Source organism: Sciurus carolinensis, chromosome 2 (genome assembly GCF_902686445.1).
Source record: "Sciurus carolinensis chromosome 2, mSciCar1.2, whole genome shotgun sequence".
Classification (NCBI taxonomy): Eukaryota; Metazoa; Chordata; class Mammalia; order Rodentia; family Sciuridae; genus Sciurus; species Sciurus carolinensis.
In genome coordinates this window covers 86,429,477-86,494,981 of record NC_062214.1, presented here as the reverse complement: position 1 = coordinate 86,494,981, position 65,505 = coordinate 86,429,477, and the positions used below count along the sequence as shown (strand labels likewise).

General features: G+C 45.3%; 1 protein-coding gene and 1 pseudogene across 1 annotated transcript; both read left to right on the top strand.

Moving 5' to 3' along the window:
• The first annotated feature begins 11,946 nt into the window (after window positions 1–11,946).
• Nox5 (NADPH oxidase 5) lies at window positions 11,947–61,880 on the top strand. The gene is given in 21 exon segments (XM_047539278.1): window positions 11,947–11,959; window positions 14,818–14,961; window positions 15,479–15,653; window positions 17,820–17,943; window positions 19,261–19,345; window positions 19,348–19,410; window positions 23,838–23,948; window positions 23,951–24,047; window positions 24,955–25,189; window positions 26,414–26,567; window positions 26,806–26,984; window positions 28,032–28,214; window positions 29,802–29,897; window positions 29,899–29,929; window positions 31,175–31,317; window positions 35,325–35,369; window positions 35,924–36,048; window positions 36,340–36,424; window positions 37,510–37,609; window positions 60,544–60,710; window positions 61,749–61,880. Coding segments are annotated over 21 exon segments (2,487 nt in total).
• Window positions 57,007–57,602, top strand: LOC124973213 (histone H1.0-like; annotated as a pseudogene).
• Window positions 61,881–65,505: the final 3,625 nt, after the last annotated feature.

Sequence of the window (65,505 nt, the reverse complement as noted above, 5' to 3'; positions counted from 1 at the left end):
TGACATGGAAGCAGAGTCTCAGTGGCCTGCCAGGGTGGAGTGCAGACTGGTTCAAGGCCAGCTCTTCTCACTCACTCACGGGTCTCCAGCCCATCGTGGGTCCACTAGAAACACTTGTTAAACAGTTCATTGTCCCACAGAGGTCCCACAGAATGCAGGACCCCTTGCTAGTCACCATCTGTCCTGGTCCTGGGTGCAGAGCAGATGCTTACAGGCAAAGCACAAGTGTTTTCCACCCACTGCAAAACAGGTGAAATCACTTTTGAAAATTCTTCTTTTCCACCTCTCTCTTACATTCTGCAACTGTATGTCCCTACGTGCCAGAAATGCCCAACAGCAGGACAACTCTTCTCCTTTAGTAGGAAATCATGCTTTAGTGAGGTACTGGGGAAAGAGCACTGTGCTGGGAGTCCAGTTCCAGACCAACCACAAACCCTCTGTGTGCCTCAGTCCCCACCTGTGCTACAAACACTCCCTTGGTGAGCATTAAGGCCACTTGAGGACCTAAGGACTTGTGACCCTTTTATGTGTGGGGCTCCCAATGTATCCCAGTGGGATTCCTTTCTGGGCTTGCCATTCAGAATCCACCTCACACAGAAGTCTCTGTGGTCTTTCTTGCTTTTCTATATACAAATTGTCCCTACTGGATTTTGACCAGATCAAAGAGACAGGCTAGAATTTGCTGGCCAGAGACTGTCACTATTAGCTCTTTGTCCACTTGTTGCAGGTAGGTTATACCTGCTGCTGTGGGGATGTAAAGAATAAGCAAGGATTATAAGCTCTGTGAGGGCAGGAAGCTCATTCCTCTTGGTCATTGACAACTGTGGGATGCATAAGTGAGATAGTGATGAAGTAGAGGTGGATCCTTCTTCCCTGGAGCCGACAGGCTAGTTGAGAAGACAAGAGATACACATAAAGTTAAATGATAGCCCATGGCCCATTACCTTAAAAAGTAACAGTCTGAGATATTGCAAGGTAGCACATCAGGCCAAATCTGTGAACCCATTAGTAAAGGCTGCAGAAACACAGGTAACTTTGGGATGGAGGCAATGGGAAAGACCTCCAGGAGGTGGGCTTTGGGACGAAAGTCCCAGAAGCATCCCAGTAGAAGAGTAGCCCTGCGAGGGTTCTGTGCGGGAAGTGAGTGAGGCACCTTATACGGAGGAGGTGTCTCTGCAGTAGAGAGAAGGTCGGGGCCGGGGTGCTGAGCATTCTGGCCAGGCTCTGTGGACTCACTCCCAGACAGCCTCTCTGCCCCGCAGTTCGTCTATTTGAAAACCTTGTCTGACCTTCAGAAGTCCATCCCCTGGAGGTCTCATTGGGATTTCATGAGATGGGATTTGCACAGGTATTTTGCAACTGAGAGATGTCCCGCACGTGCCCACGCTCACTGTGACCCCAAGGCTGCCTGTGGAACAGGTCTCTCAAGTTTGCCTCAATTGAAGGACAGCATGGGGACCCAGGAAACCAACAAGCACCAAAGTGGCAGCTCCCCAGACCATGCCCTCGCAGGATGCGGAGGAGGAGGATGTGTCCTCGCCTTCCAGGGCTCAAGTAGGGGATAAGAAAAAAAATGGGTGGAAATGTACTATTCTCTGAAATATTATGTATCAGGTCAACGTAATAATAGAACGTGCCTAGAATGATGTTAGAGGAGCTTTCCTGCCCAGTTTTCCATAACAAGTTCATTTCAATGCAGGCAGGGTGGGGCTAGGGAGGGGATAGGCCACGTTTTATTATTAGAATAAACCTTAGTTATATCTACAGGAAACAGAACCTCTGCATTTCTCCCAGGAGGGTTGAATTGGTCGTCAGAATTCCATGGGATGGGGGGGGGGGTGTCTTCAGAGAAATCACAAGTATATAGCACCTACTGAACTCTCCCAAACACGAGTTGTATAATGTACATGAAGACAACTCTTTTGGCTTTACACACACACACACACACACACACACACACACACACACACTCATACTGGGTCCTGAGGCAGACAGCGCAGGAAACCAGTCTCCATGGAGCAAATGAAGGACTGTGTTGCGCCCGCAGCAACAAACCCACAGGAAGGAATCGGAGGCAGACTGGGAATGAACTACTTCATTATCTTTCTTTAGTGGGCTCCTTTCTTGCTTGCTTGCTTGTTCGCTAGTTTATAGAGGAAGAGAGGCTTACTTGATTTTAGAGGAAGTTTTAGAGGAAGAGAGGCTTGCTACACTTTCAGAGAGGCTACGCTTTCAGAGGAGCTATTCCTTAGTGGTGCGTCCCGCATACTGCGTCCTTCATTCTGCGATCTAGAGGTGTGTTCTTAGTTTGAGGTGAAGAGAATGTCTTATATACACTAAAGCAGTCAATCAGCTTAGGATTAAGTAGCACGATTGGAGCACGCACCACGGTACCAATCAAGAAAGAATGAGGAACATGTGTCGACCACAAGCGCTGAAGAGACATCAACCAATCAGGCAAAAGGTCATGAGCGATCACGCCGTGTTAACACTAATTATGTGCCACCTCTTGGCCCAATGCCAGCCGCCATCTTAGAGCTGCTTAAACATGTCTCTACAGACTGAGCCCTGCAGAGGAGAGGAGGTGACTGGCCTTTCGCCCAGCAAGTGTGCAGGCCGGGAGCAGAACCCATCTCTGCTGATTTGAGTCTGTCCTTCAGGAAACTGTCCTGGGGCCTGGGGCCGTTGACAGGAGTGGGGAGATGCCCCACAGGATCTGTTCCAAGCAAAGGAATAGTCAGTGCAAAGGTCCTGGGGTGGAAATGTGACTGACGTGTTTGAAAATTATGAAGAGCAATGTGGCTGGGGCCATGCGACCAGGGAACAAGCAAGAGATGAGAGCAGACAGGCCATGAAGCCATGTCATGGAGGGGCTTTGGGCGTTCTGGGGATTGTTCTAAGCAAGAAACCACCTGAAGGTTTAAAGCAGGGAAGTGACCTCATCTGACTAAACATTTGAACAGGGTCTCCACAGCAGCTGAGTAGAAAAGAGATTTTCAGAGGTGAGGTTGGAAGAGGGAGGCAAGTTAGAAGGCTGTGGAGTAGTCTGGGTGTGGATGGTGGTAGCTTTGTCAGAAATGGTGAGAAGTGGTGGAATGCTGGATCCATTTCTAATGTAGAAGCAACAGGATTTGCCTGTGACCTGGATGTCAGGTATACAAGAGAGGAATGGAAGTGTGCCGGGCAAGTTAGGAGGGGTGTCACTGGCTGAGACAAGAACCCTGGGATGACTCAGAGTTAGGGACACCACAGTTCCAGTTTGGGATGTGCTAAGATGCATACTGATGTCCAAATGGGGAGGTTGGGCGAGCAGTTGGACCATTAGCCAAGGCTGGGGCTGGAGCTAGGACGTGGAGACAAGCCCCTGTGGACCACGGTGGAAACCAGGAGGTCAGATGAGCTCTCCGGGGAAGCTAGGTCACGTAGAAAAGAGGTGGGAAGGCGGGCCTGGTTTTGAAAGGTCAGGTGAATTCACAGCTGTCAGTAATGAGGACCCTGAGAAGGAGCCAGGGAGCCAGGAGGAAACCGGCAGAGACGGATCCCAGGAGTCCAGTGAAGAAGGTGGTTCGAGAAGGAAAGAACACGCATCTCCGTGCAAGGCTGTGAGGGCTGAGAACCACCTCCGACTGGGTTTGGCCGGGGAGAGCTTACTGGTGATCTTATTAAGAAAGGTTTCTTTGGGGGACAGAAGTCTTCATTGGAGTGGGTCCAAAACAACAAGAAAGAAAGAAGGAAAGGAGGAAAGAAATAAATGAGACATGGAGACCGATATAGGCAAGTTTTTCAAGAAGTTTTTCTTTTCTTTTTTTCCTTTTTTTTTTCTAGTACTAGAGCTGAACCCAGGGTCTTATGCTTACTGAGCAAACACTCTGAGCTGTTCTGAGCTACGTCTCCAGCCCAGAAGTTTTGCTATTAAGAAGAGCAGAGGCTCAAGAGGCTGAGGCAGGAAGATCACGAGTTCAAAGCCAGTCTCAGCAAAAGTGAGGTGCTAAGCAACTCAGTGAGACCCTGTCTCTAAATAAAATACAAAATAGGGCTAGGGGTGTGGCTCAGTGGCTGAGTGGCCCTGAGTTCAACTCCCGGTACCCCTGCTCCCCACAAAAAAAGAAGAGCAGAAAAATTTGGCAATATCTGGAGAAAGAATGACCCAGCAGAGAAAGGAAAAGTGAGATGGAGGGTCAGGAAGAGAACTGTAAATTTCTGGAGTGGTGAGGAGATGCAGGCTCTAGGACACAGAGGGGAGCAGTTTAGGAGGAGCAGGACAGGTGACCCATGGACTTACCTACTTGTTCACATCCATTTCATTGGCCGTTTGCCTTTCCTGCTGCATCCTGGCAGGAAAGTGGCTGTAGCCGTATCCCCACCCCAGACCAAGGAAGGAAACCCCTCAGGCTCGGGCCTAAGCATGGTTGATGCACTGCAGGGTGAAAACATGTCATAATTTGGGGGGAAAATAGATGGGAAAACAAGTACCTTATAACAAAAAGCAAAACAACAGACCACAACAAATTGTGAGCTTGGCTGGATTTTTAAGAAAACAATTTTTCTCCCTTACAGTGGAAGATGACTCACTTCACCTAAGAAATAGGGAAAAGAGGATTTCCTCTTTATTTTTCCTTCTACAACAATGTTTTGCTTCTTTAAAAATCAGACTAAAAGCAGCAAAATAGGGGTTTTTTTGTTTACTTTTCACCTAATGGGGCAAATATTTTAAAAAGTCAGCCCTAATAAAACAGACAAGGGTGGGAATGAAAATTGGTTCAAGGTTTTTGGAAAGCTATCTGGCTATATGGAAAGACTTTGGCCAGTTCAGCAACTCCCCTTTGGGAAAACATTCTGGAGAAACCACTGGGAACTCAGACAAAAAATTCATCACAAGATTTCTCACGAACTTGTTCATGGTTGTAGCACAGCATAAGAAAATTAATGTCCCAACCTAAAATACTAGTTCACCACCTTTTGACACATTCATATTTTATAGGATGGACAAATGTTTAACATATGTGTTGGTAAGTGGAAAAAGGTTACACAATTATTCCTGGTGAATTCCTCAGTGCTGTTTCAGGAGTCCTACTTCCTCTCTTCCACTGTATCTCACCTAAAAATAGACTACTTATTGAATTCCTCTATAAATATTGAAATATGCCATGCCTGGTGGCACAGGCCTGTAATCCCAGTGCCTCGGGAGGCTGAGGCAGGAGGATCGCTAGTTCAAAGCCAGCCTCAGCAAAAGTGAGGTGCTAAGCAACTCAGTGAGACCCTGTCTCTAAATAAAATACAAAATAGGGTTGGGGATGTGGCTCAGTGCCCCTGAGTTCATTTCCAGGTACAAACCCCCCAATAAATAAATAAATATTGAATTATTATACTTATCAAAGTCTGTTAAAAATCTTTTGCATATTTTTAGTTCTAAGTGGACCTAATAGCTTTATTTAATTAATTAATTTATTTATTTTTGGTACTGGGAATTGAACCCAGGGGCACTCAACCACTGAGCCACATTCTCAGTCTTTTTTAGATTTTATATTCAGACAGAGTCTCGCTGAGTTGCTTAGGGCCTCGCTTAGTTGCTGAGGTTGGCTTTGAACTTGGGATCCTCTTGCCTCAGCCTCCTGAGCGGCTGGGATTACAGGCGGTTGCCACCACATCTGGCTTTATTTATTTATTTTTACATGGTTCTGAGGATTGAACCCAGGCCTCATACATTCTAGGCAAGCTGAGCTACAACCCCAGCCTTTAAAATTTTATTAACCATATTTTCTCCATGATTTCTAATTGGGGTTTCCTCACACCAGTTGGGGCTGGTTCCATTTCTGTCCAATTTTTTCCAAAGTTGTGTGTGTGTGTGTGTGTGTGTGTGTGTGTGTGTGTGTGTGTTTGAATACAGATAACATAAAAATACAGTCTGGGCCATTTTAAAGCGCAGGTTCTGTGGTATTGACTACATTCCTAGTGTTGTGCAGCCGTCACTGCTCATCATCTCCAGAACTCTTTTCATCTTGCAAAACTGAAAAACTCTCTACCCATTAAGCAGTAACTTCCATCCCCCTCCTTTCTCCCTGGCCACCAACATACAACATACCAACATTCTACATTCTGCCTATATTCTATTTTTTTTTTTTAAACAATTTGGACTACTTTAACTCACATAATTGAAATCACACAATATTTGTCTTTTTGGGGCAACTGTATTATTTCACTTTGTTTCCATGCATTTTTTATTTTTCAGGTTTATAAAAATTCATATTTTACTTTCTTTGAGGATTCTAAACATACTTAAACTTTTTTTTTTTTTTTTTTTTTTTTGGTATCAGGGATCGAACTCAGGGGCACTTAACCACTGAGCCACATCCCCAGCTCTTTGTATTTTTTTTAATCTTAAAAAGGGTCTCTCTGAGTTGCTTAGGGCCTCGATTAATTGCTGAGGCTGGCTTTGAACTTGTGGTCCTCCTGTCTCAGCCTCCCAAGCCTCTGGGATTACAGGCGTGCACCACTGTGTCTAGCACAAAACTCTACTATTTTCACTTCTTAAAATATGGATTCTTCTCCCTCTGGTTGGTTCCACTGGCTGTCTTTCTTAGCATTCTCCCCACCCCCACCCAACCAACTGTGATCTTTCTGGAATCTCAGTTTGCTGGCTGGTCTGGAATGGTAATGGGGAGTGTGCGTGGGTGCACACGGGTGCTCATGTCCAGTCTTCATTTAGAGGTCTTCTGGTGGCTTCCACCCTGCTTCCTGAGCCCACAGTTATGTTGGCCTTACCTTGGTGGCTTGAGGCTCCTGTCTAGGGAGATCCTGAGGACATTGTGGGTCTAGTCATCAGGCAGCAACTGGCCTGGTCCTGCACCTGGCTAGGTAGGGCAACTTCTCCTTTCTTCCAGAGTACAAAATGTAAACCATTGTCACAGGCAACATCAGTCCCAGATTTTTTAAGCTCTCTGCCCTGAGCAGAGAGCCCCGCTCAGCAGGGTCTCACACCCCTTTCCAGCTGCAACTTCCAGCAGCCTCTACAAGCTTCTGCTCTCCTAGTCATTGCCTCTTTCCTCTTATCTCTGGACAACAGAGATGTTTATCTTGTTTTCAAGAGCAGCTGGTCTTTTAAATTTTTGAGAACAATTTATCTGCTGTTGCATTGTGCAAAGCACAGCTGAGGAGACCTCTGTGTTGATGCGTCTAGAAGTCCCCAGTCACTGCTCCTTACTTTTCTGACTCTGGCGCTTGTGGGTGTGAAGGAAGTGACGTCAGCATTTATGCCCACTTCTGACTGACTGCAGGATCTCGGCCTCCCTCAGTTCACTCCCAATTTCCCCCAGTTGTTTCTTGGGGTGGCCAACTAGGCGCCTCACGTGTGTGTGCTCATAAGCCAGGCTACTCACATCCTGCCAATTGCGCTCCTGGAGCTCGCTACTTCCTGGCAGCTGTTTGAGGACATCTCTTCCTCTCTTGCCCCATAGCTGGACTCCTTCTGGAAAGCACCTGCCAGTGCAGGGGTGACCTGGTGGGCCTTCAAAGGTCAGCGCCCTTGAGAATTCAAACAGTACCAGTAGCCACCCTGAGTTCCCCGAGTTTTAGGGAGAGCATCCCCTTCTTTCTTCAGAGAGCTCAAACTGGAGGTCAAGGCAGAGCTGGGGAACAGACCCATGCTCTCCTCCCCTCTCCTAGGTGTACCCCAGGCCCTCCATGCCAACTCTCCCCCAGTGGCCCCTTTCCCTCGGGACAGTCCAGCTCACGTGAATGAGCTCATCAGCCACAACCCCACCCTGAGCCCCATGCTGGGCTGTCTTCTGCGTGTGCCTGTGAAGGAACAATTTCAGGAGTGGATTACAGCACTTTTCAACTCTTTTTCTGTACTTCTAGGTCTTTTTCTAATTTTCTGTAATTAGTGTTTTTAACTTTTGTTATTCAAAAAAAGGTTATGGGAAGGGTGTCTGCCCTTCCAATGGGATTGTTAGAAGGAAGATGTTTGACCGCTCAGCTATCGCACTCGTTGGCATATACCCAAAGGATTTAAAAATCAGCAAACTACAGTGATGCAGCCACATCAATGTTCATAGCAGCTCAACTCACAGTAGCTAAGCTATGGAAACAAACTAGGTGTCCTTTAACAGATGAATGGATAAAGAAAATATGGTATACACACACAATGGAATATTACTCAGCCATAAGGAAGAAATTATAGCATTTGCTGGTAAATGGATGGAACTGGAGACTATCATGCTGAGTGAAATAAGCCAATCCCAAAAAACCAAAGGCCCAATGTTCTCTCTGACAGGTGGATACTAACCCACAACAAGGGAGAGTTGGGAGGGGAAGAATAGAGGTTCAATGGATTCAACAAAAGGAAATGGAGGGAAGAGAGGGAAGAGGGAAAGAGGAAGGACAGTAGAATGAAATGGACATAACTTTCCTAGCCTTGTATTTGAATACATGACCAGGGTAACTCCACATCATGTACGACCAAAGAACAGGATCCTAATTAGAATAAGTTATACTCCATGTCTAAATAATATGCCATAATATACTCTACTGTCACATATAACTAAAAAGAACAAATAAAAAGGGAAGATATGAAAAATACATTTTCCCAATGTTTATCATTTTCCTTTTAAAAGCATTTTATCCCGATATGTAGGATATGAGCTAGACTTCCGTCGGAGCCTTGGCGAGCCTCTGCTTGACATGCTTTCCTGGCTTCCTGGTTCTCAGGACAGTCTTGACTTTTAGCTTTCCTCATGGCAGAGCCTATCTGCCTTGATCCCTGTCCCTGCTCCAGCTCTGCTTCCAAACTTGCCCCTCCCCTGGCCATTGAGTAGTTGCACCCGAGCTGCGACTGGCTCTCCAAACTCACCTTCCCTCCTTTGCTTATGATCTTCCCGCTGTCGGGACGATTTCCTTTTCTACCTGGCAAACTGATTCATGCTCCTCAGCCCACCTCAAATCAAGTCCTCCTGATGTTCCCTTCTTGGTGCTCTCTGGCGACACATTTCGATACCTGCAAGCATCGTGCTGGATTATTCTACTCACCCCCGTAGACCTAGATAGTGCCTGGCGCATGGTGAGTATTTTGTCAATATTTGTTGAATGACGTCAAATGTCTTCATTCCACAAATGTACACAGGAGTGCCTGTGATGTGCAAGGTGTCAGGCTGGGTACGTGTGACTCTCCTGGGATTCAAAGCCGGTGAGGCACAGACCTTGCATGTCAGAGTTCACAGTCCAGTGGGACACAAGGTTCATACAGGTAAGGACAATGACAGTTGGACCTAGGCAGCTGTTTCTCACCATTTCTCATTCTTGCTTCCCCCCTTAACTGGTCATAGTTTGAAAATATAATTCTATTTACTGCTTGGCTTACTTCCTCAAAAGAATCTTTCATTTCCGGCATATTGTTTCTGAAATAACTTAATGGAATGATTTTCTACTTCTCTCTCCATTCTAGTATGAAAAGGACGATTTGAATAGTACAAGTAGTTCTCCCAAACTGCTGTTGCCCAAGAAAGTGTGCACCCCATGACTGGAAGTGTTCAAGTCCCACCTGGGGACCATCTGGTGCTCTGGGGAAGGCGGAGAAGGAACTGGAGTTGGAAAAGACGGGCTGAACTGGATGACCTTGAAGGTCCTTCCACCTCTGACTCTAAGGAAAACAAGTCAAGCCTCTAGATCACAAAACTGGGACTTCTGAGATGCTGTCATCACAGCCCTAAGCCTGGAACAGTGCCCTCTTGAAGGAAGAATTTTCTGTAACCCCTGCTATATTCTGTCTTAAATTATCTGGGCCCAGTGGATTTGCTTCCTGGCCAAGTCAGAACCAGGAGCATTTCCATAAGCTTGTCCCTGTCTTGCAGACCTTATCTTGCACTGGTACTGGCCCCAAATGAGAACCTGCTGAGCCTGTGGGCAGAGAAATATGAGAGGCACAGAAGGGGCTTCCAGTGAGCCCTGCTGGCTCAGAAGTCCTGAGGCGGTGACTACCCTGGAAGCTCTTTAAGATGGAGGAATTTGCTTCTACCACTCTTCAAAATGAAACAAAGCAGCTGCATACACCTGTAATCCCAGTGACTCAGGAGGCTGAGGCAGGAGGATCTCAGGTTCAAAGCCAGCCTCAGCAATGGCGAGGCACTAAGCAACTCAGTGAGACCCTGTCTCTAAATAGAACAGGGCTGGGGATGTGGCTCAGTGGTGGAGTGTCCTTGAGTTCAATCCCTGGTACCACCCCCTCCACCCACAAAAAATGAAACAAAGCAAAGCAGTAATTATTCTTAAGATTTCCCTGATTTTAGAAGTAAACCATTTAATAGAAAAAATAAACTTAAACTCAGTTTCTCCTACTCTATGCTCACAATGCAGATCCCTTCTGTGATCCCAAAATGTGTGGGGACTTCTCCCCAGCAGCAAGCAAACAAGAAATTCTGCAGTGTCTTCTGATTCAATTCTGTTCTGACACTATCTACCTGGACACAAGATCAGATCCCACAATCTAGGGCCCAGTCCCTAAGAATGCCCTCCAACTTCTGATGCCAATCTCAACCTCCAGGGTGTTTTGCCTGTGCTTCTGACAGGCTGGCTATAAACCAGGGTTCCCACAACCCCCTCCTTGGGTCCAATTAATTTTCTAAAGTTGCTCACAAAACTCAGGGAAACACATTGTTATGGTTTGAATATGAGATGTCCCCTAAAAGCTCCTGTGTTAATACAGGAGGTGAAATGATTAGAATATGGGAGCTATAAACTAATCCGTGGATTAATCAATTTGATGGATCAATAATTTGAAAAGACTTTTGTACTGGAAGATAACTGTAGCAGGTGGGCCACAGCTGGAGGGGGTGGGTCACTGGGATGTGACTTTGGGGTTTATATTCACCTGGCACCTTGCTTGCCCTCTCTCTGATTCCTGGCTGCCATGACATGAGCGCACTCTTCCACCGTGCCCTTCTGCCATGATGCTCTGCCTCACTCAGGCAGAGAGCAGTGGAGCCGGCCACCACGGACTGAGCCTCTGAAGCCATGAGCCCAGAATAAACTTTTCCTTCTCTAAGTCGTTCTTGTTAGGTTACTTTGGTCACAGAGATGAAAAGGTGACTAACACACATAAATACTGATTGAGTATAAAGGATATTACAAAAGTACAGGTGAAAAGATGCATGGGGCTGGGATTACAGGTGTGCACCATTGTGACTGCTTTTCTGAACTTCTTTAAGTAGATAATTTGCAAGTTGATTTGCAACCTTAGTTTATGATATTCTCTCAGAGCATAAAATTGACACCTGGTAGTGCCAAATGTCAGTACAGGGTGCTGAACCTGCATTAAAAGAAAGGGATTAGGGGTTGGGATTGTGATTCAGTGGTAGAATGCTTGCCTAGCATGTGTGAGGCACTGGGTTCAATCCTCAGCACCACATAAAAATAAATAAAACAAAGGTATTTTTTTTTAAAAAGGGAAGTGATTAGGGGCTGGGTAGCATGTGTGAGGCACTAGGTTTGATTCTCAGCACCAGATGTAAATAAGTAAAGGTCCATCAACAACTGAAAAAATATTTTTTAAAAAAGAGAAGGGATTATAGATGTGCTTTCTAAATGTTCTTTTGGCCCTGTATTTTTTTCCTCTGGATGTATAAAAAAGTAGGACTCATGAATGTGAGGCCAAGAGCCTGGGGTTTAAAAAGCAGCTCTTCAAATGAATGTATAACAGGATCGCTGGGGAGTGTTTCTTAACTTTCTTTGTACTAATGCATGTTTTGTCAGTTTGACGTATAACTCTCAAAGCAGCAAAAACATCCAGAAGACTCCTTACTTTTTAGGGTGGTTTTCAAGACTGAGATGGGCCCTTTTTTACTATAGACCCTTTTGCATACCATCACCTGATGGGGCTTAATTGAGACAATGATCAATGAAATATGAAGGCAATGAAAACCAAATGTGGAGAAAGAAAAACTCAGAAGTGGGACTATGGTAAAACCTGGTGAGGTATAGGCTTGCCTAGGGAAAAAAAATGAGTTAGCCATCTCTCTCACCAAAGCTAAGTAATAGAATTCATGAAAAACAAGTCAGACTGGGTGCAGCCTATAATCCCAGTGGCTCAGGCGGGTGAGGCAGAAGGATCACAAGTTCAAAGTCAGCCTCAACAACTTAGTGAGGCCCTAAGAAACTCAGTGAGACCCTGTCTCTAAATCAAATACAGGGACTGTGGTTGTGGCTCAGTGGTAGAGTACTTTCCTGGCATGCACGATGCCCTGGGACCGATCCTCAGTACCTCCTATAAGTAAATAAAATAAAGATTCATCAACAACAACAAAAATTTAAATAAATAAAATACAAAAAGGGCTGGGACGTGGCTCAGTGGTTGAGCACCCTTGGGTTCAATCCCTGGGCCTTCCCCTGCCAAAAAAAAAAAAAACAGGTAAGGCCTGAGGCAGTGGCATGTGCCTATAATCCTAGCTGCTTGGGAGTCTGAGGCAGGAGGATCACGAGTTCAAAGTTAGCAAGGCCCTGTCTCAAAATATATAAGACAGGCTAGGGATGTGGCTCAGTGGTTAAGTGCCCCTGGGTTCAATTTCCCTGTATGGTGGGGGGAAAGGTAGGCATAGTGGCACATGTCTATAATCCCAGCTATTTGGGAAGGTGAGGCAAGAGGATAGCAAGTTCAAGGCCACTCTGGGCAACTTAGACCCTGTCTAAAAGATAAAAAATAACTCAGTTGGAAGAACCAGTTCGGCATGTGTGAAGCCCAGTAAAAATCAAAATGAAACACAGGAAATACTGTGTCTTTATCAAGAAAAAGCATTTGGGGAGATACATTTTTCTATTTAGTATCTAGAGCAAACTGTCTTTTTTCCCCTTCTTTTTTTTTGTGGGGGTGGGTAGGACAGTTTCCTTTCTAATGTCCTGTCCCATCCCCGCCACAGTTCCTTCAGGCATTCTGAAGTAAGTAGGTGGGCTTTAAACAGCATTCAGAAGTATATTTTTTGTAATGACAATTTGCATGACAAAAGATAGTTGCCTCTAGTTCCTATAACATGGGTGTTGTAGCTCCAGTGGACTCACCTGTCCATAAGATTGTATGATCTCTTTTTCTTTTGAGATAGCATTATTCTTTCTTGACTTTTTTCTTTTTTCCTTTTATGCTGGGATGGAACTCAGGGCCTTAGACATGTCTGGCAAATGCTGCACTACTGAGGAACACCCGAGCTCTTTTTTTCTTTTTCTTTCTTTTTTTTTTTTTTTTTTTTTGTATTCTTGAGAATTGAACACAGGGTCTCAGGCTATACCAAATTCTTTCCCACTAAGCTACACCTCTCAGCCCCCAGTTTTTTTTAATCTTTCATGTGTCTTTTTGTATCAGGGTGCAGCTGTTACCTCAATGGAAATCAACATTTCTGTTATGAATTTAGAGTGGATTGTCTTTGAAAGTCTCAATAAACTTTCTCCTTTTTGAAAAAAAAAAAAAAAAGATGCATGGGGCAAGGTATAAACAAAGAGGCATGATGGCCTCAAGGAACTGTTGTGAGTCCAGACAGCTGGAAGCTCTCTGAACACTGGCCTTTGGGGCTTCTCCAGAGACTTTGTTGTGTAGGCATGATTGAAGTGCGTACAATCATGTAAAAATGCAATGGGACATGATCTGGGTATGATCTGGGCTAGGGATATAGCTTAGTGGTAGAGCATGTGCTCAGAATGTGTGAGGCTCTCGGTTCAACCCCCAGCACAGAAAAGAGAGCAAGAGAGAGAAAAAAGGAAAGAAGTTATGATTTACATGTAATGGACTGAGTGGGAAACCCAGTGAGGCCCGTCTGTGCAGGTCCTCCTCAGCCTCTCTCTGCAGCACACCTTCTTCCGGGGTATGGAGCAGGACTCCTGAGATATGGGGGTCTGATCATCTATGAGACAAGGTAGGTCAGAGGATTTCTTTATGGCCCACTCCAGGACAGGAAGTTGAGGGAAGATAGAGTTTTCATAGCCTCCCTTGGGGAAGAGAAATTTTAGTTTCTAAGGCCCACCCTCGAAAAAGAGTTATAAGCCAGGAATTATGGATGAAAATATGTTTCATCATCATATCACAATCAGACACATCTAAAATCACCACTAGGTGGTCCTAATCTGCACCAGATGGCCAGAGTTATCATTTGGAGCTGATCTCTTGCCAGGCAGGAGGAAAAGTAAAAACCACTTTGAATTTGAGTGGTGTGGTGACCTTATCTGGGGAAGTATACAATTTCCCTGAAGCTTTTTAAAAAAGAGCTTGCAGACCCTCTTCTTTACCCCAGGCCCTTTGAGCTGGGAATCTCTGCATAGGACTATTCCAGTATATCTTTACACATTACGTTGGGGAGGAATTTAGCTCCATGCGTAGTTAAAGGCACAGTAGTCACCAGAATTAGCCGGGGTAGAATTCGTGCTAAGCCACCTGCACATGCTGCTTCGCCTCTCCAAGCTTCCCTTTAGAATGATGCTGGTGGTGCCACCAAGCCAGGCTGTGTGATGTATTCAAGTGACCATACATGGAAAGTTCTTAGCACAGTGCACAGCTCAGACAAGTGCTCAAACATTTTTGTTGAGAATCGATACTATTGAGACCGACAAAGTGGCACCAAGCAGGGCCTGACATAGACTGTTGGTGATTCTTCCATGACCCCCTCACGGCACAGGAGTCTCTAGAGGAAGGGAAAGTGAAAGACTCTGGATTGGATGGAAGATAGCCAACATCCTTCCCTACAAAACCCTGGCTCCGCCCCTGCTCCAGGCCTCCCAGTTAAAATTTCTCTGGACCAAGTGAGGCGCCAACCTGCATGAGGCTTGCTGAGGGGCTGTGGCTGTGAGCAGGTCTTCAGGGAAGTCAGGGAGGAGAATCTGGGTGTGTGGCTGCAGCACACACAGCAGCCTTTCTGGGATCTGTGGTCTGGAAGACAGAGAAAGGGCAAGCATGCCTGGAGAAGCAGCGGGACCAGACCCTGAAGGCTGCAGGGGGTGAGTGGCTCATTTGGCCAGCTTTCCATGAGAGGGACAAGGAAAAGTGGGGTTCTGTGCCTGTGGGAGATCTAGAAAGGTGGCTGGTCTGCCTTGGGCAGAAGTCAGGAGATCTGAGTTCTGCTCTTATCTTGTCACTAACTGTCCCAGTCTCCTCTCGCCACTTCCAGAGTAATCTGTTCACTCCCATTCTGCAGGCTGGCCACACCGATCTCATCTCTGAGAAGTGGGAGGTGCATACCAGATATTCTGTCCCTGCCTGCCCGGGCTAGCATTTACAGTCTGTGTTCCAGAGTTCTCGCTGCCCTGTGGAGGGACTTACTGAGGAGGGGTCCTGAGAGGCGAAGCAAGCAAGTCTGCTCATCCTGATTCGGGGCAGTATTTCTTCGATTGTGGGCCTCGACTAGCTTGCATGGGTCGCAAGCATCCCGGGTGCAGGTTAAATGTGCAGGTGCCCGGTTCACACTGGAGTCGGTGTGTCAGACTGCATTTTCACAAACTCTCCTGCTTCAGACAGGCAGGTTTAGCAGTGGGGGAAGCCTGCTCCTCAGGAGGACGGTGCTGGGGCTGTGGAGGACTGCCTTGAAACTGCTGAGCGAGACGCGATGGTCCTGGGGCACCGTGGTGGGAAGTCAACCACTGCTAAAGCTCCAGGACTCAAGGGCACCTGCGCCGACTTGGTGGCTCCAGAGGTAGGGAGCGCCTATCAGTGAGGTTAAGCTGAGTTTTTGCTTGGGAGGGGAAGTGGGTGGAGCTGGGGCTGGTGAGGAACCACCTAGAAAGCTCAGAGAAGCAGAATCTTAAGGAGGCTGATGTTGAGGCCCTGGGGGATGAAAAGGTCTGATTGGAAGTTCCCTTCCTCTTTTATTGTGGCCTTTTTCTGTGATGGCCCAACAGGAATGATAATAACAATACCTACCACATTTGACTACCCTAAAGGTCAAAGGGACAATGGACTAGGGACCCATATACTGAGGAATGAAGTGCCTGGCACACTGAAGGCCTGAGGCCTGCCTTGCCCAGGATGCAGAAGCTGGCCTGTGTTCTCGGGAGGCTGGGCATGGGCCTTGACACAGCCCAAGCCACCTAGGGCTGCAGGCTTTCCCAACTCTCTGCCTCTCTTCCTGCTCCAGAGTGAGGTGGGCCCTGGGGGCTTTGATCTGGCCCCTGGAAGAGGCTGCCTGGAGAACCCTCTGCTTGGTCCACAGGTCTAGTGGCTCACTAGAGCCATGGGTTCACAGATGAGGAGGGAACAAGCACCTGGTTAGGGGGTCTGTACGGAGAAGAGACCTAGTCCCAGTTCTGCCCAGAGTCACTTCGGGGTCCCTGGGAGGAATCTCTGTGTTCACCTAGGAAATACCAGACTTGCTTACTTGGAAGGTGGAGTTAGGCAAACATTATTTACATACACACACATACATGCAAACTTACCTTATATATACATTTGTATAACACACACATATAAACAAACATATACACACATATACATACATAATACGCTAAAGTGTATGTATGTGTGGGTTTCAATATGTATGTATACACATACACACACATATGTACCTATCACACATATATAACACAAAACGCAAGTTTATAAAGAGGTCAAACATAGAGAAACAGAAAAGTCATATAATTTGCACAGTCCCGAGCAAGCAAGGTTCCTTAGCAAGCCCTCCCTGAGGGTTTGGAAGTTCTGGCTGAGGGTTAAACCAGCAGCTCTGGTGCTTCTTTGGAATGCACCGTCCACGGCCCCAGGGCTGAGCGCCTCTGGCTCTCAAGGTCTGCTGCTCAGGGGCTGGCCCTTCAGCTCCTGGGTGAGGGTCCTGACCTGGGCGCCTGCTCTTGCAGGTGCCTGAGTGCTCAGGAGTGGGAGTGTCAGGAAAGAGTGATGAATAGAAGATGGGGGCAGAGGAGGCTGAGAAGGAGTGAAGCCCCAGGATGCCGAGGGTCACACAGAATGGGTAGGCAGCGGGGCTGGAAGGCAGGCCAGAGACCCCGGCATGACCTGGCAGGTGCAGAGAGGCAGCTGGCAAGGGTGGAGTGAGCTGGAGAGTGGCCCTCCATCGGGGAATTACAGTTATGCTGGGACGCACGCTAGGCAGAGGCTACCTCTCCCCTCCTTCTCCAAGCAATCCCGCACCAGCACCCATAGGCCCTCTCTACTGCCAGAGCCCTGTGACTGTTCCACAGAGAGGGGGGTTCTAATTTCCTCACTAAACTCTGCTCAGAGGGTCTGGGGGGAGAGATGGCTGATGCTGTGTGACAGCGTAGACTACACCCTGGGCCTGGAGTCCTGCCTGGGCCAGGATCATCCTAGACGTGTTGGAGCAGGGCCAGAGGCCCTGGGGCATACTAGCATGAAAGAGCTGACATGAACTTGAGCTCTGTCTCTGTGTCTAAAGTACTTTAACTGCTCTGAGCCCATTTCCTCTCTGCAAAGTGACATGGCCCACCAGAGACCCAATGAAGCAGGGGTGGTGGGAAGTACGGGGAACCAGGGAAGAGCTGCGGAATGTGAGGTGGAAAAGCCATCGTCACCATGGTGCGACGGCACTCCTGGAGCACGCCGCTCTCTGGCCTGATCCCTACCTTGGGGTCCACCTCACTGGAGATTTCTGTAGGCTCACTTTTCAAAGCCTACAGAAATGCAAGTCTCGGCCAGTCCCCATAGCAGGGAGGCAGGGCTGAGGCTGGGAGAGGAAGAGGCCTGACTGTGGAGGCTCCGACCTGCAGCCAAAGCTGAATGTATTGCGGACCCAGAGCCTGAGTTAGAGCGTGGCAGAGGTCCTGGCACCACTGGGAAGCCTCTGCAACCCTCGGTCACCCCAAACCCAGAAATTTGTCTCCTTTTCTCCCAGCACCACAAGTGCAGAGGAGGACGCCAAGTGGCTTCAGTGGGTGACACAGCAGTTTGAGAACATTGCCGGAAAAGACCGGGAGATCAACCTACAAGAATTCAAAAGAGCACTGAATGTGAAAGAGGCAAGTGACAACCCGAAGCAGGGGCCCTGCCTTTATATTTTATAGAGGAAGAACAAGCTGGTTCTGAGAGAGGTCTTGCAAGGAGTGCCGGGGAGTCCCCTGGGGTTCTCAGGGCTTGCAGCCCACAGCTAAGCAGCGCTGGCAACATGTTGCTGGGGCCCTCCCGGAGTTCTGAGTAGCCATGGCCCATCTGGGGTTTTCAAAAACACATGAGCTAGGTGTGGCGACACATGCCAAACATCTCAGTGATTCAGGAGGCTGAGGCAGGAGGATCACAAGTTCATAGCCAGACTCGGCAATTTATGAGACCCTGTCTTAAAATAAAAAAGAACTGGGGATGTAGCTCCGTGTGCCCCAGGGTTCAATCCCCAGTACAAAAGAGAAACAGAGAAAAAAAAAATAGGAAGAAGAAAAGAAACCCTACAAATTAGGAAGTCAGTAGAAGTCTCGAGAAACAGTGTTGACATCTCAGTTTCCACTAGCCTCGTGGGCAGAGCGGATGCTCTGACTTAAGCCTCTTTCCAGAAAAACATTTTTGAATAGTTGGTGTTGTGAAGCTGCCCCACCCACTCCAGCACACCCCCACACCTGACAAACAGTGCACACATCAGCAGAGACGAGAGGAGCTGTCCTCTGAGCTGACCTGGAATGGTGGCCGGGGTTGGCCAGTGAGCATTTGAGTATCCCTGTGGATCAGAAGCACGCTCAGAACTCTAAAGCCACGAGTCCTTCCACAGCAAACCCGAGGAAGGAACAAATGGCCCCCTCAGTGTAATGATCCAGTCCCATCAAAACAGGAGGCTGTGACCATGTCAAGATAAAGGTCACTTGCGGTGATAGACTGATAAAGGCATTACCCAAGGAACCCAGGGGAAGAGGAAGGAAGCCAAGGCATGGCTGTCTGTCCGCACCTCACACTAAGGAGCCCCTCCCTATCCCCAGGGAGGCACCCAGGCCTCTAAGCCCTGCCGGCCTTCATTCCTGTGTGTGTCAGGCCTGGAAAGCAGGCGTTGCACAGTACGTGACCGTTGAGTGACTGAGTCAGCGCTTAAGAACAAGCCATAAGTGTAGGCTGCAGAGAGCCTTCAGAACAAGACAAGAAAAGCACAGCGTCAATTCGATCTATTATAAGTCCCTGTCAAATTCACTTCTCCCTCACGGTTACCCAAGGGTGGGATGAGGCAAAGCCTAGGAGGACCTGCAGGGGGACCCTCGGCCCTTTTCCCACATCGGCCCCCCAGAGACCCGGACTGCGAGGCTGACGAGGCTGACCGGGTCTAGCCTGCAGCCACACCCCTCCCGCCCTCCCCTCCTCAGTCCTTCTTTGCAGAGCGTTTCTTTACCCTGTTCGACGGGGACGGAAGTGGCACCATCACCCTGGAGGAGCTGCAGGAGGCGCTCGCCCTCTCGCCCGCAGCAACCCCATGGACAAACTCAAATTCCTCTTCCAGGAGTACAATGTGGATGGTGAGGGCTCTTCCAGGGCTGGGGCTGGAGCGGGGAGAGTGCAGGGGTCCCCGAAAGAAGCCAGCCATCTCAGCGAAGTGCAAGGAGGCCCTACAGACCCGGCCTGGGCCCGGCTCCTCAGGAGAGGCTGCCCTTGGCTCCTAGACCTCCTGCAGTCCCCCTTCTCTGTGTCTGATCCCCGCCTCCCTCTGGGGCAGGAGACTCATGCCAGAAGTTTTCTTCTGTTCTTTTCTGTGGATGAAAAAAGAAATGACTTTGTTGCTTTTTCCTCACCATCACAATGATAGAAGCTCACCGTGAACATGTCAGACATTTCAGAAGGGTGTAAAGCAGGAAGCCAACATCACCCAGGACATCTTACCAAACTTCTTTCTACTGTCACACACACTCCACACACCTTTATAAAAGATGGGACTCTATATACATACTGCCTTTTTTTTTTTTTTTCTTTAAACAATATCAATATTTTTCATGTAAGAATACATTGCTTTACAGCATCATTTTTTCTTTTTTCTTTTTCTTGGTGGTGCTGGGGATTGAATCCAGGGCCTTGTGCTTGAGAGGCAAGCACTCTACCAACTGATCCCCAACCCATACAGCATCCTTTTTATCATAGTATATATATATATATATATACAATATCATCATATATATATATATATATATATATATATATACACAACGTCTGCCATTTTTAAGGGTGCAGTTCAGTTGCATTAACTGCATTCAGGGTGGTGCCACCATTGCTACCATCCACCTCCAGAACTTTCCATCTTCCCAAATTGAAACTCTGTACCTATTAAACACTAATTCCCCCTTCCCCTTCCCCCAGTCCCTGGCAACTGTCCTTCCACTTTCTATCTCTGAGAAGTTGAACACTCTAGATATCTCGTGTAAGTGGGATCATACAATTTTTACCCTTTCATGTCTTGTTTATTTCATTTAATATAATGTCCTCAAGTTTCACCAATGTTGTAGCATGTGACAGGATTCTATCCCTTTTTAAGTTTGAATAAAACTCCATATACCACACACACACACACACACACACTACATTTTGTGTATTCATTCATCTGTTAATAGACACTTGTTATGTTTCTAGCATTTGGTGATTGTGAATAATGCTGCTATAGACATTTGTATACAAATACCTTTGTGACGCTGTTTTCAATTCTTTTGGATATATACCCAGAAGTAGAATTGCTAGATCACATCATAATTCTGTGTTTAATCTTTCAAGGAATTGCCTTGCTTTCTACAAAGGCTGCAGAGTTTTATGTTCCTTCAGCAATGAACAATTGTTCCAAGTTCTCCACATCCTTTCTAATACTTGCTACTTTTCATTTTTTAATAGTAACTATCCTAATGGGGAGGAGTGGGAACTCACAGAGGTCATTGCGCTGTCTTTTAGTGCAGCTTCATGGTGCCCACGTATGCCATGCAGCATAGCTTAGCGGTTAAGGGCTCAGACTCTGAGGCTGGGCTACGTAGGTTCAAATCTGTTTCATCTCTTAACGTTTTAGCAAGTTACTTATTGAGGTATTTTGTTTATCTCAATTTCTTCAGTAATTAAATGAGGATAGAGATAATAACAATAGTATATACTCAGGATGAAAGGAGGATTAAATTAGTTAATTTATGTAAACCCAGAACAGTGCTTAAGCACAGGATACATTGAAGGGATCAGCTATTAAACTATTATTATCAGTGTAAGTACTGTTTACTTAAACTCCTTTACCTAAATGGACAATTACATTATACTTCCCCTCCTCTTGGCATTATAAACAGCATTTCCATGAACATCCTGATTTGTACATCTTTGAAGACTTATTTGATTATTTCCTAAGTATAAATTCCTGGAAAGACTTATGCTACATATTCAGGCAGAAGATTTCAAAAATGATATTTGAAGAGCAACGAAAGATAAATAAACACAGTGAGTTAGGACGCCCAGCCCAGCAGCTTCCTATTGCGGGCGTGGCCTCAGCTCTGCTGGCTCTGGCTTGACTGCAGGGAGGGAGGCCAATCTCCACAGCACTGGGGACCCGCCACAGCCCCTTCCTCAGTCTCTGGCATTCCTCTAAAAAATTCCCTGCTCTGCAACACGAACCTTTCTCAGCTCACACATCTAGACTTTCTGGGGCCAGAGCCAGTCACTTAGGGTGCTGGCTTTTTCTTCAGAGGAGTGTGAATGCTGATTTATTCTGCTTTGGTTTCTATTAAAAAAAAAAAAAAAAAAAAGGCAGTACCATCATTTGCCAATGTGAAGACCGAAAGGAAGAGCTGGAAGAGAGGAGGGGCTCTGGAAGAGACTGAGAGGAAGGGTCATTTGCCTTTTAAGTGCCTTCTTCCCATTTGTGCCTTTAATAAGTGCAAAGGCCATGGTTTGGAGTCTCAATTCAATGAGCAATGGGGAGCCATCAAAAAGTGTTACGCAGGGGAGTCACATGACTGGATCTGCATTCCAAAAATCTAAATCTCGATGCTCAGGAAGCAGGCATGGTCAACAGCCCACACAATCGGGGTGCAGTTTCCAGGAATGAGGTCTAGATAGATTGGGTGAGGTGGAAATGGGAGTTAGAGAACCCCCCCAAACAGAGTTGTTGACCATGCCTGTTGGGACTAATGACATGTTAACTAACTCAGGCTGACTCCTTACTTCCTGGTGGGTGAGCAGGATCAGGGCCTCAAAGGCCGTTTCAAGGGTTGGTGACGAATCAGACCACGGTCAGGGATTGGTTAACAACAGTTCCGCGAACGTGATCAGCTCGTGCTTACCATATAGTCCTATGGGACTCTCGCCTGCGTGAACCTCCCATGCCTTACTGACCTTTAAGCTGATTGGTTCCCGCCTAGCCTCCACCCTACATAAAAGCTGTGTGATTTCCTCAATAAACAAGTTCCTGCAGTGACTGGTCTCCCTGACGTGTCTGGTTGTCCTCCGCCCAGAGGGCTGGGAGCGGTCAGTCAGTCGACCCTACCTATCCCGGTCTGACCTTGTTGGGGAGTGTCCCCTTCCCTTGCCACTGGTCGAGAAGGGCAGGGGGGCTTAAGACCCCGACACATGCCTACTTCATGAGCATCTTCCACAGCCCCCTCTCCAGTCTCCGAGGGCCCCTCATCACTGACTGCTTCCTGAATGCCAAACTTTGCTCACACCTGGGGTCATCAATGATCTGTTAAGTAGAGGTTGGTCTGTAACAGGTGGAAGAAGAAATGTGCACAAAGGTGGGAGAAAGACAGAGGTGGAAGAAAGAAAGCTTGTGGTTTTGTGGTTTTGTGGTCAGAGAGCAGTCTGTTAGACTCTACACTAATGTGATTGTGGACTTTGACTTGGGCCCAAATAGTGATCATTACACTGATAAGAATTCCCACGTATATGCAATTTCTTCCAGACACTGAGTTAGATGCTTCACAATTGTCCATTATCCTTGAACCAAATCTGGAAGGGAGGAATTATTATCCCTGTTCGATACATGGGCAAAGAGAGGGTCTGTACTCTAAGGACTTACAGCCACCATCACATTTCAAGGGGCAGAAGCAGGATGCTACTTGGCATTGTCTGCACCCAAAGCAGTCCAAGCACCCATTCATCCCAGTCCCACCCTGATGCTTAGGAAGAACAAACAAAATCACAGAACAAAATATTCCAAATCTTATCCTAGTTGTTTTGACTTCTCTTACCCATCACTCTTTTTTTTTACCTTTTCCTTTTTTTAATTAATTAATTTATTTATTTATTGAGATACAGCCCTTTTACTTTTTATTTGGAGACAGGGTCTCACTAAATTGATCAGGCTGACCTTGAACTTGCGATCTTCCTGCATCAGTTTCTGAAAGTAACTGGGACTACAGGTGTGTGCCAGTGTGCTGGGCTGTCCATCACACTTTTAATCACTCATGTTCACATAAAGCTGGGCTGGAGTGCTCAGCTGAGGCCTCTCTAGGACAACATAATAAACATTGTGCTGTAAGTTGGAGAGCAACAGGGCCCTCTCCCTCAACACCACCCCATATACAGTCTGCCTCATGGATAACGAAGGCTGGGTGGACAGTTCCTTATAGATTAAGCAAGTATTTTTTTTCTAGGCAGATGGTCTTGGAAGTTGAGTGGTACTTAGCATATCGCAGATTCTGGAGAAAGGCATCCACGGAGGTCAAAGAGTCTCCAGACTTGAGGAGGCCCTCATTTCTGTTGAGCTAGGCAGTAGGGAGCCATGGAAGGTTTCTGGGCTGCACGAAGGTGACATTTGGTCTTTTGATTGTCTTGTCTTTGTGCCTAAGGGGAACTGGTTGGTTGAAGGCTGAAGGTGGGTGAAGAGAAAACACCCACTACCCGATACAATGTGCGTGCAGGGCAGGGGGCGTCCGCGGGGCTCCCGCGGGGCTGCCGCAGACCCTCCACTCCCTCCGTCCTCACCCGACAGGCAGCGGCTCGGGGGACGTGGACGAGCTGCGCCTGGTGCTGCAGTCGTGCCTGCGCGAGAGCGCCATCTCGCTGCCCGAGGAGAAGCTGGACCAGCTGACGCTGGCGCTCTTCAGGCGGCCGACAAGGACTGCAGCGGGGCCATCACCTTCGACGAACTCCGTGAGGAGCTGCCGCAGTTCCCCGGAGTCGTGGAGAACCTGACCATCAGGTACAGCTGGGCTGCTCAGGCGCTGGCACTGCCCGCCTCCGGCTAAACCCAGGTCGGGAGCCGGGCGGGCGCCCTCCCAACCCAGCCCCGCATGCCCTTCCTCCAGGGAGTACGGTCGGTCCTGCAGGCAGCTACTCCTTTACTTCCATTTTTTCTGCACTGTCTCTTCAGAATCAATTCACAGTTTTAAGCACCTACTACGTGCAGGAGGCGCTTTCACAGTGCATTTTATAACCTGTACCCCTTTTTTTTCAAAAGGAAATTAAAAATACTTGTGAATAACTTGCCTAGGATCACACAAATAATTAGCACAGACATTTATTCAATAAATATTGACCAAATAGCTCCTACCTGTCAAGCACCGTTCTAAAAAAATAGCAATACCATGGCAGGGACTGCTGGGAGACAATCCAGAGACATGTAATTCATACTAGTAAACAAATAAACTAGAAAAGTACACGATTAGTAAATCCTGTGGAGAAAATCAGTGGAGTGTGACCACAGACCTGTCTGTCTGAACAGTGCCGACTTTGAGATCCATTCTTTTTGTGTTTTAACTTTCTTGTGGGTTACTTGCCAAAGCAGATTCTTCTCTCCTTTTTGATTGCCATTTTTTTTTTAAATGGGGGATGTAAACAGAGGTAATAAAAAGTAGCTGTGGTTGTGGCATCCAACAAACCAAAGTTTTATCCCACTTCCACCTGTGTGACAGTGATCAAGTCACTTGACTTTCTGTTTCTTAGTGGGAAAAAAAACTGGCTTACTTGCCACAAGGCTAGAAGGAGTTGGTGGACCACAGCAGAGAGAGGTCTCTAGGTTCAGACTCCCAGGACCCTTCTCCCTGCACAGATTCTTCCCCTCCCCTGCCCCCACTGCATCTGTCTGAGCAAAGTCCCCTCTCCTGCAGTGCTGCCTGCTGGCTGACACCACCTGCCAACTGCCCTGGTTCGCACAGGCCACACCCACTGATATCTGCCTACTGGCACAACCACTGCAACCAGCTGCTCTGCCTGGCCACCTACACTGGCCTCCAAGTGCTGCTCTTTGCACTGGCAGCAAGTGCACACCAGGCCCTTGGTACAGGCATCATGGTGGCCAAAGGCTGTGGCCAATGCCTCAAGTTTACCTGCAGCTTCATTGCGGTAGGGCTCCACGGGCACGTGGCAGGGAAGCAGGCGGGGAGAATGTGGGTTCCTTATGGGCACAGCACAACATACTGACACCTAGAAATAGCAGGGCAGGCTGGCATCTTAGAAATCAGCTGGCCCAGACCTAGAGGTGGAGGCTGAGGCCCAGAGAGGGACAGTGACTTGTCTAGTCACACAGTCACTTAGGAATAACATAACTGGCATTTTGGTGCACTTCCTACGTATCAGGATTGGTGATGAGTAAGTTTCATCTGATCCTCACAACAACCCTATGGCAAAGCCTCTGCAGGGCTCCATTTAGAGAGAAAAAACTTCAGGACGCCTCTAATTTAAGTCCCACTGTGATCCTCTGCACCATGGAGTAGGTCTTCAAGCATTTTGGACCTCCATGCCTGCAGTTAAAACAAAACAAAAACTCCTCATGTGCACCTTTCCTTACATGCGTGAGCTCTTCTCATTAGCTAACAGAGCTATGGCACAACATCTCCGTAAGGCCAGACTTCCCCTCAACAGTCAGGGATGCACATCTCTATTTTAAACAGGCTTCCTGGTAATATCGGCTCCTTGTCAGAGTGGGCTTTATTTCAACCCTATAACCAACTGACAGACTTCATACTAGGAATGCAGGGCACGTGACTCAATCTCTTGATCTGTCACTCTTGAGTTATTAACACTACTTCCAAGCTGCAGCTTCCCTGCAGGGAATCCTTTTAAGCTGTTTGCCCTTCCCGTGAAGGTAGTTAGCGTAATTTAGTTAAAGCAGACACTGTCGTCTGTGGGGTCACCTATCTGAGCACACACAGATCCACCAACGGCCAATGATAAAGTGAGAAGCCTCCGCCAATTGCTGTGCATTTTGGAAAGTGGGGTCTTCCTTCTCCCAGGACACCTTGAGAATGGCACATGCCAAGTGCCCATCTGACATCTGCGCTAAAGAGGTACCATGTCCATGCAGACGTTCACGTTAGCAAAAGTTTCTGTGTTTCTCATCATTTAGATAGAAAACAACACAAGCAGGCACTCTAGCATTTTCTTCCCACACTGATTCTGGAGACCCTCCTTTAGAGACCCCAACTGTGGACCTCAGGGAGCAGCAAAGGCTGGGGGGCAACGTGGGCCATTCAGGGAGCCCAGGAAGCTCAGGAGATGCAGGCACACCCAGCTGGGGGAAGGACAGGTGGGAGCTGCAGGGCGGGGCTCTTGCCACTGTACCCGCAGGTGCTGATGCTCAGGCGCTGCCTCACGTGGCTACGGGCCACATGGCTGGCTCAGGTCCTGCCACTGGATTACGCTGTCCAGTTCCACCAGCTCATGGGCTACACGGTGGTGGGGCTCTCCCTCCTGCACACTGTGGCCCACGTTGTGAACTTTGGTGAGTGGTCTAGGGAAGGGCTGGGGGTACCAGGGCCTCTCACAACCCCTGAATTACAGAGCCCCCTGCTCCAAACATGGGTGCAGCCCCTGTGTGTCCTGCCTGCCTGAGGAGGGGGAGCAGAGGGGCCCATCGTAGACTCTGAACCAAAGTCCCCATCTGGGCCTATCTGATGGGAAGGCGCAAGGGCCCCAGCAGCAAGGTGGAGTGGGAAGAGTGGTCTTGTGCTTGTCTGCAGCACTCCTGGCTCAGTCAGGGGCCAGCCCCTTCCGGTTCTGGGAGCTGCTGCTCACGACCAGGCCTGGCATCGGCTGGGTATACGGCTTGGCCTCCTTGACGGGTGTTGCGCTGCTGCTGCTGTTGCTGCTCATGGTCGTCTGCTCCAGCCCCTGTGTCCACAGGAGTGGTCACTTCCAGGTGCCCCAGCTCCTTTGCCTCCCTCCAGGCGGGGCTCCCACTTTCCTTATTTGCTGTGTCTCCATCTAATGACTTGCACCAGAACCCTGGAAGGCCCCAGACTGGTCTGCATGCTATTTGTGTGTGATCTGGGCTCTGCCATTGGGCCAAGTTCACATCTGCCACCTGAAGATGGCAGATTCTGCCTTTTTGCCATCTTACCCACTTCCCCCAATTGGTATAATAAGTTGGGCTCAAAATGGCGCAGGGGAAAAGAAACATAGGCTTGCCAGGGTTCAAATCCCCACCCCATTATCACTACCCACTCAACCTCTCTGAGCCTGTTTCCTCATCAGTAAAATGAGGTTTGATTCTTTACCTTTGACATTATTTTAGGAATTACATGACATAGTATATGTGACACTTCTGTCCTCTTGCTTGGCACACAGTGCTCTGAAAATGTCAGGTCCCTCTTCACTTCCTGCCTCCAGCCTGCTCAGGATGCAGGAGGTCATGGCCAACCTGGTTTGGAGACTGTAACTGTGTCCTGGACTGAACTGGTCACAACAGAAATAGATGCCACAGAACCCCACCGTGGCAGCAGCAGGTTTTGAAACAGGAACCCACATCCTTCTTGACTGATGAGGACACTGAGGCTCAGAAATGTCCTGAACTTTCCCAGGGTCCCCAGACTAGCAGCAGAGCAGGTAGTAAGCTGTCTTCATTCTTCTCCTCACCCAGAAACCATTCCTGTTTTTCCCCCTCTCCCTCAGAGTATGGGACAGTGAACAGGGACATTGGTGCTCATGATCCCCTTGTGGTCACTCTGCTCTGCCCAGATCTTTGCCAGGCGGATTTCAGATGTTTGCCTCTGAATCAGAATCTTCCCCTGCAGACTCCCTGGTCGAGCCCAGAACAAAGAAGCAATGAACCTGTTACCTCAGCCTCTTACCTATCCCTGTCCCCAGGAGAGGGTCAAGGCTCTGGGCTTTGAGGATGACCCTGAGTCCTGGCTCTGTGCCACCTCCAGGCCTCAAGCTTGGCATTGACCACCCTATACCCCCACAGGTCTTCTACTGGACCCACCTGTCCTACCTGCCCCTATGGCTCCTGCTCATCATGCACGGGCCCAACTTCTGGAAGAGGCTTCTGGTCCCAGGCATCTTGTTCTTCCTAGAGAAGGCCGGGGGGCTGGCCCAGACCCGCATGGCACCCCTACACATTGTGGAAGTCAATCTCCTCCCCTCCAAGGTGCAAGGGGGGCCCTTTTCCTCTAACCCTGAGTGGCAGGTGGTAGGGTGGAGCACTGGGAAATTTGTTAGACCCCAAGGAAATATGTGGTGGTATGACTGCAGCCCAGTTGCTGGAGGAGACACATAAGATGTAAGACCTGGTCCAACCTTTCAGGAATGGTGGGGTAGACAGGGAAAGGCCAGGTTCAGGGAGAACATTCCCAATTCAGCTCAGTAAGCATATGTTAAGTGCCTGCAAGGTTCCAGGCCCTGCGATAAGTCACACAGACAGAGGACAGCTCAAGTACTTCCCTGCCCTCTAGGGAGCTAACCCTTTCACTGTGGAGAGAGGAGGAGGGAAGTGTCAGGGAGTATTAAACCCCCATCTTTGGGAGGTAAGAGAAGCCTTCAGAAAAAAATAAAATAAAGAGGTGATGCCACCTCAGGGTTTTGAGGGATGCATAGGAATTTGCTAGATACGCAAGATAGGAAAGGGTATTGGTAGGAGAAAGAATAGCACAGAAAATACACAGGTGAGTGGGCACGCTGTGCCTGAGGGACCTCTAGCAATTTAACCTAGCTCAAGTTGAAGGAGAAGCTGGAGAGGTGGGCAGGGCATGGCCATGAAAGACTTCCTTGGCTTGGAGCGCCCCCTGCAGGCCATGGGAAACCCCTGCACCTGTTAGGAGGAGATGTGTGTCTGCTGGGGCAAATTCAGACAATTCCTGTTCTAGCTAAATTTCTTCAGTTTCTCTGTGGAAAGTCTTGGAGAAGATCCTTTGGGAAGCACTAGCAAATATGAAGCCTGTAGCTTGTGAGGCCTTGACCCTGAGGCAGTGGCCATGGGATGGCAGGGCACCTACCACAGAAAACTCACGAGGTAGCACTGCATTTTGGGGTGAGTGAGGAAGGAGCCTAGGCCATCTCCCAGGTGTCTGAGTGGCGCCCTTGACAGAGGCAGTGCTGCGTGGGTCATCTCTGGACAGCTTGAGTTTGAGAATACAGGAAGCTAAATGATGAGGCTGCCGTTGGTGAGCAGGCTCTGGAGTCAGACAACCTCTGGTTATATCTCACAGTCCCCTGCCTGGTGGCCCTGGGCAAGTTATTTAACCTCTCTGAGCCTCAGCTTCTTGTCCCTAAAGTGGGGGAAACCAGGATTTGTATGATCAGGTCGCTGTGAGGACTCAAGTTCATGCTCACCGTGCTCCTCAAGCTCTGGTACATAGCAAGTGCCCAGTAAACTAGAGCTAGTGTCCAGGACTATGCTCTTGCTCAAGGACAGAGGCCCACTGCAGCTGGGATGCCAGCCAAATGCTGACAGGAAGTGCTATGGAAGTCCCAAGAGAGGGGCGGAGCAGCCCAGGAGGTTTCACGAGGGAGGAGGAAGTGGGGTAAAACTGCGAGCAGCCCTTCAGCACAGCCCCACTGTCCCCTGACTGACCGTCACCCACTTCCAGGCTGGCAGGCTGACTGCAGGGTGAGCCCCACTCAAAAGCAGAGACCTTGTCACCACTGGAGGAGGGGGCGGCCCAGGCTCTGCCATCTGTTCCAATGCCCCTGGCAGCTCTGGGGCCGAGGATGACCTGGCCTCCTCCTTCTCTCTCAGGTCACTCAGCTCCTCATCAAGAGGCCCCCTCTCTTCCACTATAAGCCTGGGGACTACTTGTACTTGAACATCCCCTCCACGGCTCGCTCTGAGTGGCCACCCCTTCACCATCAGCAGTGCGCAGAAAGGCACAGCAGCAGCCCCCACTCATCACGCACTCGCCCAGGGCCTGCCGCCGACCTAGTGCAGGCTGGGGGCTTGGAACATGGTGCCGAACAGGACCAGAGAGAGAGTTGTCTTCAAACGGCTCCCTCGGAAATGGGGCAGTCGTGCAAACTCTGTCCGAATGGGGTGGCAAGGGCTGTCACAGCTGCCCTGGAAGGTTGTGGGGAGGTGGTGGGGAGGCTTCTCAGACTCAGTGGCATTTCTGCTGGATCTGAAAAGGTTAGTAGGAGTTTACTAGACAGGAGAGGAGGTGTGGGAGGAGCGGAGGGACCAGCGTGAGCAAAAGGAACGGTAGCATTTTCTGCAGTTACACCAGCAGGCATAGTCACACGAGCAATACTCGTAACTTTTTCAAAATAAAAGCCAGATTTTCTCTATCAGATACAGTTGCTGCTCCTCATCACTTCAGTGGTCAGTAGTTCCTGGTAGATGCCCCGTCATGTTTTAGTTAAGAGCACATCCATTCTTAAATCACAATTGTTTTTGATAACTGTCTTATTATAATTGTTTTCATCTATAATTTCTATGCATGTTATCTTATGTATTTAAAAATCTTGTTCCAAGAAGGAAGCTATCCACTGCCTTCAGAGACTGCTAAAAGAGTCTATAGTTTAAAAAAAAGAAAAAAAGTAAAAAATAAGAAGCAACAGGGTAAGATCAGAGCAGGTCTCTTGGGTCCTCCTTGCCCTGATGTGGTAGGCTCTTTTTGGCCCCCGCAGCAGAGGGACTATGCCACCCCATACCGCCTTCCCACTAGTCATTCACAGTCGTTCACTCAACAGAGCACCTTAGTAAGCACCTGCTACACCTCAGGCCTGGTGAAAGCAGTTGCTTCTACTATGAACTGAGCACCTACAGTGTACAGTAATGGTGGGGGGAGATCCCCACACTGGGGAGACCCTGACTGGATGAATGAGGTGGAAGCCCTACCCTTAGGGAGTTGCTGGGGGCACTCTCACCTGTCCCTTATTAGAGAAGACAGAGCCCTATTTAAGCTCGGGTTGACTGCTTTAAGAAGGATCAAAGGCTGCCCTAGAGACATCAAAGGTCCAATTTCAATGCTATGGCTGCTAGTTTGGTCCTGAGGAAGGACATTCAAACTGGGACTCAAGTCAATGAGGCCCAGTGGCAATGCTTCCAGTGAGACGAGACTTACTCCCATCTGGAGGCCAGCATGGACCCCTCCCTTCTCTCCTTGTCTCACTCAGACACCATCAGGCTCCACATCCGATCCCAAGGCCAGTGGATGAATAGGCTGTATGAGTCCTTCAAGGTATCGGACCCAGTAGGCTGTGATTTCAAGAAGCTGTCGAGGAGCTTGAGGATGAGAAGGAGTCAGAGGAGGGGCCAGGTAGGTGGCTGCAGGGAGGAAGGGTCCACTGTGGTGGCAGACTCCTGGGGATCGAGTCACCTTCTTCCTGGTCAGTGGGAGCAGCTGTTGTGCACACAGGCTGGATGGCAGCATAAGTGGCAGATAAGCATACACGATGACTGACTGTGTGGTCCCAGAGCCTCCTCGAAGCCTGACCACCCCAGAGCCTTCCATCCTGATTTCCTGCATTAGAAAGGGGAGGCAATGGAAGGAGTGGGGACAGATCAGAAAGACCCTGACCTCCAAGTCTCTGGGACAGTGCTTTCTGACTGCATGGCCTTTGGCTTGTCTGTTAACCTCTCTGGGTCTGTTTGTTTTTCTTTGAAATGGAGATAGTTTCCCTCCAAGGCTCACCTTTCTCACCTGATTCCATTAAAGACGGACCCAAAGATTGCAGAGGGAGTATTGAGGGAAACGGGCAGCACAGTCCAGGTGGGCCCTTTGGTCGTCATCAGCAATAACAGCATTGTTATCTTTGGAGCCTTGATGAAGCCCATAAAGCTGACAAGTTGGTAGGGCCAAGGAGGTTCGGAGAAATAGAATCTGTGAAGAGTGGCCCAGAGACTCAGGAGCCTGAGACAGGAGGATGGCAAATTCAAGGCCATCCTGGGCAAGACCCTGTCTCAAAATAAAAAGTAAAATGACCTGGGGATGTAGCTCAATAATAGAGTGCCCCCAGGGTTTAGGGTTTGATTCCTGGCACTGAAAAAAAAAAAAAAAAAAGGGGGGGGGGGACAGGGAGGGATCAGAGCAACTCCTAAAGAAATCAGGATAGACCAGGGAGGCTGAGGGTCGCTGGACACGAGACTCTCCCTCTTGGCCTGGACACTTGTTAATATGTGAGAACCCTGCTGAAGGTCAAATGAACTCCTAAAGGGAGTCACTGGCCCCCAGGTCCCAACCCTGCCTTGCCCTTGGGGAATTTAACATGGGTGCTGCGGAAGTAGGGGCACCAGGTGGGATCCTGCCTGGCCAGAGGAGAGGCTCGTTTCAGAATGGTGCCAATAGCAAAGCTCTGGGATGTGGAGGAAAAGGTAGAAACAAGCAAAGTTCTCTTCCGGTAATTAGAAGGAAGAAGCTGACTTGCAAAACCGGATGAGCCATGGCACACTAGGAACCAGTAGGAAGACACACTGAAAGTTGTTTCCCTGGGTCCTTGGACCCTGCTGCCACAGAATAAATTGGCACAGTCTTTCTGGCAGGCAGTCTGGCCATATGTGTCAGCAGTTTAAATATGCACACCCACTGGCCCAGCAATGCCATTGTTAGAGAGTGAGGCTAAAAAGCTAATTGGACAGGTGCACAAAGAGTCGTGTTCCTTCACTTCTTGAGCAAATATTTACCGAGCGCAGCACCTACTGCTTTCCAGGTTCTGTTCTAGAAGCTAGAGATGTGTCTGTAGGCAAAAGAGACAGCACTGCTTACCTTCTGGCAGGCGGGCCAACAATGAACAGGTGAAATGCACATGTAACGTGTCAGGAGACAACAAATGCTATGCAGAAAAATAAACGAGGGTCCGGGGATAGTGACAGGAAAGGTGCTATTCCACATCGGATGGTCGCTCATGATAATGAGAAAATGGATAGTCAGAAGGCCCAACCAACGGCAGAAGGCAGCCAGAGAAATTACTGATCACCCTCATAATGGAATAGTAAGTGGCCTAAGAAAGATTATGGAAATGTCAACTTATTAGCATGGAAAGCCAGTCAAGATGTAGAAGTGGGAAAGACAGGTTGCAAAGCAGATTGCTCCATTGATATAAAATGAGTGTGTGTGTGTGTGTACGTGTGCGTGTGCGCGTGCGCGTGTCTTTGTGCATGTGTGCATACATGCATGCGTGTGTTAGGAAAAAATGTCTCAAGAGCAAAGAGAAAATGTTTATAGTAGCTGTCATCCTTTCCCCTTGTTTAATTATTTCTGTAATATGTGATGTTTTCAGAACTAATGTGAATCAACTCTGATATTAAAGCAATTTCTGTTTTGAAATAAAACAGGGTTTGCAACCACAGCCCGTCCACTCCTGTGACTCAGCACAGGGAGCTGTGGCCTCCAATAAGGATGTCACTGTGGAGCTGATGTCCTACAGGTCTGAGGGTCCACAGTGGAAAGGGGACAAAGGCCCAGAGCCCACAAGGATGGAAGAAGGGACCCCAGTATGGTGGGGAGCCTCTTCCCAGGGCGGGGACCTGGTAAGACAGAGGAAACTGCAGCTGACTTGTCTGCCCAGGGATGCTGGGTCTTGGCCTGGGAAGCCTTGGCTTCCCACATTCAGGTAGGACCCACATGGAGTGGGGTTTCTGCAGCCAACCATCTGCCTCCACCTGGTGACTGTCGTCACACTTGCAGTTCATTGGCAATATTTTCTACTTAATATTTCTCTTACATCTCCACAGTATTCTAAACTGTGTTTAAGAAGACTCTTTTGTTTGCTATCTTTAATGGAAAAATAAGTATTGTGTGCCATCAACAGACTGACTCTAAAAATGAAAACGTGGTATTAAATTCTTCTAGATGTTTCTGCCTGTTGAGGCTTCAAGCCTGAGGCAGTGGCCACTGTCCACTGGCCTGCTCCCTGCATGCACACACTCCCTCTCTCACTTTCACTCCCCACCTCTGCACTTTGTTAAAAGAAGAGAGAGAGAGAGAGAGAACCCAGCACTCTCTAAGACGTTAGTCTTCAGGAGCTGTTAAAGATGTGTTAGGCAGAATCAAGTCTCTCTCTTTGCCATCAGAAGAATTAGAGAAAATTGAAAGGGGAGCAGCCCTCTCCCAGGGATTTCCTAACCCCCGACAAGCAGTTTGCACCCAACACTAAGTATCTGCAGCAAAATGAAAAAGCAACATGGTGCAACATGACACTGCATGGGTCACAGGAGACGCAGGCTCCATGTGGAGCTCTGTGGGACCTGGGCAGGGCCTTTCCTTGCCCTCAGTCTCAGCTCCTCTGAGGGACACACCACAGGCTCCTGCAGCCCGTTCTGCCCTCTCCTTCCTTCACCTTCCAGCAAGGGTGTTGACCTGAACGTGTGTCTGACGGGCTACCTGTGCTCAGGCCTGGAGTAGTCAGGCTCTGCGGGCAGAGCCAACCCCACCTAGAGGGCCCCTGGGCCTGAGTAGAAAAGGCATAACTTTCCTTCCTGAGGCAGCAGGGCAAAGCCTCAAAGAGGAGATGTGGCTTAAAACGAGCTAGACATGGAAGGAGGCACAGCGATTTGCCAACTGGGGAAGAGCAAAAAGGCAGAGGAGAAAGAGCATTTCAGGCCAGGAGGTGCAGCTAGAGACCCGAAAGCTGGGAGGGGCTAGAGATGCCGGTGAAGGTGGGAATCGGGATGAGTCTTCCGGTCTCACCCTGAAGCTGACTCGTACTGAACCCTATGCATTGATTGTTAAATTCTCAATTTGGTGAGCTAATGATTAAACATGGTCACATGGCAGGAGCCATGAGGGCAGTACAGTTGTGCCTCAGTGTCCAAGGGGAATTGGTTCCAGGACCTCCCAGGTACCAAAATCTGTTCAAGACCTTAAGTAAAATGATGTGATCTTTGCAACCTCCACCCATCCTCCTCTATAATTTAAATGAGCATTTACATATGTCAATAATTTCTATACTGTATTGTTTAGGGAATAATGACAAGAAAAAATTCTGTACGTGTTTACCTCGGGCACAATTTTCCCTCAAATATTTTCAATTGATAGCTGACTGAACCTGTGTAGGTAGAACCTGTGGATGCAGAGGGCCAATTGTATTTAGGCCACAAAAAAGAACATATGCTAATCCTCAGGGCGACTGAGATTTTCCCCTGAGGAACTGGTACCAGCACACTGTTGATATTCTTCCTCAGAGGGCTCCATGATCATGAAATGACTTGAACAGAAAAAGCAATTCCTTTTCAATACAGTTGCTCAGACTGGCAAGGCTGAGAAGCTTCTAAGAAATGCCCAACTCTGTCCATTCCCAGACTCAGCCTCTGCTCTGCTCCCCGCAGATCTCCGAGCTGTCCTCTGAGAACCACCGATTCTGCAACATCAAGGTAAGAAGCTCCAAGAAGTGGCCATGATGAAGAAATCCTGCCTGCTCCTGAGGAAATGGAGTCTTTGCTTTTGGGGGCAGGTTACTGTGGCTCTTTCTACCTCAATTCCTCTGATCCCCAAGGGTGGACTCCCAGGTATCCGGACCATTTGACCAAACCCTCCTCCTGCTCCTTATACCCACAGGTGCCCTGCCTTATCCTCTGCCTGTTTCTTCTCCAGGATCAGGGGTGGTGTGTGTGGAGCTCCGGTGCACTCTCTCCCTGCCTCCCTGGCACCCACAGCACACAGCTGCAGTGGCAGGTGCACACCAGGGTTGCTAGTTGCTCCTTGTCACCAGCTCTGCATCCTACTATTCTAGGGCTCTCTCCAGATGTGTGCTGCAGCTCAGCTTGTGGAAAGAGTGCTGGAGTAGGAGCCACTTAGACCTGGGCTCCAGTCTAGGAGATGACTGCCTGCCTGTGTCTAAAAGGGTGCTGCTGCCCTGGGGACCTTCCTCAGGAGTGGGGGGTGCCGCTCTCCCCTCAGTCCTCTTTCCTCTTGCTCCCCTGTGCAGTGCTACATCGATGGCCCTTACGGCACCTCCACCCGCAGGATCTTCGCCTCAGAGCACGCCGTGCTCATTGGGGCAGGTATCGGCATCACCCCCTTTGCCTCCGTCCTGCAGAGAATCATGCACAGGTGGGTACACAGAGCATGGCCCTGCCCACATCCAGGGCTGTCCTGACAGAGGCCCCCTCGATGCTCCCCTTCCTGCCCCAGAAGTCTCCTCTCTCCTCTCCCCCTCCCCCTTTCTCTTCCCTCTCCTCCCCATCCTCTGTCTTATTTTGTGTCTCATCCCCCTCCTTCCTCATAGGGTGGGCTCTGCCACCCCATCCTCCCTCCCTGTCTTCTACACTGTTCTCTGGGGTCCTGAAAAGTCTCATCCCACCCCCGCCCAATTCAAACCCCTCTCCTCCTGCTTCTCCTCAGGCACAAAAGGAGAAAGCATGTTTTTCCCAGATGCCAGCACTCCTGGATGGATGGCTTCCAGGACCATGACATGAAACTGCACAAGGTGGGTGCTGTTAGCACAAAGAGAATGGGCAGGACGCAAACCTCACGCATCTTCTCAGTTCTTGATTCAGAGGGATGAAATGGCGCCTGTGGACCCACTCTCCTGGAGGAAGATGAGCCACTGAACAAAGAAAGGGACTGGGTTGGTATAGGTTATTTTTTGAGGGGCGATCTAGTGGACGTATGTCAGTTTGCTTGGACACTCAGGAATGTGAGCTCTTGTGGTCAAGGTCTGAGGAAGGGTCTGAAGAGGACTGACTTTGGAGGAGACAGCGCCTCCTAGAGACGTCTCTTCTGAGGTCGATAGAACGCCCTCCGCCTGCAGCCAGCACCTGGAGAACATCGTCTTGGGAGATGGAAGCTGTCAGTGCACGGCCTTCATTTTTACTCCCTTTTCTTTTTCTCAGGTCTCATTATTTTGGGAATTTCTTATTCTCCACATCCATTCGGTGCCACCTTCTCCCCAACACCTCCTGCAACAGGAGCCAGCACCTCCATGCAGAGGCAGGGAGGGACACCTGACCTCTCTTCTGCTGGGATCCCCTTGCTCCTTCCAAGCTGCTCTCTCTCTTTCCCTCCAATATACCAGCTCTCCTGGTTCCTCCTAAATGTCCAGACCTCTGCCATCAAATTCCTGTCACTTCTGAGAGACCTCAGATAAGCACCTGAAGATAAGCACCTCATGATGGCTGCACAGTAGGGAAGCTAGGCAATCTGGACCCAGCTCCAAGCCTCGTGTTTACCATCCATGACCCAATGGTGGTTTCAAAGATTAAAAACACGTTTGCCTTTTGGACATTCATTATTGTGCACAGGGAACTAAAAAATAATTTTGCATATCTGTCTTTCCCAAGCTAATATCTCAGAACACTGCTTGGAAAGAGAAAATTCTAGCTTTGAATCAGGAACCTGGGTCCTGGTCATGCTGCTCTGTAAACTGGGCAAGTCTCTTTACCTCTGTGTGCTCTGTCTTCCCCTCTGATCTTGTGTAGACACCAGGGGAGTCCTTTGGGCCCAGGGGACCACAGATATGAGCATGCTGGGAATGAGGGAGACCCTCCTCTGAACCAAAACCCCTCTCTCTAGGTGAACTTCATCTGGATCAACCGAGACCAGAGGTCTTTTGAGTGGTTTGCGAGCCTGCTGACCAAACTGGAGATGGACCAGGCCCAGGAGGCACAAGATGGTAGGAGAGGGATGGGGCCTGCAGCCTGGGGGAGGTACAGTGGAGTCAAGGTCTCTTTTTTAAAAATAATTTATTGAGGTAAAGTTTACATACCATAAAATGAACCATTTTAATATGAACTCAGTGTCTTTTAAAAAAGTATTGTTCCATTTCTATCAAAGATAGGGAGGGTCCACTAAAATGTAACATTTTGTAAAGCTTTAATAAGGGAAAAGGAGTTGGGCATGGTGGCACATGCCTGTAATCCCAGCGACCTGGGAGGCTGAGACAGGAGGATCTCAAAACCAGAGGAGTTCAAAACCAGCCTCAGCAATGGCAAGGTACTAAGCAACTCAGCGAGATCCTGTCTGTAAATAAAATACAAAATAGGGCTGGGGATGTGGCTCAGTGGTTGAGTGCCCCTAAGCTCAATACCCAGTACCCAAAACAAAATAAAACAAACAAACAAACAAAAAAACCCCAAATCATCAAATTAAAATGAACTTAAATAACTGTATTTCCACTACAATCAAAGTAGGAATAACTGTGCTTCATTAGGAGGATCTACTTCTTTTATTTATCACAGCACCCTGGGAATTATCCCCATGGTTGCATGTATCCATAAACAGTTAAATTCCCTTTTATTGCTGAATAGTATTCCATTTTACAAATATACTACAATTTAGTTTTCCATTCATTTTTTGATGGACATTAGAGTTATTTCCACTTTTTGGTTATTTTGACTAAAGATACTGAGTATTTACATGAATACAAGTTTTTGTATGGACCTTTATTCACATTTCTGTCAGGCAAATATTTAGGAGTGGGTTTGTTGAGTATTGTAGTAAATATTAAGTTAATTGTATAAAATCACTGAACTACTTTTCCAAAGCAACTATACCATTTTACATTTTCATCAGAAATGTATAAGAGTTCCAGGTGTTCCACATCTTCACAGACCTTTTTAGTTTCAGCCATTCTGGTAGATGTGAGTGGTATCCTAATATGCTCTTAATTTGCATTTCCCTAGTGATTAATGATGTTGAGCATCTTCTATGGGCTTATTATTATGTGTGTTTTTTTGATTGGTGTGTTATAATTACACATAAAAGCGGGATTCTCTGTGACATGTTTGTACATATACAGAAGTCTTTGACCTACTTCATTTCCCAGTATCCCCCTTTTTCTTTCCCTCCTCCCTCCCCTTAATTCTCTTCTACTCTATAGGTTTCCTGTTTTTGTGAAATTCCTCTTTTTATTCCTCTTTTTTCTCTAGCTGTTGCATGCTCTTTGCAAGGTGTCTGTTCACATATTTTGCACAGTTTTAAATCCAGATGTTTGTCTACTTTTTACTTAATTGTCAGAGTTCTTTACGTATTCTGGAAACAAATCTATTATCAGCTGGATGTTTTGCAAAACATTGTCTTAAACTGTCTTTTGAAGAACAAGTGTTTTACTTTTTAATGGTCCCCAATTTATCAATCTTTTCTTTTATTCCTCTTCTTTTTGTGTTATATTTAAAATCCTTATGTCACTCAAGGTCATGAGAATTTTCTCCAGTGTTTTCTACTACATGTTTTTTAGGTCTGTTCTTCATTTAAATTAGAATTTCTCAGTCTTAGCACTATTGATATTTGGGGCCAAATAATTTCTTATTATATGCATGATTCCTGTGCATCTTAGGATCTGGGCGACTTTCCAACCTCCATTCACTAGGAGCCAGTAGTACCCCATCCCTGTCATGACAATATAAAACACCTCCAGATATTGTCAGATGTCTGTGGGGGCAAACTTACCTTGTTTTCAGAAGCACTGATTTAGATAAATAATTATCCATTCAAAATCTATTTTGAATATGATGAGAGTTAAGGGTAGAAGTTAATTTTTACGTATGAATATCCAATTTGTCTAGTTTCCTAAGATTTAAAACCTCTCTTCTTTTATAATATAAACATTTAATATTATACATTTTTTAGCAATAGTGTAGCTAACACAAGTTTTTTGTTATGCTGCATTTTCATGATCCTTCAGTTCAAAATATTTTCTGAATTCCTTTTTAAGCCTAATTTGATTTTTCAGCCAAGTAGAAGTGTGTTTAATTTCCAAACACTTGAATTTTCCAGGTATCTTTCTGTTAATGATTTCTAATTTAATTGTGTTGTGAATAGAGATTGGATTCTTTTTGTGTGTGTGTGTGCACATGTGAAAACGTACTTTTTAAAAACTTGTATGAAGACTTGTTTTATGGCCAAAAACATGGTCTTCATTGGTAATTGTTCCCTCTGCAAATGCAGGGAATTTGTATTCCACTGTTTTAGAAAATGTTCTACAATTGTCAAGTAGGTCAAGCTGGTCGAAAATGTTGAGTCTTCTATATCCTTACTGACTTTATCTGTTCTATAAATTACCAAAAGAGAAGTATTTAAATTTCTGATTATAATTATGGGGCTTAATAATTGTTTCCTTTATTTACTTAAAGCTCTTCTTTATATGTTATTACTCTAACATCAACTTGTATACAGCAATGTAATATGATTCTAGCACTAACCCCCCCGAGTCAGTACAGACCCAAGTTCAGTGCTCAGTTCTCCATGACAGCCCTCACTGCAGAGGCCAGTGACACTTCAGGGGCCCACAGAACACTTGTACTTCTGACCCACTGGCTACAATTTGGGGGTTCTCATAACCACCTCAGGTTCAGTAACTCATCAGAATGGCCTACAGAGTTTGGAGATATAGCTCAGTGGTAGATCACTTGCTTAGAATGGCCCATGAAATTCAGAAACATACCATGCTTTTGCTTATAAGGTTTATTATAAGAATCCAAATCAGAACCAGCCAAATGAAAAACTCATAGGGAGAGGTCTGGGAGATTCTTGAACAGAGAGCTTTTATGTCCTCTCCACATGGAACCAGGGTACATCAGCCTCCTAGCATACCCATGTGTTCGCCAATCAGCAAGCTCCATTGAGCTTCAGGATTCAGAGTTTTTATGATGTTCCATCATGTAAACATGATCGATTGACTCATCAGCTCAATGACTAGGAACTCAATCTTTAGGCCCCCTACCTGCACAAGAGATTGGGCTTATTCAAAAAACAACCCTCTAATCACATTGTTGGTCTTTCTGGTGACCAGTCTTCAACCTAAGTCATCTCATCTCTTAAGATAAACTTAGGTGGGATCCAAGGGACTCATGAATATCAAAGGCATCCCTATTACTTTGGAAATTCCAAGGATTTTGGGTCTCACTCCCAAGGACCAGAGACAAAGGCCAGAGTCTTCATTGCACAACAAAGGTGGATACATATTAAGGATCTTTTTGTCTTCTTGATAAATTGACCACCTTCTCATTATATAATATCCTTCATCTCTGATAATATACCTTGTTCTGAAGTCTATTTTTTCTGATATCAACAGAGCCATTCTAGTATATTTTTAAATTTTAGTTATTCTACAATATTTCTTTTTCTATTCTTTTAGCCAGTCTGCATTGTTACATTTAAAGTGAGTTCCTTATGGACAACCTATAACTCTTTGATTTTAAAAATGCAATTTAATAATCTTTGCCTTTTAATTAGAGTTTCTAGTCCATTAATATTTAACATAATTATTGATATGATTGTATTCAAATCTACCATCCTGGTTTTGATTTCTGTTTGTCCCTGCTCTTCTTTTTTCCTTTTCTCTTCTTTTTCTGTATATTTTAGGATTAATTTATATCTTTGTAATACCATTTATCTCTGTTATTTGATTACTAACCATTTTGCTTCATTTTATTATTTTTGTGGTCGCTATTGGGTTTTTTGTTTTTGTTTTTATTTTTATTTTTACAGACTGCATTTTGATTCATCATACACAAATGGAGTACATCATTTTGTTTCTATGGTTGTGCATGATGTAGATTCTTACCATTTGTGTAATCATACATGTACATAGGGTAATGATGTCTGTGGTTTTAAATATACATTTTTAATTTATTATAATCTATCTTCAAATACCATTATACTACTTACTGTATAGTATAATCCTTACCATAATACAATTTTCTATTTTCTCCTTTCTTGTCCTTTGTGCTTTGTTGTCATACATTTTACTACTACATTTGTTATAAATCCTACAATACCTTGTTTTATTAATTTGCTTTAAATAATCAATTATCTTTCAAAAAAGAAATTTAAAATAAAAAAACACCTCTTTTACACTTATACACTTACTTACCTTTTCTGGTTCATTTCATTTTTGTGCATAGTTCCAATTTTCTATCTGGTATAATTTTCCTTCTGCTTGAAAAACTCCCTTTATTATTTCTTGTATTGCAGATCTAAAAAAATGCAGATAATTCCTTTAGCTTTTTTTTCTACAGAAGTCTTTTTCTTACCTTTTGTTTTGTTTGTTTGTTTGTTTTTGTACTGGAGGATTGAACCCAGGAGTGCTTTACCACTGAGCCACATCCCTAGCCCTTTGTATTTTTTATTTTGAGATAGGGTCTCATTAAGTTGCTGAGAACCTTGCTAAATTGCTGAAGTTGACTTTGAACCTCTGATCCTTCTGCCTCAGCTCCCAGGCTGCTGGGATTATGAGTGGGCACAAATGTGCTTGGTCTCACCTTGATTTTTGAACAATATTGTCAACAGTTAATTTTTTTCTTTTGTTTCTTTAAAGATACTTTCCATTGTCTTCTGGCTTGCATAGTTTTGACAAGGTAACTGTTGTCCTTATCTTTGTTCCTCTTTAGTAATTTTTTCCTCCTTTTACCACATAAGATGCTTTTCCCCTTTATCACTGGTTTTCAGCAATTTTATTACATGACTCTTTGTGTGTTTTTGTTTATGTTTCTTGTTCTCAGAGGTCATTGAACTTCTGGGATCTAGAGTTTTCATCAAATTTTGAAATCTGTCAGGCATTTTTTCTTATGTGTTTTTTTTTTTTCTTTCTGTTTCTCTTTCCCATTCTTGTCACTTCAATTTTTCATATATTAGACCATTTGATATTATCCTACAGGTGACTGAGAGAGTGTATTTCTTTCCCTGCCCCCACCCCCACTTTCTTTTCATTTTGAATAGTTTTTATTGCTATGTCTTCATATTGCTATGCCTCTAAGTTAATAGGTCTTTTCTTCTGTAGTGCCTTTTCTGTTATTTCTATTCCAATCAAAATTTGATCAGGTTTTTTGAAAATTAGATGTTGGTGTCAAGCTGCTTCTGAAATTTATGTGTAAAATCAGAGGATTTAGAATAGATGTTAATTCTATTCAATGTATTTTCATTTCTGTTATTATGTTTTTCTTCAGTAGAAGTTCCATTTTATGTCTTCCATTTCTTTCCCCATCATATTTGTTCTGTTTATTTGCTTTGATATTTTTAAGCATATTTATAATATGGTTTCAACATCTTTGTGTACTAATTTCATCATGTCTGCTCTCTCTGGACCCATTTCTAATTCCTAATTTTATCCCATTTTTTTTTCTTCTTCTTTGTATGTATGCTTATTTTCTTTATTGGATATCAAGCACTGTGAATTTTAAATTGTTTTTTTTTTTTTTAGATTTTGTGACATTTCTTTTAATAGTACAGTACTTTGTTCTAGTGCACAGTTGAGTAATGTAGTACTCTTTTTTTAAATTTTATTTTAGTTGTCAATGGACCTATATTTTCTATATATTTTTTAGCTGTCGGTGGACATAATACCTTTATTTCATTTTTATGTGGTGCTGAGGATTGAACCCAAGGCCTCGCTCATGCTAGGGAGTGTGGGACCACTGGACCACAATCCAAGCCCCATGTAGGACTCTTTTAAGACTCTCTCTTAGCTTTTGTTAGAGTGGGTCCAGAGCAGGATTTTGTATATTTAGTCCTAGAACTAAGATGATACACTTCTGAGGACTCTACCTTGTGCTCTATATATTACAAGATCTCTCCACTCTTTCTTGGTGGGAACACAAATTCCCAGCTCTGCTTGAACACTAGATGTTATTCTTCCTCGTGTTTTCTGGTAATTTTCTTTCACACATGTACAGATTAGCACTCAAAGACTCAGAGGAAACTTTATGCAGATTTCCAGTGAGTGTGCTGTGTCCTGCCTTCTTTTTTTTTTTCCAGGGTCCCTTTTCCTTCCTTATCTTCTCCTTCCTTCTCTCCATCCCTCCCTTCCAAAGTCTCTCCTTTCTTTCTTTCCCCTCTTCTTTTCTATAGTTCCCTTTTCCAGTATGGTCTCTAGCAAATTCTAGCTGACTTGGTCTCCCTGCACTCCAATTTCTGCCTCTTCACCTTGGTAAGACTAGTGCCAGGCAATGTAGGACTTGTTTCATTTGTTTCCTGGCGCTGACAAATATCTGTCACCGGCTGGAAACCATTGCCTCATATATTTTGTACATATCCCTAACTATACAAGGTGGGAGGGTAAATATGGATCTTTTTACTCCAACACAAACTTTCAGCGTACATGATCCATTAGTCAAGGCCAAAGTAAATTAGCACATATGTTTATCGAGGACGGGGGCTTAGCTTCTTTCCTGGTGAGGTGGCAGGCAGAATGTGGAGTGTCCAAGGCAATGCAGTTTGGTCCCTTTTATATTTTTATCAGAAACAAATGTTTGAATATTGTCCCCCTGCCCTCACCTGCTCTGGTCTCCAAATGTTGTATCCTACAATTTTTACTAAGTGTTTACTGTCATCATTTCTAACTATGAAAAAATGTTTCTCTGGGTCATATCACTGTCTCCATGGTGCTTTGTGAAACACAGATGTTTTGTACTGTGTTCTAAAGTAATTCTTCTAGATTCATTATTTGCTGTTTTGTTTTTCTTGTGTAACAGCATAGAAAGATGAATATCTTTAGATATGTTTCTAACTTTAAGAGAATTGGTGTGGGTTTTTAGAGTAGTTGAGTTCCTGGGAACTGGATCTTATGTGGCTTTTTAATTATCACAAGTTGTCATGAGTGAATTCAAATTCCTTTGATAGGCACAGTTTAAAAGTTCAAGTAAACAAACACAGTTTTCTACAAGGAACAGTCAAACAGATGTAGCTTACTATAACAAATATTCAAAGCTTTAAAGTTCACGTCAGCAGTCTCTGGGAGATAACTGTTAAACCTTGGAATATTGCAGGAAAGTTCCTTGCCCTTTCTTGTAAATAACAGTTACAGCAAATATTTATAGAGCATTGACTCCATCCTCAATGTTTTTACATACATTAATTCAGTAGAAACTCAATTTTGTGATGACAAGCTAGAGGAAAGATTTGGATTTAATATAAATCTTCTAGTTACTGGTACATAAATATTTGCTGTTTGCTTCTCCCTGATCTGTGTAAACAAAGGGTAAACTGAAGTTTTGCATCCTCAAAACCACTTGAGTCAATGACTTTATTACATCAAATATCTTTCAAGATTTCTCATTAATTGCTATTAATTGCTGAAATTTGTGGCTTCTAATTTTTAGTTATATGTCAAAGTTTGAATGAAAGAAATTGTGGTTTATCATTTTGAACTTCTGTAGCTTAAGCATTATTCACTCTGAGTCTTTTTCCTTGATGATTTGAGAACTTTGAGCATATTACTTAACTACTTTGCCTCAGTTTCCTCATGTGGAAAATAAGGATACTACTAGTATCCACTCATAGGATTATCATGAGGATCAAGTGACAAGTCACCCATAGAGCCCTTAGAACAGTACCTGGAACTTAATAGATACTCAATAAATTTAGTAATAGTAGAAGCATTAGTAATGTCCCTGACCAGGTGTCTGAGGAGGTCCCTCCAAGGGAGCAGTGAGATCACAAGTTGTCCTGAGTAGGTTCTTGACTTAAATCACTGAAAAGAATTTCAGAACACATAAAAGCAAGCAACAGCAAAGATTTATTGAAAGACATAAAATCAAAGTATACACACCTCAGAGGCAGAGTGTGGACACCTCTCGCCTCTCAGAGAAGACAGTACTGTGCCCAGGGCTGAGTATCTCTCTATAGGACTTTCCCATGTAACAGAAGAAAAGAGCAGATTTATAGGCAAGCTTTTGTGAAAATCAAATCCCATGTTCATCCTTTGATATTATGGTTCAGAATGTTTCTTCTTGGTTAGGCAGTCTAGTCATAAATCAGTATAGGTCTTTGAATCTGATGGAATTTAGATCAATTATGTTTTCATTCTAATTGATCTAAGCATATGCTGGAGGTTTTCTTCATCTAACTACAGAGACAAGCATGTCTGGTCATGCTCATTCCCCATCTCCAACTGATCCCTTGATCCCTTGGATCCCTTCCAGAAGGGGGAAGATCCATCTTCTATAGCTTCTTTAAGATGGAGAAGGCCTTTGTCTCCTACCTAATCAGGGATTAAAAGTCTCTGCTTGTCCGATGTTGTGGGGGCAAGGGGAGAGATTATGGTTTAGCAGAGGAAACAGACTGGGACCCATAGAGTGTTCATCATCTTTAAGTGAAACTGAGTCATCCTAGAAGATATGAAATTTACAAGAAGGTTAAAAACACAAAGTTCAAATGGAATATAATATGGTGCCAATCACTAATAAGAGAGCTGTGTGGACAGGAAGCTAGACATATCATATACAAGAAACGTGTCTTGAGCAGCTCTTTTTCCCCTTGAATAAGATTTGGAGGTTTTCTAGTGACTCACAAGTAAAGGAGACATCTTCTGAATGGGTCTGAAGGGCTATTTTCAGATAAAGGCAAATCCTGTAGGGTCTCAACAGGACCAGGTTTAATTCTGAAAAGTGTGTCCCTATAATTTAACTGCTATGAGGGTGCTTAAAAGAACCTGAAAAGAGTCCTTTCATTTGTAAGGAGATGATCCAGTGAGGAATCTTTTTAGAATCAGAAAATCTTGAGTGGAAAATTAAGCTTTTAAATTTTTAAGTCAGGAGTTGTGTAAAATTATTTGACCTTAGGGATCTCATCAACACTAGCCACAACACAAGTCTGATTAGAAAGAGGCCCAGAAAGTTTGAGAAAGGCAGAGAATTGAGCTCTTGCATCCAAAAGGGAGTTAATACCTTTACCTGCCATGTCAAGAGTCACCAAGGCTCTTCTGAAATGATGACTAGCTAATCAAAGGGGCTTTGAGAGACTCGGGCATCCTCAGTACCCCAAGCAGCCGTAATAGGAGCAGATGGCCTCCCCTCCCTTCAGAGGTGAGGACAATCTGGTCTTCAGTGATTTCCCTCTTTATAGAGGGGTGGACCTCGCCTGGGGAAGGTCTGGTTGTACTGCCCAGGCCCTTTGCAATGGTAGCAGCCTCTAGGTCCTGAGTTATTTTTCCTTCTTTTACATGGAGCCTTTGGGCATGTAAGGGGCAGACTGTTGCCCAATACTAAGGCAAGTAATTGGGTTTGTTCTCTTGCCTGTTGTCCCCTCCAAGGCTTTTTGGTCTCTTTTATTTTTTCCCTGTTATGAAAACCCCAAAGGCCAAATTTAGAAGTTGGTTGATAGGGTTCTGAGGGTTCATAGTCTGCTTTTTAAATTTTCTTCCATTGTTTGGAGCAGACTGGCTAATAAAATAAGCCCTCAGGAGAATCTGTTCCTCATGAGAATTTGGATCAATATTGGTGTACTTTTTCAAGGTCTCAGCAAGCCTATTTAAGAGCAAGGCAGGATTCTTACCCTTTTCCTGAGTAACTTCCTGGATTTTATCACAATTTATTGGTTTACTCATGTGCTTTCTCATGCCTTCTATTAAACAAGGAATCATATGGTGGTGTCTTTTTTAAGATCTGCACTTTGAATCTGATAATGCCAATTATTAATATGTAACCCAAAGGTAAATTTATAGGGATAGATGTTGAATTACCCATATCGTAACATATCCTAAGTATTTTTTTAATACTTAAAATCTTCTGGTGTAAACCTAAAGGAAAAGAGAAAGAAATAAAGAAAAGACTCCACTATCCTTAAAACACTTTGGGTTTCCTGCCCCATATTAGGCCATGCTAGTTTATCTGCTGTGGCCTTCTGCAGGGTAGAGGGCATTCATATCTCCTGGAGGCAATTTTTCTTCAGGCAATCCTGAAGACCCATGAGTACACAGGAAATACTGTCTCATTACCAAGAGCACACAGGGAGAGCTGCGTTTCTTTATAATAATTATGAAAGGCAAAGTTAGATAGCACAGCAACTGAGTCTTCAGATTTTTATGAAAGGTAACTAATTTCCCTAAAAATAGAAATGAGTGGGTTGGGGATGTAGCTTAGTGGTGGAACACTTGCACAGCATGCATGAAGCTCTGGGTTCAATTCCCCCCAACAGTAACACACACGCGCGCGCACACACACACACACACACACACAGACACACACACACACAGACACACACACACACAGACTCACACAAAGAACAGAAATGACACAAAATCCTTGTAAAAGTTTTTTCAGAGTATGTGGGTTTAATGAACAAAACAAAATATGTCTTAGAAGAGCTGTTGCTGATTTAAGAGGAGGGGCAGTGACTTAATCAATTAAATGATGCCAACAAGAAAACTCTTTCCCAGAAATAATCAGACACTAGACAAGGGGCCCATTTCCATTTAAAGCTGTATCTGTAAGGGACTAAAAATCTTCATAGCTTCATATTCCAGGTGCTGTTCTAAAAAAAAAGTGCAGAGAAGGATCTGGGTGAATGATCCAAGTGAAAAGTGCAGAGAAGGGTCTGGGTGGGTGATCCAAGTAAAAAACTGAGAAGGAGTCGCTGTTAAGAAAGTAAGATTCATTTGTGGAGGCTTACAAGGAGGGTTAAATATGAGTTCACATTGCAAACAGAAGGAAGAGGGAGGAGGAAAAGGCAACAGGTTAGAAACAACTCATCCATGTTACAGGGGAAAGAACGTCAAAGTAAGTGAGCCAGAGGAGGGGTCCTTGTGTGCTTTGAATCCAAAATGTGCAACTTAATAGAGTTAGCTTTTCTGACAAGTTGGTCCAGAATCCGCTCACTCTGACAGGGTCTCGGGAATTTTATTCTAAGGAAACAAGGAAAATGGCTTAGAACATCAGTGGATCAGGCCTTATATTAATGTCCCTCCTCTCCCGACAGCCTCCTCAGTCCCATCTGACCCAGGGATGGGACTATTCCCTGTGTGACTGATGCATGTCTTTGGGGCATTCCCCTGACACCTTTGTCCAATTTGGTTTTGTCCCATGTTTTTATTGGTGCATTGCAGTTGTACATAATGGTGGGATTCACTGTTACATATTCATACTTGCACACAATATAACAATATAATTTGAGCAATATCACTCTCCAGTATTTCCCCTTTGCTTCCCCTCCTATTCCCCTTGGTCCCTTTCCTCTACTCTATTGATCTACCTTTGATTTTCATGTGATTCCACCCCACCTTTCTTTTCCTTTTTCTTCTTAGATCCCTCATGAGAGGAAACATACAACACTTGACTTTCTAAATTTGTCTTATTTGCTTAACATAATGTTTTCAGATTCCATCCATTTTTCTGCAAATAATATAACTTCATCCTTTGTTTCTGAATAAACTCCATTGTGTATATATCCCACACTTTGTTTATTCATTTATCTATTAATGGACACCTAGACTGGTTCCATAGTTTGGCTATTATAAACTGTGTTGCTATAAACATGTATCTGAATGTGTCATTGACGTATGTTGACTTTAATTTTTTAGAAAAATTACCAAGGAGTGATAAAGCAGGATCATATGGTGGTTCCATGCCAAGTCTTTTGAGGAACCTCTGTACTGATTTTCATAGTGGTTGTACTAATTTATAATTCCACATCAGTGTGTGAGTGTTCCTTTACCCCCATATCCTCTCCAGCATTTATTATTGTTTTCATTCTCAACTGCCATTTTAACTGGAATGAGATGAAATCTTGGTATAGTTTTGATTTGCATTTCCCAAATTACTAAATATGTTGAAATTTTTTTTATGTATTTGTTGGCTATTTGTGTTTCTTCTTTTGAGAAGTATCTGTTTAATTCATTTGCACATTTATTAACTGGGTTATTTCTTTTTTTGGTTTTAAAATTTTTCTGTTCTGTATATATGCTGGATATTAATCCACTATCACAAGAATAGCTAACAAGTCTTTTATCTGATCTTCAGGTCCTATCTTCATATTCTTATTTCCTTTGCTGTGCAAAAACTTTTTGATTTGATGCCATCCCATTTTTTAACTCTTTGCATTATTTCCTGAACTGTAGGAGTTCTACTGAGAAAGTCACTTCCTGAACCTAAATGCTGGAGTGTTGAGCTTATGTTTTCTTCTAGGAGTTGCATAGTTTCTGGTCTAATTTCTAGGTCTTCTTTGATCCATGTTGACTTCACTTTGTGCAGGGCGAGATAAAAGAATCTAGTCTCATTCTTCTACATATGAATAACCAGTTTTCTCAGCACCATGTGTCAAAAAGGCTGTCATTGCTCCAGTGTGTGTTTTTGTCACCATTGTCTAGTGTGGTCATTTTAACAATATTAATTCTGTCTATCCATGAACATGGGAAATTTTTTTCATCATCTTGTGTCATCTTCAATTTCTTTGTTCAATGTTCTATTGTTATCATTGTGGAGGTCTTTCACCTCCTTGATTAGATTTATTCCTAGGGTGGTTTTTTTTTTTTTTTCAAGGCTATAGTGAATGGGATTGTTTTCATTATTTCTTTCTCAGGAGATTCATTGTTGGTGTATGAGAAAGCTATTGATTTTTGTATGTTGATTCTGTAATCTGCTACTTTGTTGAATTTACTTATTAGCTCTTCAGTCATTTGGTGGAGATTTTTTTTTTTTTGTATCTTCTAGGTTTAAAAGCATATCATCTACAAACAGTGATAACTTGATTTCTTTTCCTATTTTTATCCTTTTTATTTCCTTCTCTTACCTAATGGATCTGGCTAGAAATTCTAGGACTATATTGAATAGGAGTATTGGATATTTTTCAGTTTTTCCCTGTTCACAGTGATGTTGGCTTTGGGTTTGTTTTATATAGCCTTTGTGATGTTGAGGTAGGTTTCTTCTATTTTTAGTTTCTTTAGTACTTTTATAATGAATTGGTGCTGAATTTTGGCAAAGGCCTTCTCCACATCTATAGAGATGGCTACATGATTTTTTTCTTAATTATATTTATGCAATGAATTACATTTATTGATTTGTGTATGGTAAACCATCCTTGCATTCCTGAGATGAAACCAATGTGGCTGTGATGTACAACTTCTACAATACTGTTGAATATGATTTGCTAATATTTTATTAAGGACTTTTGCATTAAAGTTCATCATGGATATTGGTCCGTAGTTTTTTCCTTGATGTGTCCTCTGGTTTTGGTATGAGAGTGATACTGGCTTCATACAATGATTGTGGAAGTGCTCCATCCCTATTTCATGGAATAATTTGAAGAGCATTGACATTAGTTCTTATTTAAAGGTCTGGTAGAATTAAGCTGAGAATCTCTCTGGATTTGGGCTTTTCTTTGTTAGAAAGCTTTTTATTACTGATTTTATCTCATTGATAGCTACTGGTCTGTTTAGGCTTTCTATGTTCTCTTGATTCAGTTTTGGCAGATCATATGTTTCTAGAAACATATCAATTTCTTCTACATTTTCCAATTTATTGGAGTATATATTTTCAAAATAGTCCCTAATGATTATCTGGATTTATGTTATAGGTGTAGTGATTTCTCCTTTTTCATCTCTAATTTTATTAACTTAGGTCTTCTCTCTTTTTTGTTTGGTTAGTTTGGATAAGGGCTTATCAATCTCGTTTATCTTTTCAAAAAACCAACTCTTCATTGCATTGATCCTTTGTATGATTTCTTTATTCTCAATTTCATTGATTTTGGCTCTGATCTTATTATTTCCTTCTTTCTTTTGGTTTGGAAATTAGTTTGTTCTTGCTTTCCAAAGACCTGGAGATGCATCATTGCACTGTTTATTTTGGATCTTTCTGATTTGCTTATATAGTCATTCATAGTTTAAAATTTTCCTTTTAGAACCACTTTTGTATTGTCCCAGAGTTTCTGATATGTTGTATCACTATTCTTGCTTAATTTTAAGAATTTAAAAATTTCTATCCTGATTTCTTCTATCACCCATTAATTCAAAATTGTATTGTTCAATCTCCACATGTTTTTATAGTTTCTGTAAGTTTTATAGGTGTTGATTTCTACTTTCATCCCATTATGATCAGATGACATGCAAGGAATTATATAAAAACTTTTTTGTATTTGCTAAGGTTTGCTTGGTCTATTTTTGAGAAAGTTCCATGAGTCGCTGAGAAGAAATTGTGTTTGGCTGTTGTTGGATGAAATATTATATAGATGTCTGTTAAGTCCATTTGATTTATAATATTGGGGGGGTTCAAAAGTGTCTTTACTGAGTTTATGTCTGGAAGATCTCTCTACTGGTGACAGAGATGTGTTGAAATTACCCAGTATCATGGTGAGGTTTTAGTTTCAGTAGTGCCTGTTTTATGTAATTAGGTGCACCAACATTTGGGGCACAAATATTTATTATCATTATAACCTTTTCTTGTATTATTCCCTTTACCTATATGAAGTGACGTTCTTTGTCATTTCTGATTAATTTTGACTTGAAGTCTGCTTGAAGTATCTACTCTTGCTTTTAGGCTCCATTTTCATGGTATGTCAATTTCCATCTTTCATTTCCAGCTTGTGGCTGTCTTTGCCTATAAGGTGAGTTCTTGGAAACAATATATAGTTGGTTCTTGCTTTTTAAAATTCATTCTGTGAGCCTATGTCTTTTAATTGAAGAGTTAAGACCATTTACATGCAATTTTTATTATTCTTGTGGTTTGATTTATTTCTAATGTTTAATTTGGTCCTGTTTCTCATTTGCTTAGCTACTCTTCAAGTGAAATTTGTTGTCTTGTCAGCTCTCGAGTTTGTTTTTGCTTCTTCTGTGTGAAGTATTTCTTTTAAGTGTTTTCTGTAGTGCTGGCTTAATAGTCATGAATTCTTTAAGTTTCTGCTTAAATTGCAAAGTTTTTATTTCTCTTTTTATTCTGAAGGATAGCTTTTCTGGATAAGGAATGTTGGTTGACAGTTATTTTCTTTCAGGGATTGGAATACATAATTCTAAGCCTATTTGTATTTTAGAGTTTGTGCTGAGAAATCAGATGTAATTCTGATTAACTTGCCTCTAAATGTGACCTGATGTCTTTCTCTTGAGGCTTTTAAAATTTTATCCTTATTCTTTACCTTAGGCATTTTAATTATAATGTGTCATGGAAAGGTTCTTTTTTGATCTTGTCTGTTTGGGGTTCTGAATGCTTCCTGTATCGGGATGTTCACCTCATTTGCAAAGTTTGGAAACTTTTCCGTTATTATTTTCATGAACGAATTATCCATGCAATTAGCCTCTAACAATCCTCTTCAATTCCAGTGATTCTTAAATTGTTCTCTTGGTGTTGTCCAAGTGTTCTTGTTTATTTTGGTCATGGTAACTTATTTGTTCTCTTTAATACTGTCTGAATGTTCAAGGTTGATCAGTTTGTCTTCCAGCTCTGAGATTCTGTCTACCTTATTAGAAAGATTTCAACTGAACATTTTATTTAATTTATTGTGGCTTTCATTTCCAAAATTTTTGTTCTTAATCTCTAGCTACTTATTGGATTTCTCCTTCATATCCTATACTGACTTCCTTAATTCATTCATTTTTTTCTGTGTTCTGTTGGAATTCATTAAACATTTTTATAATCATTGTTTGAATTATTTATCTGATATTTCATTCACCTCAATATCTGGAGTCAGTTGCTAGCAAATTATGAACTTTAGGAGGCCTTTTGTTACCTTAATTTTTTTCGTATTTCTTGTTTTCCTGTGTTGGGCTTTATGCATCTGTTGGTATGGATTTCTGTTCCATGCTCATGTGTGGGCCTTTATAGGGCACAGCTTTCCCTTGCCCTAGTGTCCCAGAGTAATCTAGATTAGGTATGATAGCCACACCTTTTGTGTCAATTCTCTCTGTTTTTGCTTCAGGAGTAGATGTCCATGAGTGGGACCTGAGGCCTTGCCGCCAACCACCATGTAGTCATTTCTACATAGAGTCTGGTTCTTAGTTTCAGTGTTTTGCCTCTTTTTTTTTTTTTTAATTTATATTGTTTAATTTTATATCATCCTTTTTAAAAGTTATTTAAATTTTAATGTACTGATATGAAGCAAAGTCTGAAACATTGATCTCTTATCTATCAAGATAATTTTCTTATATCTGTTAGGTTTTATTACTTAGGGAAAGTAAGTCTTTTATTTACATTTTTTAATTTTTACAGCCTGCATTTTGATTCATTGTACACAAATGGGGTACAACTTTTCATTTCTATGGTTGTACACAATGTAGATTCACACCAATCATGTGATCATATATATACATAGGGTAATACTGTCTGTCTCATTCTACTATCTTTCATTCCCCAACCCCCTCCCACCCCATTTTCCTCTACACCATCCAGTGTTCCTTCATTTTTCTCTTCCGTCCACCACCCCTCTTGTTATATATTGTCATGCACTTATCAGAGAAAACATTCAGCCTCTTCTTTATGGCTGAGTAATATTCCGTTGTGTATATATACTACAGTTTCTTTATCCATTCATTATTTGAAGGGCATCTTTGTTGGGTTCACAATCTAGCTATTGTGAATTGAGTAGCTATGGACATTGATGTGGCTGCATCACTGTAGTATGCTGATTTTAAGTCCTTTGGGTATAAACCAATGAGTGGGATAGCTGGGTCAAATGTGGGTTCATTCCAAGTTTTCTGAGGAATCTCCATACTGCTTTCCAGAGTGGCCGCACCAATTTGCAACTCCACCAGCAGTGTATGAGTGTGCCTTTTTCCCCACATCCACACCAACACTTATTATTGATTATTTTCTTGTTAATAGTCATTCTAATTAGAATTAGATGAAATCTTAGGGTGGTTTTAATTTGCATTTCTCTAATTATTAGAGATGATGAGCACTTTTTCATCTATTTGTTGAACACCTGTATATCCTCTTCTGTGAAGTGGCCTCTTCTATTCTTTGTATTCAAAGAAAAGAAGTTTGATTGTGATTAATTTGTGTGTGGAGCAAGGTGAATTCTCTCTTGACTGGGTTTAGTTCAGCAGCAGAATCTATACCCTGTGAATTTGTAGTGCCCCTGTAAATTACAAGCACATCACAGAAAAGGGGGAAACAATCAATAGTAACAACTGAATCAAACAATATACAGCATTAAAATAAATACCTGGTACCTATTGTGACATCTACAACACTAATTTTCACAAAATTAGAAAATGATGGAAAGCAATTGCCAACAACAAAAATAATAAATAGCCATGAACTAGATCTTGCATTAAAGTAAACAATGTCAACGATTCATACACAGTACTAGTAGCTGCAAACAAAAACAATGGTAGAACAAGGGTTACATAAAGCAAATAGTTCTAAAAGGTGGTAAAAATGAAGTTTGTTAAGAAAAAGTAAAATAGGAAGGTAAAAGAAAGTTTAGAATGTTCAGAATGTGAACAGGGAACGCAAAAGAGGTGCAGCAAGTAATGACTACAAAAAAGGAAGAAAAAAATAAATAAATAAAATAAAGTACCACTTAAAAAAATTTAAACATAAGAACAGAAATATTAATATACAAATTCCAGTGTAGTAATCCAAATGGGTAGTATTAATGTAGCATATTACTTTAGATATGGTTTAGTAATCTTTAATAAAATCTCTTATAAAAGATTAAAAAAAGGAGAAAAAATAGAAAAAACAGTGAAGATAGGGAGCAAGAGAATTTGGTAGAAGGAGAGGAAGAGAACCAAAAGAAACAAGCAAACAAAAGAAAACCAAAATAAACAAACAAAATCCCCTAACCCTCAAAAGACAAGGAAAAGTAGCTAAAAATCATTAAAAATGCTAAAAATGAGAAAAAAAAATATGTATTTGTATGTCTATTCACAAACCAATCAGCACAGCAAGAACACCCCTTCCCCCAAAAAAGGAAAAAAGATTCTTTTTTTTTTTTGCGGTGCTGGGGATCAAACCCAGGGCCTTGTGCTTGCAAGGCAAGCACTCTACCGACTGAGCTATCTCCCCAGCCCAAAAAAAGATTCTTAATGAAAAACAATAGAAGGGTCTCCACTAGGGTGGTCAAAACTATCAATGAGGATGGACAGACACTCCCTCTGCCCCATTGGCCTTTCCATTTTTCCCTCAGGGTGCTGAGAAGGTACACACCTGTTTTCTTGAATCCTGAGCCATGAAGCAGCTGGAAATGCAGACTAACTCTAATCTGCCATCTTGAATCCTCCAGAGCATATTCCAACTTGTTTTTGGTCAAAGGGAATTTAGGTTTGCGGAGAATGCCATGCAATTAAAAGGCAAAAACTAAAAGGAAAGGAAAGGAAAGTTAGTGCCTCGATTTATAGTCCCTTTATAGTCACTAAAAGAATGTCACCAGAAAGGGATCCAAGGAAGTCCCTTCAAGGGAGCAGTAGAATCTCAACTAGGGCTGAGTGGGTCGTTGACCTTCACCATTGTCAAAAGCAAGGCACAAACAAATATTTATTAAAAGACAGCAAAACAAAGGTGTACACACCCCAAAGCCAGGGTGCAGATAACCTTTACTTCTCAGAAAAGACGATGATGTACCCTGGGCTGGGCTTTCTCACTATATATAGGACTTTCTCTATATGATGGAAGAAAAGTGCAGTTGTGCAGGCAAGGCTTCATTGTGAAAGTCAAATCTCACGTTCATCATTTGATATTTGTGGTTCAGAATGTTTCTTCCTGGTTAAGCAGTGTAGTCATAAATCAATGTAGGTCTTTGAATCTGGTCACATTTAAATCAATTATGTTTTCATTGTGATTGATCTGGTATAAGCATATGCTGGAGGTTTTGTTCATCTAAAGAGACAAGCATGACTGTTCATGCTCATAGATTAGGTCTTCCTCTACTAAGGGTCTCTTTCTCTCCCTGGTCATCCACCTCAGTAATTATAGATGCTCAATAATAGTAGTAGAATCAGCCAAGCATAGTGATACACATCTGTAATCCCAGCAACTTGGGCTGAGACAAGAAGTTTGAGGCAACCCAGCAACTTGGACTGAGGCAAGAAGTTTGAGGTAGCTTCAGCAACCTACCAAGACCCTGTCTCAAAATAAAAAATTAAAAAGGGCTGAGGAGATGCAGAGCTGGGGAAAAGAGGCAGAAGAGTGTAGGCAGAGCTAAAGCTGGAGCCATAGCCAGGCAAAAAAGCTGAGCACAGACCCATGCGGGGGGCCCGGCAAGCCCTCTTGTGACCCATGCCGGCGGGAGAGGCAGAGAGTGACTCCTCACGTGCAGACCCAGCAGTCAAACTCTAGTCTGGCCTGCTAATCAGGGGCCTGAGAGCAGACCCGAGCAGGCTTTGCTCAGGCTTTGGGAGGCACCTTCAACAGCAGGCCCAGGGGAGCCACCATGACTGAGAACTCCACAACCATTCCTGCAGCCAAACCCAAGTGGGCCAGGCCTCCTGAAGTCCACAGACCACCCCAAGTGCTCAGACACAGTGTGGCCACCGTCCAGGCCAAGAAGAACCACTCTGGCTCCTGGTGCCAATCTGTCCATCCAGAGGTATATCAAGAGCCACTACAAGGGGGATGAGAACTCCGACTCCCAGACAAAGTTGTCCAGCAAGCGCCTGGTGACCTCCAGTGTCCTCAAGCACACCAAAGGGGTGGGTGCCTCAGGTTCCTTCTATCTGGCCAAGAGTGATGACCCCAGGAGGTCAGTGACCTTCAGGAAGACCAAGAAGGAAGTCAAGAAGGTGGCCACACCAAAGAAGGCATTCACACCCGAGAAGGCTGTGTCCCAACCCCCAAGCAAGAAGCCCAAAGTCACCCAAGTCATGAAGGCTAAGAGGAAGCCAGCTGCCACACCAAGAAGCCAGAAGGCCCAGGGTTGTCAAAGTCAGACCAGTTAGGGCATCCAAGTCCAAGAAAGTCAAATCAGTGAATCCTAAAGCCAACTCTGGTGCCAAGAGGGCCAACCAAGACAAGAGTGCCAAGAGGTGACAATGAAGCCTTTTCCTGTGGACACGCCTTCCTCTTCATTTGCTAAAAATACTTTTCTCCTTTCTTCTCTCTCCATCCTCATCTGCGACCCTTTGCCCCATCTATTGGGACTTGATATGAGACAGAATTTGGATTCCTTGGAAACCGTGGAATGATTCCGTTTCCTTAACCCGTTAAGGAAACATTAAGTGTTAGCAATCTCATCTGTGTAATGATGAGGGTGTGATCGTATTTTGTTTTGTTGATTTGCTGGTGATCTTCACACGGGGCCAGGAATTTGGGTGGGCTGGTGTCTGTTGGGTGGTTCGTTTGCTGTGAAGGAGAACAGGCAAGGCGGTTGTTCTGGCTAGATGAGGGGCAGCCTGGGAACTGTAAGGGTGGTAGGAGTGTCCTTAAGTCATGGGCCCCTTTTGAGAGTTTCAGAACCTTTGGCGGTGGGAAAGGGGAGACAGCTGCTAGCAGCTGAAGAAGGAGAGAGCAAAACCCGCCCCAGGCTGACCTCCCGATGGGGAGTAGTGGTGGTCCCGGCCTGTCTCCTTCTCACTTCCGTTGGTCTGCCCTGTGGTCTCCCTGTTGTCTTAGGGAAGGGGAAGGGCGTCCAAGTGACAGCTGGTTGGGAAAAACTGAAGCTTCTCCTGTTGGCTAGGAACTAGCTGCTGGGGGTGTCTTTGTGACTTCAGCAAAGTCTCCTGTTAAATGGGAAACTAGGGAAAGGGTGGGGAGTTGGTCAGCCAGGTGCCTCATTTGGGTTTTTCCACATAATTGATGAATTGTATCCTAAGAGGACTTTTTGTTGTTTTTCTTTCTGTACAAGACATGCTTTGCTTGGTCTGTGGGGCTCCAGCCCCACCATGAGCCACTTAAAAACCTCCCAACCTCTCTTTACTTCTGAGTCTTTTTTGAGGGGTGGTAGATGGGGAGGGAGAAGGGCAGGGAGAAGACAGTAAGACATGCTGCCACACGTCTGGAGTCTGCTAAGCAGTTTGGAGAGCTAGGCCTGTGTGCTTATGTGTGTGTGCATGTGTGCCTGTCTAGGGCCAGTCCTTAACGTTTCACACCAGGAGCTGGGAGATAAGAACAGTAAAGTTTTTTTCTTATTTTTAATGAAATAGAAATTCACACATTTGCATATCTCCCTGCCTTTTTTTAAAACAAGTGTTATTTGACCCAGGAAAAAATTTGCTGTTGTTGTCATTTTAAAACTTTAAAATAAAATTAGAAAAGGGGAGGAAAAAGGATAGGGATGTAGCTCAGTGGGAAATGCCCCTGAGTTCAATCACTACCTCAAAAAAATCAGAAGTATTTCATGGCTATATAATGAACGATGCAATTAGCGGTTATGCCATAAATAATTTGACCAAGCTCCCGTTACTAGGCCTTTCACTTATTCCTAATTCTCCACTCTCATAAATAAATCTAAAATGAATGGATTTGTGCACATAGGTTTTTTTTCCTTCCTTTAGATGATTTCTTAGGAAGTGGGAAGACAAACACAGCTGCTTGGAGGGGATGGGAGCCCCCAGGGCACCCCCACAGCTCCTTTTCCCTTTAGGCCATGAAGTCTCCTCTCCACTCTCCCCCCCTGGGGTACAGTGACTCTGAGGCCAGTGTAGGAAGGGCCACCCCTTAGAATGCATCTCCCTCCCTTGAAGGACACCCAGCACTACTCAGAGTCAAGTGGCATGTGACACAAACGTGTCATGCCTCCTAGACCCGTTTCCATTTTGACAGCGACAGAGACCTTAAGCAATTGAAAGCTGGGCTCATGGTGGCACATGGAACAACAGAGAGCGAGTTGGGATGGCATGGACTCTTCAGTGGAGGCGTAGGGTGGGGAGGGGATGGATGGGGTGACTATCAGCTCACGAATGCTTCTTGCAGTATCCTCTCAGGGCCCCGTCACCCCTGGCCTGAATGAGGCACAGCTCTAGCAGTGCTCACAATCTTTTCCTCATGATGGCACACGCAGAGAAAACAGTAACATTGTGTCACAACCCAGTAAACGGGAAGCGGCTTGAACACAGAGGTGCCCACCTGGGAGCTCAGTTGCCCCCCCGGCCCCAGCAAACCATGTCTCCATGCCCTAGACCCTTCAGCACAGCAGAGCGGCTGTGCTGGTCTAAAGGGCCTCCCGAAGCCAGTCCACTCCCCTTCAGTCCCCCGACACCACTGCCAGAGAGCTGTTTCACCAGGTGGCACTCTGCTCAGGTGCCCTCGAGCTTCCGCCAGTTCCCACCGGAGCATTCAAGACCCTTCACCCTCTGGCCTCTGCGCCTCTGGTCCCACCTCCTCTGCTCCAGCCAGCCACTCACACTTGTCCCCCAAATTTCACGTTTGCTCCAGCCCCTCGTCCTTTGCTCATGCAAGTCCCCTTAGGACGACTTCCTTTTACCTCCCTCTGAGCCTCGCCCCTCTCCCGAGACCTAACCCAGTCGTGCCCCTTCCCAGGAGCAGCTCTGTCAGCCCAGTCCTTCCCTGGACACGAGTAGCACTTTCCATCTGAGCCGTTCACTCAACCCTTGACCCTTTGGCCTAAGTCACCTTCTCATGTGGGCGTGACTTGTGTCCCCAGGCAGACTGAGGGCAGACAGTGAGGGGTGCAACCTCGTGAGCTCTGGAGCCCAAGGACCGTTCTGGGATTCATTTCCCTTCTGTAAATGTAAGGTCTAGTCCCTGGAGTGGTTGTGAGGCTCACACGAGGCCTTGGACATAAATTATCTTGTGTTCGCCGTGCACGTACAGGTCCAGCTCCAGCCGCGGGCCGTCTTTTCTCTCTACAGCATCACTCACAAGGTGAATCCCGGGAAAACATGGTTGGCTGAAGGTGTGAATTCCCATACCTCTTGGTGTTCCTCCAAGCCCCTGGGTGAAGTAGTGGCCAGCATCCTGTCCCCGACATGGGTGCTAGTCCTTGGGCCCCAGGCTCTTCTCTCACCCGCAGACCGCTTCCTGGAGCTGCACAGGTACATGACTTCTGCGCTGGGCAAGAATGACATGAAGGCCATTGGCCTGCAGATGGCCCTCGACCTCCTGGCCAAGAAGGAGAACAGGGACTCTATTACGGGTCTCCAGACACATACCCAGCCTGGGCGGCCCGACTGGAGTCAGGTAAAGGCTAGCTGGAACCCCACTGCCTGCAGGGGCCAGTGAGACAGCAGAAGGGAGATCAGGGTCAAGCCACTGGGGCAAAGTATGAGGTTAGCATCCAGAGTTCAGATGAGGTCTCCGGGCAGGAAGGGTAGCCAGGCGACCCTCGTTCTGCTCCATCCCTAGTTTGCTTTGTGCCATTCTGTTTCCCCATCTGGTTAAGAGGAAGTTGGTCTGCCTGCCCTCCAAGGCTTCTCAGGTCTTAAGTCCTATGAACCAAAGCCAGGAAGACCAAGAGGTCAGAGTCCTGGGGAAGTATTAAGTCTTATCCTATCCTGTTACAAATGGGGGAAACTGAGGCCCATAGATGAGAAGTAGTTTGTGACCTTTCCACTTTACTTCTCAGACTGGTTTTATTATTGTTGTTATAATGTTACATGTTAGTATATTTAATAATCATTTTTTTCCCTGAAAAATTGGGGCACAGTCTTTGCAGGCGGTGGTCCACACAGTACAGCTTCTAAACCTGCTGTAGAAGACCTGCACCAGGTCGTGAGGGCTGAGGGGCAGTATGTGAGAGGGGGTGTCAGAGGGGACTTTCTTCAAAAGGCAGTTTATAAACAGAATTTTGGGTGCAAAAGGGTCCTTATTGTGGGAAAATAACTGACTTCAAGAAAGAGGCATCTAGATCATGGCCTACGGCCAGCACAGGGTTCAGTGTGCCCAGGGGCTCCTGCAGCAGCGGGCACAGGTCTCATTGTGTGCCAACTATGCATCACTTTTAGAGTGTTTCTCCCACAGAAGTGGGTTCTTGAGCGGAGGGCCTGGGTCTTACTTGATTCTAGCCCCAGCCCCTCCCTGGGTTTCGGGGCCATGTTACAAGTCGAATCCTGAGTGAATGGCCGAGTGCTGGGCCCCACCCTGAAGCCCAGTCGCTGTGCCAGGGAGTTCCTCAACCTCCTGTGTAGAACGGGCTGCTCCTTGCTGTCTCCAGGTGGGTGCGGCACCGGTGGATCTGGACTCCCCCTCCTTCTGTTCTCTTTGACCCTCTGACTCCAGGTGTTCCAGAAAGTGGCCGTTGCAAAGAAGGGCAAGGTGCAGGTCTTCTTCTGCGGTTCCCCAGCTCTGGCCAAGGTGCTGAAGGGCCACTGTGAGCAGTTTGGCTTCAGGTTCTTCCAAGAGAACTTCTAGCTACAGCTCTCTGTGATCTGCCCCACATCCACTCTGCGACTGGCTTTGTCACATGGGTGACATGGGCTGCCCCCGTGTGGGCCAGCCTCAGACCACCAGTCCAACAGGACAAAGCCCACTACATCCTGGTCAGCACAGAGCAGGAGGACCCAAAGGGGCAGACTACAGCACCCAAGTCTGCTGTGCATTCTGGGATTGCATGAGGCTGAGGAGATGAGGCTGGAGGCTGGGGTGATGGGGACGGGAGGGGCCTCCAGGGCAACTGCTCCTCCAAGAGTCTTCTGAGGGAGACTTCTGCCGCCCATAGTGGTCCCCAGCCTGTCTACTCAGCCCTCTCACTTGGGAGATCTTCCCCTCACATCCTATGATGCAATTTTCAGACATAAAGCAAGTTAAAAGGACTGTGCAGTGGACAGTGTGACCCACCTTCTGACTCCTTGGTTACCATTTTGCTGCATTTGCTTTACCATGTCTGACCCATCAGTCCCTCCCTTTACCCATCCACCAATTCATCTCCTTTTATTGATGCATTTCAAAGTAAGATACAGATATTGACATACTTTGTCACTCAAAGAAACTTAAGATGTAGATTCCTTGGTCCCTCTCCCAGAAGTTCTGATCTGGAAGGTCTGGGAATGAAACCTGGGATGTGTCTCTTCCCTAGAATCCAGTCCCACGGGGAGAGTTGGGTGGCGTATTTCCCTACCTGTCTGAATCTTTGTCTCGCCCCTCCTCCCTCGCCCCTCCTCCCTCTCCTGGTGTGTGCCTCAGGGCCTCTCCTTGCTGCACGTGCCAGCCCCTCTCTTCTCTCGGACCACTGGTCAGTAGAGAGGGAAGATGGAGACACCCTCTTGTGTGTCTGTGGGATCTCGAGGGGCCGTTTGCCTGGGAATGAAGCAGAGCCATCCCAGCTCTGTGGCCCTGGCAACTGCTCCATGTCTGTTTCTTCGTCTGTAAAATGAGCTGATGACACCTCCAGGTCACAGTTTTGAGGGTGAAGGTGGACTGGGAGTTAGCCTGGCTGGAGACCTTTGCTGGGGCCTTTTCGCCAGGTCATGCTGGATCAGGAGCAAGCTCGGGCAGGCACCCGGCTGACGGACCAATCGCAGACCTAGGCTCTGCCATCCTGAGGCCACACACGCTTGGAACCCACTTCCTTCTGCGCAGTCCGCTCCGGCCTTCTGCAGCAGGCCTGGGAAGGCTGGAAGGAAACCCTGTCCCTCTCTGGGGCTCAGAAGCCTTTGAAAGAGGGCGGCCTGACTTGGGACTGGAGCGTGTAGAGGATGTACCAGAATCATTTGAAATCTTGGCAGCGTCACTCTAGCACAGGATTTCACACACACACACACACACCACCATTTTACACTTTGTCCTGTCTCAGAACACACTTGAGCTGTAGTTCTCGGTGCTTTGCTCTCTTAGAGCAAATTTCCACCTGGCACAAACACATAGATGCACACAGCCAGCTGTTTGAGTAGATTTAAAAAAAAATTTTTTAAGTCAGTGGTGGGAGCAGATGGAGGAACTTAAACAAGAGTCTAAACTCAGCCGTGACCGCGACCGTGTGCCTGTGTCCTGTATTCTGTCCAGCCTGACGCCAGTTGCCCACGAGAGGGCGCTGCAGAACCGGAGATCTGTGGTGAGGGCCTGTTGCGCAGGAAAGGGAGCCTGGTTCCTGCGGGTGAGGGAGACACAGGAAGGAACAGGAAGGACCCCACCCCACTGCGAAGCTCCCCCCTGGAGACAACGCCTCCAGCTCAGTCCCAGGCAGCGCAGTGAAGTCAGCAGAGGCTCATTTTCAAGATCAGTTTCTGCCACTGCTGGCACCTCACTCTGCCCCTGCCTCCCCCACCCCACCACCCACCACCTCCTGTTCCCAAGGTCCAGTTCCGTGCTTCCCTCTTTTCTCCTCCCAACAGAAGGTCCATCTGCAAGGTTGAGTGGAGTTGAACAGGTCTGACTTGCGGACAGCTCGTACGTAGGTCCAGGCTCTGCCCTCAGCGGACATGTGAACTTAGGTGGCAAGAGCAAATACACAAGTGGCCAGTGCTGAGCGTGTCCACCTGAGTGTTTCGCAGGTGTCCAGATGGGATGTTGTCAACAAGAAACAAACACATCCTTACAGCCGACTGACTTTTCTTGTTTCAGCCAGATGTTGGCGATGCCATAGACACATCTGGGCCCAAGACAGATAAGGCTGACACATACAAGAGAAGAGGGAGGGAGCACCAGCTAACTGCCCACAAAGGGAGGGTTACCCAGGGTGCACCTGACCTCCTCCATCCAGCTCAGAGCTCCCCGAGGTCGGGCCTGTGGCCCCCGAATCTAGCACTAGGGAGGAGGAATGGCTGGAACTGGATGTCAGTTCCCACCAGGGCAAGGCATGGCTGAAATGGGATTGTTTTCGGCATCTGTCATTGTAACTTGGGGAACAAAAGTGCAAACACAAGCTGGCTGAATGACTTTGCCAGTGCTGTTCTGCTGTGACGACAGCCCTGACAGCGACAGCAGGTTTTAGAGAAACAAATGATTAGCTGGACCCGCCCCACCCTGCCCAGCACAAGTGCAGTCTATTAATACACTGAGCCCAGGGCATTTGTGGGCGGGGAGGGTGACATGGGCCATATTGCAAAGTGTCACCAACCTTGTAGACAAGGTCCAGAGTGGCGAGAGGTTAGAGACACCAGCTGAGGCTGGCTCTGGGCAAACTTAATGTGCACAGTGGAAAAGTCACGCTTTCTGGAAGTCAGGGCATCAATTTCTACATTTGCTTCTGCCGCAGGCTGCTGTGTGACCTTGGATATACCATTTGGCCTCTCTGAGCTCTTACTTTCTCGTCTATGAAATGAACACATTAAGGACACATGTGTTTAAATGCTTGTACGTGCATGGTCATTTCTAAAAGATCATATTTCACAAAAATATGTTTATCTCTTTGCTCTATGGCATAGGAATGGAGAGACAGGAAGAAAAGGATCTTGGTTTTTGATTTTTGTTTTATTTTACTCTTTACCCCTCTACAAAGTTTGAGGATTTATGTTAAGGGTGTATTGTTTTATATTTTAAAAAGAAACCCCAAATAGAATGTCATATAAAAGAAAAAAGTACCAAGAATTTGATCTGATCCTATTCATACAATGAAAAATAAATAATGTATGTGTATCATATGGGAATAAATAGAAATGCACAGAAAGAGGGTTGGGAAGACACAGCAGAGTCCCAGTGGGAACTGTGGGAGAGAGTGTGAAGTTCCCCTCACCTGGCTCACGTGTTTGTATATTACCCATATAATGTTCCCAGTGTATAATTTTTATACCAGACACTTCATATATCACTCATGTGTTACTGGACTTTTTCTTTTATCTATGTACTCATGTATGGGTTTTGTAGTTTTTTATAAGAATAAAACAAAAGGCAGAGTTTGCCTGCAATGTCATCTACGAGCTCCAATGTTAAATCTCAAGTGGAAGCATTTCAGTTATCTGCCAAGGGACGGCTCCTGTAGCTAAGGGCCTGTCCCTGGACACAGTACCCTTATTCACTATGCAAAGCTGCCAGCCCTAAATGGTCTAAGTGTGAAAACAAAAGACCCCATGAAGGCCTGAGCCTGTTTCAGAGGGAGGAA